The sequence below is a fragment of the Carya illinoinensis genome, chromosome 8 (assembly GCF_018687715.1).
Source record: "Carya illinoinensis cultivar Pawnee chromosome 8, C.illinoinensisPawnee_v1, whole genome shotgun sequence".
NCBI lineage: Eukaryota > Viridiplantae > Streptophyta > Magnoliopsida > Fagales > Juglandaceae > Carya > Carya illinoinensis.
In genome coordinates, this window is record NC_056759.1 from 19,163,919 (window position 1) to 19,236,007 (window position 72,089).

General features: G+C 37.2%; 2 protein-coding genes, 1 long non-coding RNA gene and 1 other non-coding gene across 4 annotated transcripts; 3 read left to right on the top strand and 1 right to left on the bottom strand.

The window, feature by feature from the left end:
* Window positions 1-867: 867 nt before the first annotated feature.
* Window positions 868-975, top strand: LOC122274843. The gene has a single exon (XR_006228385.1). It is a non-coding gene; the product is annotated as a small nucleolar RNA R71 (small nucleolar RNA).
* A 24,719-nt stretch (window positions 976-25,694) lies between these two features.
* LOC122318647 lies at window positions 25,695-41,549 on the top strand. The gene is made up of 3 exons (XR_006244888.1): window positions 25,695-25,939; window positions 26,023-26,217; window positions 41,385-41,549. It is a non-coding gene; the product is annotated as an uncharacterized LOC122318647 (long non-coding RNA).
* Window positions 41,550-53,315: 11,766 nt separating this feature from the next.
* LOC122274491 lies at window positions 53,316-54,517 on the bottom strand. Its single transcript, XM_043083529.1, has 3 exons — window positions 54,494-54,517; window positions 54,034-54,428; window positions 53,316-53,820 (listed from the first exon to the last, which is right to left on the bottom strand). The coding sequence occupies exons 1-3, from the start codon at window positions 54,515-54,517 to the stop codon at window positions 53,316-53,318; spliced, it is 924 nt and encodes a 307-aa protein (XP_042939463.1).
* A 1,131-nt stretch (window positions 54,518-55,648) lies between these two features.
* On the top strand, window positions 55,649-58,388 carry LOC122318643 (U-box domain-containing protein 9-like). The gene is made up of 2 exons (XM_043136204.1): window positions 55,649-56,067; window positions 57,109-58,388. The coding sequence occupies exons 1-2, from the start codon at window positions 55,786-55,788 to the stop codon at window positions 58,189-58,191; spliced, it is 1,365 nt and encodes a 454-aa protein (XP_042992138.1). The 5' UTR covers window positions 55,649-55,785; the 3' UTR covers window positions 58,192-58,388.
* Window positions 58,389-72,089: the final 13,701 nt, after the last annotated feature.

A 72,089-nucleotide genomic window follows, 5' to 3' on the forward strand; every position in this document is an offset into this window, starting at 1 on the left:
GGGATGTGTAAGGACTTATCACTTCTTGTCATAATGGCATGAACTTCTTTTAAATTTTTTTGTGCCATATGCTGACCTTAGGGTGCAGATTGAGCTTGAGAAAGAAACTTGCCACGCTCATTCACACTCAAGAAGCTCATTATCTTGGATATATGACTCTTTATCTCTTTGTTTTCTTCAACAACCTGCATAATCAAAGATTCAAACTTTTGATTAGTTTTACTCTGTGCCTCAATAAAAGCATGCAAAGTGTCTTCTAAAGGACTCCTAGAAGATGAAGGTGCATGATATGGTGCAGGATATGATCTAGGGGGTTGTGCAGGCGGCTGGTTTTCAGATTTCCAACTAAAATTGGGCTGATTACGCCACTCAGGATTGTAGGTATTAGAGAAATGTGTAAAAGGCTTCTTGTACATAACTAAGGCATTACATTGTTCCTCATACATCCCTCTCATCTCAGCAAATGTGGGACACTCTTGGGCAAGGTGATCTACCCCGCCACACACAAAACATGGTCCAAAAGACTCTACATGATTAGCCACGTGTGTTGGCTTTAAGTCTTTATTCTTCAACACTTCTAGCTCCCTAGTGAGCATCTTAACCTTCGCCTTTAGGTTATCTTCTTCCCTGAGATGGTAAATTCCACCACCATTTAGGTTTCCTGCAGGTCGTGACCTATTTGTGCTCTCAGTAGCACTAGGTCCAGTCCAAATGTGAGCTTTTTCAGCAAGCTCAAGCTCATTGAGGTATTCTATGGCTTCATCAGGATCTTTTTGTAAGAACTCACCATTACACATCATCTCCACAAATTGACGCTCTCTAGGTGTAAGTCCCTCAAAAAAATAGCTCACTAAGTGCCAATTCTCATACCCATGGTGAGGACACATACTCAATAGCTCCTTAAATCTCTCCCAAGACTGATACAAAGTCTCACTGTCCTTTTGTACAAAGGTGGAGATTTGTCTTTTTAAAGCATTGGTCTTATGTTGGGGAAAGTATTTATTAAAAAAGACCTGAGTCATCTCATTCCATGACCCAATAGATCGTGGTCTCAAAGAGTATAGCCAACTCTTAGCTCTATCCTTCAAAGAGAAAGGAAAGAACTTAAGTCTCACAATGTCATCAGTTGCATTTTGACTATGAAAAGTCGCAACTACTTCCTCAAACTCCCTAATGTGCACATATGGATTTTCATTTTCCAAGCCATGAAAAGTAGGGAATAACTGTATCATCCCTGTTTTAAAATCCAATTGGCGAATATTAGCTGGAAACATGATGCATGATGGTGTGGCTGTGCGTGTAAGGTGGAGGTAATCCTGAAGGGTCCTAGTGGGTTGATCTTCATGTTCACTCATTTTCTCAAAATTAGAAGAATTATCAAACAAATGATCAGAAAAATTAAACTCTGACTCTAACACAGGTCTACAAGCAAATCGACCCAAGGCGTCTCTATACCTATACATGCAAGGTAGAGAAAAACCCAACACTAAAAAAAAAAAAAAAACTACAAAAAGAAAAAGAAAATAAAAAAAAGATGCAGCAAGCTAAAATAGGGAACGAAGTTACCCCCTTTATAAACTGTTGAAAAGAAAAACTATCTCACAATTCTTCTACCGTCTCCCTGGCAACGGCGCCAAAATTTGATTACGCCCAAAGAATAACGCGGTAGTTGTAGCACAGCTTTGGGGTGTCGATTCCACAGGGAGACAAATTAAAAGAATAGCAAGAGGAACAAAGAAACTAAAGAAAAAAGATTAAATAAGTAATAGAGAAAAAAGATTAATTTTAAATGTAAATTCAAGTGAAACAAAGTGATTAACAGAAAAAGTACTCAAATTTAACAAACAGTAGAGCGTCGGGAATCCCTTGCACAAATCTGGTATTTTAATTATTCTTAATTCATTGGATAACTCAATTAGGAACTCAATTCCCGCAATTCCCAATCAGAAGGTACGTCGGGAATCCCTTGCACAAAACTGAAGCGAACGGTGGCCATGGAAGTGATTTTCTCCTCTCTTCAGATCTACCTCTTGTGCCTCTTCCTCTCCTCCATTTCGTGCTAATGATATGCTTATATAGGGTAAGAAAGAAACCCTAATGTCCTCTTGATTTTCGCATAAAAAAATCGCCTAAATTTTAGGACTTATCTTGGCAGCCATGTATAGCCTTCAGGAGTTCGAATTTGGAAATCCTTATTAGAGATAAAGTTATAGCCCTTTAAGATAGCTTTCCAATTCATCAAGAATCACATCAATTGGATATATGAGTAAAGAGATACAGTCAAAACACTAAAGTATATCCAGACTGTCTCCTAGCGAATTTCGAACTTGGACTTCTTGTGGTTTCATTTTGTGATTTTTTTTTCTTTTTCTTTTCTTCCAAATTGCTCTCAAACCCCATGAATGTCCTCCTTTGAATTTGACTGGGCTTTACTTGCTCTTTTATAAACTCTGAGATTAGACATAAAAAAACTACTTAGGAGTATCCCAACGTAAATAGAAATTCAATTTAAGAATACACATTAATTCTTATAATTTCTATTCACATTTTAGCATTTTAGTCCAATAATAGAGTATATAGAGTGCACTTTCGCACACTCATCAGGTGGCCAAATTTGTGGGCCTTGGTGTGCCTCAACCAAGTGGGCTTCAATTTGGGGTTTAAAGAGGGTTTGGTTAGGGTTTGAGATGCTATCAAGTCCAAATCTAATTTTTCTTGGCCCAAACAAATTTTCAAGGTTTAAAAGGTTGGATAATGATGTCATAACAAGAATTTGAGAAATTAATAGCATGTGGAAGTGATTTAATCAAGTGATTAAACACAATGCTAGAAATTAGATCAAAGAGGGTTTGAAGGCCAACTTTAGGGTTTGGAGAAACCGTTTAGGGTTTCGGTTTCAACCAAGTTTTTGGGTTTCAATTGGATTCCAACCATTTAGGCTTTCACTAGGGTTGAAACCCTCTTTGATCTGGCTCAAAATGGTTGATCAGATGAAAAACGTTTTGCTTAGGTTACATGATCTCACACCTTGATTTCCTTCATAAATTCATCTAATGGCTCCTCTTTGTGCCAAGTGTCTAATACTATTCACTATGTGTGGCTAAGATGTGATGTCTCCAACTCCCACGTATGAACACGTGAAAATCGAAGCGTCGGGATGATGACAACACAGGTCAATATCTTATCGCCAAGTGCCAAGTGTGTGTCTACATACAACAAGTGTACAATAAAATCACGCAGTGGATAATAAAAGTCTTATAACTAAGTACCAGAATTTTCGTTTAAATAAAAACTCATTTAAACGACACATAATAAAATATTACAAGTCTCAAATATAGTTTTAAAACCAAATTACAAGACATAAAAACTAGCAAAGATAATTTTTGACATAAACAACTCTAAATCAAAACTTTGGTGGAGACGCCTCCTTGGGCTCAGCCTCCTCCTCCTCAACATCTGCATCAAAATCTACGGTACCAAAATGGTGCCACAGGTAAGTAATAATCCAAACGCCACAAGATAAAAATATATTAAACTCAACAATCTGCATGAAAGAATGCCAAATGCACATATCCCGCAAATTCACATTTTTGCACGCACGCCAAAAGTCTCATTTGGCCCCAAAAACAATTTCCTTTCCAACTCATGCCAAAAGTCACATTTGGCACAAATCCAAATTCAATTCAATATCCAATTAAACCGAATGCACCATGACCTCCCCTAGGGGTCATCCGCACACCCTGACTCCTTCGTCACAACACGGGTAACGACCATGCATGTGACTTCCTAACGAGTGATGCCCAGTTCCGCACCCCGCGCGTACGTAGCCAAGCATCCTCTAGCCCCCGCCAGCAGAGGGGCCACGAAGTCGATACAAGAGCGTTACCATCCCATCCGCTCCCGTTGTCACCCAGCGACAACCCAGGGGATGTCACTCAGTCTATTATGCTCTTGAGTGACCAGAGGAGCTCCACCAAGTTAATGTCTCATCTCGGCTTGGGGTCATGATACACATGTACCCGAAGATTCATTTACACTGATAAAAACTAGTTTTCTCAATTTAATACATGCACATGAATGCACCATGCAATGCACACCTCAAGACACAATTTATCCAACAAATCACAACATCAACAATAACCAAACAACTCTGTCCTTAATCCATCCGACCCCCGACTTGTCGGACTCAGTCCGGAATAACCAACCAGTCAATGAATTTATTGTAAAAGCAATAATATATTTAAATCTAAAATAGAGTTTGAAAAATACTTACAGCCCTATACAATAATTTTTGAAGGATCAAGAAGCTGCAAACGGCGAAGAAAAAGCAACGTAACAGTGTAAAAGCACTGTAGCCGTGGGTTATAAAATACCCACTTTTGAATGGGGACAAACCAAGACTTGAGATTGATAGGGAATGACCTAGAGGTGTTTATGAAACTAGTGGACTGAGAATGGGCCGTGGGTGGCGAAGGAAATGGCGGTGAAGCGAAAAACGGCAAAAACGAAGATGAGCTCATGGGGGTTGCTCCGGCAAAGGATCGGAGCTGGAAATAGGTGGTTTATGACAGTAAGAGGTAGGTGATGATGTGGTGAAGAGGTGATGGCCGGAGGTGGAACGACGGCGGCGAAATGGCCCAAACACTGTGTGGCTTGGAGGAGCTCGTGGCGGCTAACGGTGGCTCGGATGGAGGTGAAACTTGGTGGGGAGGTGTGCCGGCCGGAGGGGAAGATTTCTGGGTGGGTGGTGTAGGTCACGGCAGTGGCAGGCGGCGGTGCTGGGCGGTAGAAGGCAAACGGCGATAGTGAGGAGAGAGAGTGTCGCGCGTGCACGGGAGAAAACCAGGAGAGAGAAAGAAAGAAAGAAAAAGAAGAGAGAAAAAGAAAAAGGGAAAAAGAAAAGATGTGGAAAAGAAATGAGGTCTAATCCTCAACTATGGAGTCCAGAAACTAATCCGATGAGAACAACTTTAAAAGCTATAAAACGAATAAAATAATTTAAACACCACATCAAGCTAAAATATAATAAATAACTAGTAAAAACTAACAACTAAATTTTAAATCTAAAAACAAACTAAAATAAATTACACAGCAATTTAAATTCAAAACAATAATTTAAAATAAAAGAACTAATATTTTAATTAAATTAAAATACTCCTTCAGTGAAAATATACGTAAAAATGGGGTATCACATAAGATCTTGCCAAGTGTCCAAATAAAACTTCTCTAACCTAATTTGGACATTCCACACTATGATTTTGAAAACAATGCACTTAGTACGCTTATCGAGGTTACTATTTACTCAAAAAATGCATAGTAAACTTAGTACAAAAAATTCTAAATATTCATATTAACCTACAGTGAAGATCGTTTACCAAAACTCAACCCTGAAGTGCCCATAAAAATAAATTCATAGTTTCAAACAGCGGTTTTGTCCGAAATTATGAAAATGGGTTATTGTGCTATAAAATCCTAAATATTCAACTGAATCTAGTGGCGTAAACTATAACATATTTTGATATTTTTAACTAGCTCAAACAAATAAAATCACATTTCTGGCACCATAGTGAGTGATAACACTGACTATATTGACAGACTAAAACATTTGTGATTAGTCGATTTGTGAAAACTTATGGAGTTTCCATGAGATTCTTAAAGTCTATAAAAATTTCACCATTTAATTTCTAGCGGGCTGTTACACCACACCTCTCCTCCAAACCTTCTCTTGAGTCTTGAGAGCATTTTTCCGCTTTAGTGAGCAATAGAGTGAAGCTGAATGAGGTTCTTGAGAGTTCTTAAGTGAAGTTGTTTTGGGAGCTTTAAGGGCCATGATTTATGTAAGTAATCTTGGCCTATCTTTTTTTAAGTGTTAGAATAACATGTTAGGCTTTAATTTTAGGCATAGGAATGATATTTTGAAATATTTTAATTAAGGTTTAGCATGCTAATGTCAAACCAGATCGGATTTGATGTTTTGAAGAAATAAATTACTTTGGGTCAAATTTTTAGCCATGGAATGACTTGATATGATTTTATATTACTCATAAATGTCTTAGAATGAATTTTGAAGGTTTAATTTTGAAGTTGGATGCTTGCCATAACTGGCTACAATTTTATCTTATGTTGATCATATAACATGTATCGATTTTGATTAGTTTATGCTTAACTTATGGAAATTTTGATTATTTTACCTAAACTTGAATATTTTGCATTTAGAAAATTCTTGTGATTGGGATAAGAATGAAAATACTTGATTTGATTAAGTTTTGAAACATCTCTAGGTGAATAAAACTTGAAACATGAGGAACTTTCGCAATAAGAGAAAGTCTCTCATTACTGTTTCCTAGCTCTGGCTGAGGAGTTTGTCTCTTGCTATAGGCAAGTTTGTCTCTAGTCCTTTGACCTAGGAGAAGAGGTGCAACTTTCTGGTTCTCATAAGGTACTGTAGTGAAATAGCTTATGAAATAGTGGAGAAGTGAAGTAAATTTTGATTGACTGGGGCAAAACAAAAGGAGATCTTGATTGATATCAATGGTGATGTTGTGGTGCAGAGGAGGGGTCAGCTGAGTTTGGTTGGATTGGTTGTGTCTGAGAGATCAATCAATAGGGAAGCCTTCAAGTCTATGATGGTGAAGGTGTGGAAGCCAAAAGGTGTTGTGGTTTTCAAAGAGATTGGTGAGAATATGTTCCTGATTGAGTTTCAAAGCAAATAGGACCTTCGAAAGGTTCAAAGAGGCAAGCCATGGTCATTTGATAGGCAATTGTTGCATCTCAATACTTTTTATGGAAGTGCAGCTACATCGAGTTCACTAAGGAATGTCTGTGGATCCAACTCCAAAATATCCTACTTGGTGGTATGACTAGAGATGTTGGGATGCAGATTGATGGTTTAATAGGGGATGTGATGGAGGTGGATGTAGATAGAGAAGGCATTGGTTGGGATCCCTATATAAGAGTGAAGGTTGCCATCAACATTATAAATCCTCTAATGCGTGGGATTAATATTAGCATGGGTGGTACCAAGACATGGATCTCTTTCCTGTATGAGAGATTGCCATCTTTTTGTTTTAAATGTGGAACAATTAAGAATGGAGTGTGTTATGCCCCCGAATTTCACTTGAGATCAGATGGACATTTGAAGCGTCAAGACATGCAACACAAGTTACCTGCCCCCCGTTCATGACATATAAGATGCAATGTTCTTAACATGCATCTAGCATTATGCAATATTCGCAAGGGATAATTTTATTTATTATTAGCAATACTATACACCAAACTAAAAATATCTCAAATACTTAAAACGTACCTCATACATAAAGACATACTAAACAACCATGATCACAACACTAATCCAAAATGGTTGTGATCAAAAGAGTGCTGGAGATTCAACTCCATAAGTATAAGCAGTAAACTGAGTTAACTATTATAGTATCATTGACGTCACACCATCGCTTAGTCAACCCTGCCCAATTGGCCGTTTCCTAGTTCTCCTTTAGATCATGTAACAAGATCTACCATTTGGTGGGGAATGATAGTTGAGACTACCACAGTGAGATTTGATTATAATTCTCAGCAAGTTAACAGAAAACTTCTACATAAGTTAATGATGTATGTATGCTAGTAAAAGCATGAATGTATAATTAAAGTCATAAATAAGCATAACATAACTTGACATACAATATAGCATAACTAACATAACTTAAACTAAAACATGAACTAATCTTGACTTGACATGACATGACATAAACTTAATCTGAGACTTGACTTGACATGACATGAACTTGATCTAAGACATGACTTGACATGAACTTGAACTTGAACTGAGACTTAACTTGACATGAACTTGAACTTGAACTAAGACTTAACTTGACATGAACTTGAACTTAACATGATGATATACAATAGATTATACTCCTTCATCATAGTACTCGGCAGTGCATAAACCTTGATTACAATACCAGGTAGCGCGTATCATCCTTGACCATAGTACAACTTAGCTGATAACATGAACTTAGAATCTTGTTCTTTAACTAATTAAACTTAACTTTATAGGTGCCACATGAGTCCCCTAGAGCCACGTGTCCCTGCCAATTACCATATCACAACATAGGTATTTGCACCAGTTATGAGTGCTTTGTATGTGCCACACTGATTGTGGACCCCAAGAGAACTGAAGTGCGGCTCCATCGGCATTAGTACCTGCATGCTTTGGTGACCAGATAGCTATGCCCCATCGATGTTAGGGGCTAAAATGCACATAGGCTTTTCCCCTTGATTTTTGTTGCAATTCTTCCAAATTTCAAAACTCATTATCAAACCAAATTTTTGCAACAAAGATCTTCCTATCCTAAGTTTAAAACATCCAATAAAATATGCTATTCATAAACACCAAACTACAAAAAAACTATGATTGGTGAGTGTTTGATAAGCACTAGCAATAGTTAAAATAAACACCACTAATCAATTAACGGCATATATTTACCAGAAAAACCAAACGCCGGTAGTGGGTGGTCGCTATTTATGCATTCTGGCATTTTGTTAGGGACTTTGGTCAAGTCCCTAAACACTATGACCGTCTAGCTCCGCTTCTCCTTAAGATGACCGAATGTGCCTTGTTCTCTTGTTTGGCTTTGCTTGAGTATAGCAATGAAGGGTTCTTAGGGTGACGGAGGCATGGTGTTTAGTGATGGAATTGACAGTGAATGTGGGTTGGGGTAATCTATTTGATGCTCTTGAGTAATGGTGCAATATGGTACAGATGTGGATCTCTCTTGATGTTGGCACCACATAGGATGAATTAGTGTTTTATGAAGTAAGGCTAGGGCTTATGAGCTGTAAGATCGAATCCTAAAAGGAAGGAGATGATTCAGGGTTTAAGGGAATTCGACTAAGACAAGAAAGGATGGTGATTTTAGGGTTTGAGAGTTTTTAGAAGGACTCCTAAAAACTAGGAATGGGAGTATGAAGGCTAGGTTAGGGCTTCCTAAAATGTAGGAAATCCTTATGGAAACTAGGGTTTCAGCTAAGCTTTTTGGAGGAATAGATCTAGGATTTTATGGATTTATGGAATAAGTGTTTAATGGGATTTGAATATGTGGAGGCTAAAATAGTTTTTTTTTTTTTTTGAGAGGTGAAGCACTGTTCCATTAATTAATAAAGTGGACAATTACAACTTTTAACCTGTAAAATACAAATCAAAAACTAACTTTTCCTCGCTCTCCAGCCCGCAAATTTCTTTGCAGCTGACAGGGTCTTGTCCAATGCCTTCAGACTAACAGTTTGAGAGACAGGCCTCCAGACTAATCATCTGAGAGACTTAACTCTGTCTTAGACTACCGTCTAAGACAGTTCACACAACTCCCCCTCCCATGGAGTGGAGTACAAAACTCTACAGACCCTCGGTCCTAGAGACTATTTCCTACTACTACTTAAAACAAACTAAAAAACCGAAATTACAAGAAAAACCTTAAAAAACAAGTGATACACTGAGCAAACTAAAAATACATGGGCTGAAGCCCAGCCCAGCCCAACAAAAGCCCAGCCCCTCGGGAGAGCACTTAGGGTTTCATCGCTTATTCCAGCTGCTCCCTCTCCGTGCTGTGTTCTCCCTCCAAGCAAGTGCAGAGACCACCAACTACAGAGTTCTCCTCCTAGCTCACGGCTCCAAACACAACCTTATACATTAAAGCAAAGCTGAAGGAGCACAACGGAGCCCTCCTCCTTTCTTTTCTATTGTTGTGCAGTACATGAGTTGCTATGCCGGCCACCACGGAGCACGGAGAGCACCACGAAGCCTTTCCGACGTGACCCAGAGTCGCTACTCGTACCACCAACTCTCTGTTCTTTCAAAACAGAGTAGCACACCTCTCATCGACTAGCAGCCCCGCCTCGCCTTATCGTCGTCAACCTTGCGCCTTCAAAACAGGATAGCCAGCCTCTCACACGCCGGGACCACCATACCTTTGTCTTCTTTGGCTACGGATGTTCCTCTCCTTAAGGCGGTGCCATAGCTAGAGAGCAAGAACCTGTCACCCTTAAGCCACCATAATCCTCAAGCACTGACTGGAACTAAACCAAAACAAGAAAACTAAAAAAATCGACAAAAAAGAAAATGGAAAAGGCATGAAAGCTAAAGAGGGGAGGGAGGGAGGAGCCGAGGCTCCCACCTCCCTCTGGGAAGGTTTTCTGAAAAGCTTTCTAGAGAGAAGGAAGACTTTCTCTCTCTATGCTGGTGTCCGGTGTCCCAATTGAACAAGTGGCTAAAATAGTATTTGGTACGTAGGAAAGTGCAATATTTGTGTATAGAATATATAAGGCAAAGGGAATGATGGAAATATGAATTAAGTGTTTGATGAATATGGATAATATGAATATTGGACTATGGTGGGTGTGATATGTGTTTGGAATATGAGAATTGATATGAGCAATAGAAAATAGATGAACAAGTAAGAAAACAAATAATCAAAAATGGAAGAATCTAGATTGAATGGAAAAATACTTCATATGATTGATAAATGAATCAACACCTATTCATGAATTGCAAGGTGTTGATCATCTGCTTAGGATTCACGAATTTCACCCAAGTAGCCCATGTGCCAAGCATCGAAAGAGATCTCAATAAAAAACAATCCGTCCTGTAGGAAATTTGCCAAAAGATGCAAAATGAAATGCTAAGGATCATATTTATAGTGGTTACATAGTTGGAAACCCTAATAGGTCCCTTGATAATTAAAATAACTAAAATAATTAAATAAATAAATGAAAGTGGTGTGGGGCCCATGGCATGCACTGGTGCTCGGGTGTGCATGGGCATTGCGTTGTGCGTGGCTGACATGGCCCAGGTAGGTGGCCTGGGTGTTGGCTTGTTGTGGCACGCCTACTAGTGTGTCATGGCCCAGACATAGGCTTGGGCATTGGTGCTTATGAGCACAGGTAGGTGCTATGCACTGGCTTGTCTTGGGCTAGGAAAGGGCCTGGGCATTGGGGCTGTTGGGTGCTGGCATGGGCCATGCGCCCGGCTAGCACTAACTGGGTTGTTGTTGTGCGCATTGGGGCATGTCATGACACGGCCCTGGCGTGCTGGGACATGTCACTAGCCTCGTCTTGGGCTATCAAGGGCATGTCATGGCATGCCTACTGCGTGTTGTTGAGTGTCAGGGTCATGGCCCTATGGGGTTGTCTTGGCATGTCAACGGCAGTGCCAATGGGCTGTCCTGGCTTGTCAGTGAATGTCAAAGGGCTATTTTGGCATGTCAAGGGCAGTGTTGTCAATAGGCTGTCATGGCATATCAGTGATAGTGTTAAGGGCTTGTCATGGCACGTCAATGACAGTGTCAAGGGGTTGTCTTGACATGTCAACAGTAGTGTCGAGGCATGGCCCATGGCCACTTTCCTTAGGCTAACACGTTTGCCCTAATGCCGAAACTTTGAAAACTCATTACTAGCATTTTTTTTACAAAGGCGTTTATAACTCCACCACTACTATGAAGTCTTCGTATTGTATAAATAAATGACATTTATTTAAACGTGGCACTAGTACATTACCGGTGAATTGTATAAATTAATGGCATTTATCTAAATGCTGCCACTATTACGTTACCGACGCATTGTATACATTAACGACATTTATCTAAACGCTGCTACTAGCACATTGTCAGCACATTTTATATGTTAATGACTCATTCAAAAATGAGTAGCACTAATGCTATCCCAAGTGCAGGAGGATGTCGTGTAATAATTAGGAATAAATTCCTAGATCGTCTCCTCAGGAAAAGTTGCTTAAAATTAAACTCGTTGAAAAAAATGTGAAAAATTTCACAAAGAGAAAATAAAATGATGGTATGTGCAATGGATGGAAAATGGTACTAGTCATGGACTAGATTCATGTTTTTAGATTTTGATTGTTGGATTGAAATGTGAAGGATTAATAAATTAAACTCAGAAATTAATAAAACTAAATTAATAATTAAACTAAATTAGAAAGTGATTGTCAAAACATGAACTGAAAATTGAAAATGCCCAAAACCAAGATTCTAGAATTCATCTTTGTAATTAAATCACAAATTCTCAAAATAACACATAACAATTGTAATCACTATTAAATGAAAACTTAAGGAAGTGAGAAAAATAAATAACACGAAATAAGTAAACAAAAAATAAATTAACCAAACTTCTAAGTAAAAATATCTCAAAAGTATTCTATAAACTTTAAACTGAAGTTAAATAAAAATAGAGAATGAAAAGTCTAGACGAAAACTTCCTTTCACTATTCAATTGAAATTCAAAACAACAAGGAAACAACTTCTCACGTATCACTCTTGAAAATTAATCTCTAAATCTTTAATAAAAACTCTAGAACAATTCCTCTACTCCCCACGTATGATGTTCAGAAAAATCAAAAACAAAAACAAAAGCTTAAAACCAAACATTTCTTGCAAGAAATTAAGGTAACACAATTAATGAGAACTTCTAAAACAATTCTTTTTGTTTTATGAAACAAACTAGCAATTTGATTAAAACTTCTAAAACAATTTCTTTTTGTTGCATGAAACAAAATAGTAATGAAACAAACTAGCACACTTAATATTAAGGTATTACTCTTAATGAAATAAAATTCTAGAACAAATCTTAATACACTTAATAAAAATGCTAAAACAACAAAGCTTTGAAGCCAAAAGGAAAAACAAAAATCCGAACGCAAGAAAGAGCCAACTCTTTCAAGAACATAACAAAGAAATAATAAAAGCAGAAAATTGTAAAATGTAAGTTGTAGTTGTGTGTTGTAAGTTGTAGTTGTCTAAGTTTTTGTTCTCTTTGTTGAGTTCGGACTGCATCCTTTTATAGCCGAACATCTTGGCTAGTTGCATCTCACATTCAATTGGTTTCACACTTAAATCTTGCATTCACACCTTATTTCGGCCACCTCTTGCATTCACACTCAATTGGTTTCACACTTCAATCTTGCATTCACACTTAATTTCGGCCACCTCTTGCATTTCTCCTCTCTCATTTTATTCAATTCTACCGTCCAGCCACTCTCACACACATATATATATATATATATCTTTAGATGGCTGCCTCAAGTTGGTGCTGCCCTTCCTCCAATCAATTTCATTTCAGCTGAAATCCATCTTCAATTCACACTTGGTTGAAAACTCAAGCATGTCTTAACACTTCAACAACAGCCGACTTCTCTTCCAATCCATCACATGTTCTCTTTCTATCTTCCTTCATTCGGCTCTTGTCCAATTCAATGGAAAGGAAGCAGCCTTTTATGACTTTTTCAATGTTAAATTTGGTGGAGAGCAGCAGCCTTCTTCTTCATATAATTTCGGTGGACAGCAGCAGCCTTTGATGACTTCTTCCTTCATGTCGGTGGATAGCAGTTGGTGGACAGCAGCAGCCTTCTTCTTCCAATCCATCACGTGTTCCTCACCTTAATTTAGCTGCACCAACCGATATAAGTTAAGCCAAACAAGCAGCCTTCCAATTAATGTATAATTTAGGTGGGTTGGAAATGAGTTGGTGGATTTATTTGAGTGTGAAAAGGGGATCCGTGAGTTTTGAGGGAAATGAGGGATGGGTTGGACGGCAAGTGGGGGCTAGGATTTGGAAGTTTGGTGGCTTGTTGGAGGGCAATGGTGGGTCATGGTTTTAAGTGAGCATGATGTGGGGTGATTGGTGTGGTCGTGTATGAGGTTAGATGGAGTTGGGAGTATTTGAATGGTGGGAAAGCTCAAGACAAAGTATGAACAAGGCATGAACATAATGAACCATGGTATGCACGAAAAATGGAGATGGAGATTAAAAAAAAGAAAAGAAAATACTCAACAACAAAATAACACTAAAAAAATTAGTTTGAGCAACTTCCATTCACGGATGGCAAGAAGTGCTTCTATCTTTTGAGGTTCATGGATTGAACCCAAAAGATGGAAAGATAGCTCAAGAAACTTTATGAACATGAAGAACAACAAAAACAATGGTACAAACGCAAATGATAATGGAAAGCAAGAAAAATTATGGACTAGAATGCATAGTAATCAATAGTTGGTAGAATTCAAGCAGAAATTCATGCTTTTAATCAATTAAAATCACAACTTTGATTTATCCTTATTAATCATTTTTCCATTTAAAACCAATAATAATGTCATGATGAATTTAAAATACATTGGTTTTAAATAGCTAAAATATGCAATATCCCAGCTCAATCAATTAATGACATTTATCTAAACGCCACTACTAGTAAATTTTCAGCACATTATATAAATGCTACTAAATATTTTATTCCAGCATTTTGTAAGCGCAAATGGCATTCCGTAGAATATATGACTCATGCTGCTTTAGGTTCTTTAAATTTTGTGGGTAGCGTAGCTACCGAGATCAATGCAGTCAATTATGTCTTTCTGAGAAATTGGTTAGCTACCTCTCATCTTGTTTTAGGATTCTTCCTATTCGTAGGTCATTTATGGCATGCAGGAAGAGCTCGTGCGGTTGTAGCATGATTTGAAAAAGGAATTGATTGTGATTTTGAGCATATTCTTTCCATGACTCCTCTTAACTAAGATAGGAGATTTGATGCTTGAAGTCGGAATCAATTTGATTTCATTATACATATTGGGATTCGTTTGGGTCGATTAGGTCATATTTAAAAAGTACTCCCTTCTTTTCATTTTCAACTCATTTATTTCTAATGTTTTTTTTTTTTTTTTTTTTTTTTTTGGTCTGGCTCGGCTGGGGGGATCTTATTAGAATTAGCACCGAATCTAATGACTTTCTAGCATTTTCAAAGCATCAATAATAATGATTGTGAGCATATATTTATGTTATCGACACTTTTTTAAATGCCACCAAATTTAGATAGTACGTAATGATTTCTTCTGAATTGACATTACATTTAAAAAAATGACAATAATCGAAATACCATAATAAAAAATTGTAATACACAAATTAATAATAAATATAATTAATGGGTAATTATTGATGTAATAGGAAAAAAAAATTATAAATCAAATCACATGGAAGTGATTTTGAGTACTATATATAACATTATTACAATTTTTTTTTTTCTGAAAATATGAATTCATTCATCAAACGAAGTTACAAATGTGACTTATCAATACAGGAAAATCCTGACTATAAGTCAACCTATGCATCTGCTCTGGAGTACCCCCGCACACAAAGTAGTGGACATTGTCTTAACTTCTAAGCCTCTTCGAAGAGAGAAAGCACTCTGTATAAAACAGAATGACCAACCCCTCCAACCTTCTAAGAAGGTGGATTAAGGGACATCACTAGTTTGGACACTTAGTCCAAGAGCATACTCCTAAACTATTACTAACAAAATAACATAAAAACTACACTACCCTACAACCAAAAACCAACGAAACCGAGCAGCGGCGAGGACCCTGGTGGCACACCCACCCCAGACGACGGCATCAGGAGCCCAAGCAATGCACGAGTAGCTTTCTCCATAGCCTAACACCGACTGCCTTTCTCCATAGCATGAGCCCCGGGTTGTGTCCGGTCAAAAAAACCCATCACCCACTCAGTTTACAACAAGTAAAACAAACCAAAACCCAGAAAAAACATTGACTGACGGACGGACGAAAAACCAGAAAAAACAAAAACACAGACAGAAGAAAAACAAAACCAGTGGTGTGTGCAATGCAACCACTCGTAGAGGGGGTTCGGCAGTCGTTTGATGATCACCCAGAGTCTTAGGACCCAGAAAAGCCAGGTTTTGAACGGGTAGGTGGCTCCCCGGTGGCGCCTGACAGCCACGCTTTGGGTCTATCTGAGACTTCGTCTCGCGCGTGCAGGCTACGCTCCCTCCCTTCTAGCGCCGCATTCGGTGGTCTTCAAGATTGGCAGCTAGCCAACGCTCTGGTGGGTTGCATGTTGATGATCAGTGGCTAGAAACGGTCCCGCCGGAACTCCCCTCTTTTATTAACCTGAAAACACACAAAAGCCCAAAACAAAAGGAAAAACTAACACAGAAATAGTAATAGAGAGAAGAAGGGGAAAGGGAGGAGGGGGGGGGGGGGAGGAGCCGAAGCTCCCACCCCCGTCGGTCTATCTGGTCAGATAGGGTTTTATGGAGAGAGAACGGAGGTTTTTTCGAGAGAGCCCAAACCGTGTGATTTTGGTTGGTTTCTATAATATTAGTAGAATTGAAACTTTAATTTCTATTGATTTCTAGAATCACTTGGTTTTTCACTAGCAACTTCAATGTCTCCAAAATTGCAATCTTAGGCCTATATTCCCTAAGCGGCTGCATTGGCGTAACCTGCATATAACATTAACTCATTTGTAAGTTAAAAGTATAGATTGTTCCAATAGTGTATTTATGAAGGTTCTTACCATGAATTTTTCGTCTCCAATAAATGATTTTAAGCTCTGGACAGATAAGAAAAAATAGCCATATCAAGTTGAAGATATAGTGTTGTGTTTTATTTTCAATCTCTTCCCCACTTTCCCTTGAGATTGATTTATCAGTCAATTTTCTAATTAACCCAAAAATCACAGAGCTGCAATGAGTAAGGATAAAAAGAATAATCATCTATTGATAGATCATACAAACCAACAATAGCCTTATCATAGAAGAAAAATAAAATGCATAAGCACCTTTGTACGTCCATTTTCATCCTATAGGATGTTTGATGGCTTCAAATCACAATAAATAATTCCCTTGCAGGGTAAAAACCTAACAGGGATTTTTCCCAAACATTAATCGAGAACTAAACAAGCACTTACTCCTACAAAGGAAAAAGAAAATAAACAGTACTGCGAATAAACTGCAATATTAACGCGAAAGCTTCTGAAATCATTAGCATGAAGTGCAGGTCACCTTGATTGTGGAAGGAGTTACCAGGACCAATACCTCATAGCACCAGATAAATCCCTTCAGCAAATCCACAGTACTACAAAAAAAAAACTATAAAAAAATAATAATAAAATAAAATAAAACAGAGCGAGGGGTCAACAAGATCATCATACGCAAACAATTTAATAGCAGGTGTTTGTATTTGCTAACAAATAGACTCAAAAAGGTAATGAGCCCAAATCTTCATACCATGGGGCTTCCTTAATTACTTCAATGAGACATATTCTAGGAAAGCATTTTTCAACTTACGTAGAAAATCACGCTGGATAAGCCACAAAAGTTTGGCAGGTTCAAAAGCAACATCTTGCCCCTTTGCAAGTATCCAGCCATTCAAATGTAGAACAAAGTATTAGTCATAAAATTCAACACAAGAAAAATAACAATAAAAGCAACATTAGATGGGCTACGAATCACCAATCACCGATTCAGCAATTGCGTTTCACATCACCTCCCAAAAGCGACACTGACATGAGGACTTCATTCTCATTATAAGATATACATAAAAGCAACTATCGGCATAAGAACAGTGTTTTTTAATTTACTAAATTTTTTATGTTTTTGTCCCTCATGTCAAAATATTTTGTCACCGCCATTGTGATTTCTCTCTCTCTACGGCTCTTTCACTAATTTTTCTATAAGTTTTTTCTCTCTTTCTCTTGTCAAAATATTTTCTCACCGTCGTTATGATTTGCCTCTCTCTCTCCTCTCTCTTTCTCCTCCCAAAAACTTTTTCAAGCCATATTGATTTGTAAACTTCTCTCTCTCTCTCTCTCTCTCTCTCTCTCTCTCTCTCTCTCTCCTACCTAAAGGTCGCCTATTGATTACTCATTTTCTATAATTTTGCATATTGAGATTCACATGGAAGTTTTTTCAGAAATCTACATCCCACTTGTTTGGGGATTCTGTAGAGACTTATTTTGTCTGACCCTTTTGACTATCATCTTGGGATCTTTTCTCTAGCATTTGGACATTATTGAGAACATATGGGCATCACTCTGTTGTTTCTAACTTTCAATAACAGATGCATGTTGCTTTAGCTTCGTTCCAGATAAAGGTTGTTCTAGCTGTTGGTCATTTTGTTGGTCTTGTTGAATTTGACATTCAATACTTTGATCTTGGTTAGCAGTTTCCCACTGTGGTAACTGACTGGGGGTATGATTGCTTCCTTGAGACAAAACTGTCACAATATTCACTTCGGGAAAGTCTTGAACTATGGGTATCCCATGGATTTGTTCACTCCCAACTATCTTCTCCATAGTCATTAACAAAAAATGATGAGGCAACATCCTCGATACAATTCCTTGTTTGCAAAGTTGAAATCACTGGAAGGGTGGCCTTAACTGACACTCCGACGTAACTCATCATGTCTTCACTTGGGGGTTCAAACATAACTTATCGCTTCCAACAGTCTATGTGACGCCCCCAACCCCAGCTTGGAATTGGACGATGACTAAAGTGTCGGGACATGTAACTCAAAGCTACATACCCCCGGTAAATGATAGTTAAGATACAATGCACCTAATGTATTTCTAGCAGTATGCAATGAATCTGATATGAACCTGTAGGAATGGAATCCCTTGAACGCATAATCAATTTGAAAAACTCGCCCAAGAAAGCCAATGGAAGACTTAGACCAGTTAAAGAACTCGTTTCAAGAACCTAGATTATAGGGAATCTAGACCTATTGAAGAACCTGTCTCAAGAACTCAAATTACAAGGAGAAACACAACAAAAGGTTGTGATTTACCTTTGATAAGTTCAAGAGTTCATTCAAGAACAAGAGGAGATAAACTCAACTCACAATGAAATAATCATGAATTGTCCAACCCTTGTGATGGGCGGCTACATGATGTTAACTAACCAATCCCAATTAAAATAACCCTAGACAAAAATACCCCCAAAACCCTACATGGCTAGCACTCCCTTTGTGCTCTACTAATAAACCCTAGTTGATACAATAACTTTCACAATAAGCCATTGGCGGAAAATAAAAGCCCTTTCTAAAAATCCTAGTTTAACAAAAATAAAACATATGTGGGCCAAACATACTCAAGCTCAAATATTCAGCAAATCCAAGGCCTAAAAAATAATAAACATAATAATAATTCCAAATAATAAATCCTAAGTCATGTCTTCCATAGCTTGTATCACGTGAATGAAAACTGGATCTCCTTCTCTCAAGGTCATCTTGAATGTTAGGCTTTGTCTAGACCTGTCCCAAGTGGATTGCACCAATTCTTGCATTTCTTCATTGCTCTTCTTAGCTTTTGATCTTGTGATTGCCCCATCTAGAACTTGCAAATGATCTTTAAGAATTGGTCCACCTCGGTGTCCATCATTCCCAAATGATATGAACCTGTGGGATTGGAATCCCTTGAACCCATAATCAATTTGAAAACGCATCCAAGAAAGCCAAAATCAAGCCAATGGAAAACCTAGACCAGTTGAGGATCGGAACTCGTTTCAAGAACCTAGATTATAGGGAATCTAGACTTGTTGAAGAACCTATTTAAAGAATCTAGATTACAAGGTGGAAAGTCACAAAGATTATGATTTACCTTTGATAAGTTCAGGAGTTCATTCAAAAACAAGAGGAGATAAACTCAACTCATAATGAACTAATCATCAATTGTCCAACCCTTGTGATGGGCGGCTACATGATGTTAAATAACCAATCCCAATTAAAATAACCCTAGAAAAAAGTACCCCCTACATGGCCGGCACTCCCTTTGTGCTCTACTAATAAACCCTAGTTGATATAATAACTTTTCCAATAAACCCTTGACCGAAAATACAAGGCCTTTCCAAAAATCTTAGTTCAACAAACATAAGACATATGTAGGCCAAACATACTCTAGCCCAAATATTCAACAAATCCAAAGCCTAAAGAATAATAAACATAATAATAAGATAATAAATCATAAGTCATGTCTTCCATAGCTTGTATCATGTGGATCACAAATAGATCTCATTCTCTCAAGCCCATCTTAAATGTTGGGCACTTGCTAGACTCATCCTAAGTGGTTTGTACCAATCATTGCATTGCTTACTTGCTCTTCTTAGCTCTCGATCTTGTGCTTTTGCCACATCTAAAACTTGTAAAGGATCTTTAAGACTTGGTCCACCTTGGTGCCCATCAGAATCACACTTAAAATTCATGTAAATCTAAGTAAGATTGAGAGCAATTTCGCAAAACATCATGGTACCATTAGACTATAATCCCAAAAGATTTCATTGTTCAAAGTTTTTCAAAACACAGGAGGGTCAAAAAAGACAACAGCTAAATCCATCTCAAAATCCTACAAGGCCTTCTCTACTTTACCCAATCCTTATTGATAATTTTCTTCAAAACCTTGAGAAGCTCCAATATTTCACTTATATGGCAGTCAGCTGCTTCGAGCCTATCTTCTATAGATGGCTCCACCAAGCACTTAGGGCTCTTCGAGACCTCCTTGACTATCAAGGGTGCCGGTCGCTTGCGCTTCCCCATATCTGGTCTCTTCTCCTATAACAACTTCTACCATTCCGAGTTGAAAAAGTGATTGAGAAAGCTTTGTCTCAGTAGGATTCACTTCTAATAGTAGTTTTACCCAGCCACCAGTAAATGGTTTCTAGCGAATCACTATGTTTGTGGATGCATAGATCGCTATTATATTGGAGACAATTATGGGGAGAGTAAAATCTTTATCTTAAGGATTTACTTGACCGGTAGGAACAAATCCTTTTAATTAAAGTCAGAATAAGAAGCAGCTCATGATAGATAGAAGAGCTATGCCAACCATAAGAAAGAAAGCTTTGAGTTTAGAATAATGCTTAACGACTATTGGGGTATTGCCCTTGAGGAGGAACAATTCGTTTTGATTACTAAGGAGCAAGCTAATCCTAGACAAATATGATTCCTTAAGGAAATAGAGAAAGTGGATTCAAATATGTATGGATTAAAATTTTTCTAGCTAAATTACAAGGTCATATGAAGTTTTAAATTCGAAGAGTATGCCGATGCAATTCAACCTACTTTGCGGATGGTTTCCAATGCTACTTGTTAAATTGGGAGTGAGAGAGATAGGGAATGGCAGAATCTTAGTGGTAGAAATATATATGGAGAATAACTCTTTGAGCATTAAGGAAAGTAGTAACTTTGCTTAGGTAAGGATTCAGTGTCCTAGACGAATAGTCTAGAACTTGTTATATTATCATTTTATAGGATACTTGCTATTTTGTGCACCCATGTGATGGATATAGATAGGAATTGTATAGGCTAGGAGAGGAAGGCCTTGCCTTATGAGGAGTGTTATCCACATCTTCACTTGACCACATGGATAGATCGAGATAGATTCAAAGCAAGAATGTCATAGGACGAAGCTAAATCCAATAGAATGACAGAAGAAAAAGTCGTGGCCACCAATTCTAAACCCACAACGTATGGGTCATCTATGTCATTGAATCACCACAGAAGTGTGCTAGTAGAAGGTCACGTACTAGACATCGACAATGAACAGGTCGAGTAGCACATCAGCCTAGGACATTTTGGCGACGTGGGATATGATTATGATGATGATGCATCCTACTACTTACTGCAACATACTGTGTCGATGGATGTCAACTCACCCCCGCCGTCCATCGTCAATGATGGACAATAGGCTTGGTGAGAGTTTACTGATTGTAAAATGTTTAATTACGCAAATGTATCAACATAATCATTTGTTGATTTCCACTAATGATTCTAACCAAAATCAATTTTCAGGATACAACAAGAATTTGTGAGCATCTTCTCCTTTGTTCGGTATAGTTATTTTAGTACATGCGTCAATTTCAAGGATGAAATCTTTTTTAGGAGGAAGGATATAACAGCTCACCAAAAATTCAAAGGATGAATTTCTATAGGCTTTAGAAACTCTGTGAAAACTCAAAAATTTTCACAAATTGATCAATCGCGTAGATTTTGGTCTGTCAGCATAGTCATTATTACCACTCATTATGGGACCAAAAATGCAATTTTATTTATTTGAGATAGCTAGAAGTGTTAGAGTGAGAAACAACTATGCCATTAGACTAAGAGAAACATTTAGTATTGTATGGCACAACAAACCCATTTTCGGTTATGCACAAAATGTTTGTTCGAAAATGCATTTTGATTATTTTGAAGCACTTTGGAGTTGATTTTAATAAACAATTTGCACCATGAGGTTAGTATGTATATTTAAAATTTTCTATTGCAAAGTTTATTTTCACTTTTCTTGAAAGTGAATAATAACCTCGATTGTAACACTAAGTGAAGTGTTTTTAAAATCACAATGTGGAATTTTCAAATTAGGTTAGGGAAGTTTTATTTGGACACTTGGCTCTAAGAGGAACCATGGGATGGAAATGATAAGCAAATCAAGGTGTGAGATCATACTGCCTGAGCAAAACACTATACTATCCAATTATCCAAATTGTGTCAAACCAAAGAGGGTTTCAACCATAATGAAACTCCAAACATTTGGAATTCAAATCAATGTCAAAAAATTGATTGAGAAACCAAAAATGGTTTCTCCAAACCCAAAACTTGATTACAAACCCTAAATGGATCCAATTTCTATCACGGTGCTTAATGGCTTGATTAAATCATTTGCACATTCTATTAATCCCTAAAATTCATGTTATGATATCATTATTCAACCCTTTATGTAACAACCCACTAGAAATCCAATAGTAGAATTTCGATAGGCTTTTAGGAATCTCATGAAAACCCCATAAGTTTTCACGAATCGACCAATTGTATAGGTCTTAATCTATCAACATAGTCAGTGTTATCACTCACTCTAATGCCAGATACACAATTTTAATTATTAGAGGTAGTTAGAAGTGTTAAAATACGTTATGGTCTGTGCCATTAGACTCAGATGATTATTTAGGATTTTATGGTGCAATAAGTCTATTTTCATATTATTGGATGAAACGCCATGCGTTTTTATTTTTAGGTGTACTTTGGGATTAAAGTTTGATAAATTAATTTCACTGGAAGCTTATATGAATATTTAAGATTTTTTGCTAAGTTTATTGTTCGTTTTTCTGGAGTGAATAGTAATCTCGATAAACGCACCAAGTGCAATGTTTTCAAAAGTACAGTGTGGAATGTCCAAATTAGGTTAGATGAGTTTTATTTGAACACTTGGCTAGATCTTAATGACACATGATGAATATTTTATTAGGACAAGAAATTGGATTTGGTCTTGATAGCAACTCAAACCCTCTTAAAACCTGAAATTGAGGCCTATTAATTTAAGACCCACTAATTTGGCCACCTTAGCACTGCTTATTGACTAAGTAATTGTACTCCCACATGGCTAATTAGATTTTCTCAGGAGGGCATAGAAGGTGCTTGAAGTGAAGGGCTACACTGCCACCTCACTCTTCTACTTCTACAAGGCACTTAAAGAAAGAAATATCTTGGCTGATTTTTGTATATTGAATTGGGTAGGAAAGACCAACATTCTAGCTTTATTTTAGCCTTAGCAGCTTCTCCAGTGCACTTCCCATGCAACCCATTTTTTCTTTTCACTTTTCTTTGAAAGAACACAAAAGACTCTCTCGGATAGCTTTTCAAAGTGCTTTTGCATGCCTGATTCGAAGCTTTTGTAAGTGTTTGCTCACAAAGTTTCCTTCAAGAAAGTTGTTTCTTTTTCAGTTTAGTTTATCTGGATATCTTATTTGTCCCATTTGAAACTTTTTTGTCGATCAAAAGTTATTTAAACCCTAGAAAGGTTATTCTAGGCGATAAAATGGAGAGTGTGTTATATTTTAGAGTTTTTGACCAAGCTAATGGATGGATCTTAGTCTGAAACTTTTATAGAGTATGGTTAACATGTGTATAGGATTATTTGTTAATAATTTTTTGCTTGACTAAAGCTTTTGAAGAAAGATTTTCTTAGATCTAAATACTTAGAAACTAGAAGAAGAAAAACATTTTCTATTCTAAGAAAGTTTGGATTTTTTGTAGTTTAAACCTATTCCAATGGCTTTGATATTTTTATTTGAGGTTCCTAAACCTCTTATATACATGTTAGGATGTTAGTTTGAAGATATTTGATGTTTGTTTCAAACATATGAATGTTTATGCAAGAGGATATTTGGTTAGGCCAAAGGATTGATGGTTTTATCTAAATCCATATTTTTGTTGATTTTTAAGCATGTGATTTTGAGTTTAAAGCTTGGATCTGTTTTAGGACACTTTTTTAAACTATGTGAAGTTTTGGTTTGAAAATCTAATCTTTTTAAGTCATGGCTCAAGTGGTTGATCAAAACTAGTTGAGAAACAAAAATCTGTTTTTGGACTTAGGATGGAACCAAAAACTCCAAGTGTTGTTTTGATGATTTTGATGATCTTTGCTTGATGATTCAAAGCATGTCTATTCTTAGGAATATGTTAATTCATATTTGAAGCAAGATTTGGATTTTTTAAAGTTATTGGAGATGCTTTAAAATAGATCAAACCTTGTGATTCAAGGGTTTGTATTTTTAATTAAAAAGTTTCAATCTTTTTACGAAAATTAATGCTACAAAAAAATCTCCATTTTCTAGTGTTTATATTTCCAGTGTATTTGTATGCGTCGGTAAATATATATTATTACTGGTGCTTTTTTTTTTCCCGGAGTTTACATTGTTGTGCCAATAAAAATATGTAATTGTTCTGGCATTTATAAAATAGCCTCTAATTTATTAATTTTGTGGCAGTAAATAATAAGTTTTTGCCAGCATTTGCTGGTAAATATATAATAGTGCCGGTAATTTTTTTGTGCCAATAAATTAGAAGTTTTGCCAGTGTTTACATTGTTACGCCGACAAAAATATATAATTGTTCAAGCGTTTATAAAATAACCGATAAATTATTAATTTCACGTCACTAAAAAATAAGTTTTGTTGGCATTTACATTTGCAGCATTTTTGTATGTGGCAATAAATATAAATTATCGCTGACCTTTATTTGTTGTTCTGGTAAACTGAAATTTTTCTAGCGTTTATATCATTACCCCAATAATTATAACGTATAACCATTCGCAAAAAATTTATTAGTTTTGTACGGGTAATTATATTAACTTAAACTTTTATTTTTATTTTAAAATTATATTGTTTAGATTTTAAACAATTAAAAAAACATGTGCTTAATGAATTTCCTCTTATATATTTTCTTATATAATTAAATTCCTTATTTTTTAATGTTAAACCCATTTCCCTCTTTCAAATTCCTGAATAATAAGATTGTGGTTTCAAATCCTAATACATGACGTCTCTTTTAAATTTTTATACGTGTTTGTTTTTTTGGTTTTTAGAAATTTGGGGAAATTGATTAAAAAAAAAAAAGATCTAAAATTTGTTGTGCTATTGACGTGTTATCTTTCAATGTTGTTCACCAAATATTATTATTATTTTTAGAATCTAGCTAAGTAATATTTTGTATTTAGTTATTATTATTAAATTATCTTTCAAGCCAAATAAAAGTATAAAATCTTAGAAGGTTAAATGTGTTTAATTATATTATTTAAAATTATTTTTTTAGCATAAATATAATGTTAATAATAAAATGGATAAAATTGTCAAAAGCCAAAGAGGTTGAAAATCTCAACTTGGCGCCACGTACACTCAACTCCCTCTCAAATTTTTGGTCAAATTCAAAGTTCCCTCTCTTGTGCGTACAAGCACATCAAGTCTCTCTCAAATTTTCGGTCAAAGTCTTCCCTCTTTTGCGCAAAGGAGTTTGTATATTTCCTCGAGCAGGTACCGCTTGTAGTCTCAAAATTATAGTTGAAATTTATCTATAACAATAATTCTACAGCCAACCAGCCTGCAGCCCTGCCGCAGCCTTGTGCTTGATGTGGCAGTTTATTTTAAAATAAAAAAACATAAGTAGGAAATGAAATGCGTGAAATATGAAAAATTAGAGAGTAAAAATGAAATGTGAAATATGAAGAGAGAGAGTTTGCATCTTCTTCGTTGTGCATCTTCTTCGTTTTGGGTCTAACTTCTCATGAGCTTCTCCAAAGCTATCTCTAAGGGTCTGTGGGAAGAATATTTTTTGTGAGATTCTTGAAACATTTCTTTTTTCCCTTAGATTTCTTTAGAGTTTGTTTTAAATATTTACTGAAGTGGATCTGTCACAGGCCAAAATGTCAATGAAAGTTGAGCTTGGGAGCATCTCTTCATGTTTGCGAAACCAGAGAGTGGGAGTTGATCTCTAAGTCACAATTGAAGTCTTGGGTATCTCTAAGGTTTGCATTCGCATTGGATGGTGATGATGTGATTCAGTTTTTCAAAACCTAGGAACGTTGCTCAAGCCGATGCTTCTATTAAATTTGGTTAGTGAATATTACTTTTTTTACATGGATATTTGAAATGAATTTCTTTGGGGTATTTCATTGAATGGTTGCTTCGGTGAAGTAGATGGGCTTGGACTCCATTTTGAAGTGGCTGTAGTGTTTGAATGGCATTTCTTCAAGTGCTTTTGCTTTGAACAGCAAGATAAATACTTTGAAAATGCTTTCTTATCCAGATATGCTTTCTTGCCTTTTAGATTGTGGACTTTATGGGGTTATTGATACATGGGGTTCCAAATTTAACTTTTTTGGTCACCTTTTGTTTTCCACTTTGATAACTTGAACGAAAAATATGATTTTTAGGTAAAAGGGATTTTTCTAAGCTTTCAAGTTTGCGAACTTGCGATTGATACTAGCTCCTCACTGGCTTTTTGGATCTATGATATGTTTATTTGTTAAGTGAATTTGTTTCTACAAGCATCAAGAGCTCTTAGTTTACAATTTACACAATTTTCTATTCCAAGAAAGTGGCAATAGAATAAATATGTTGTTGTCTCATTCGTTGGAAAAATGCTTGTAGTGATGGGGTTTGGAAAGGTAGGATCAGAAGTTGCACGGCGTGCAAAGGGGCTTGGTATGCATGTGATCACACATGACCCATATGCCCCAGCAAACCGTGCTCGTGCAATAGTGATGGAAGCCTCACTCGTACTCAAGTGTTTATGGTCATGTTGCGCGAATGAATCAAGGATTAGCCTAAGGCAACACCAAGATCCGAATGGTTGAAATATGAGAATTAAGACTAACTCAGACTAGCACTCAATTCTCAAAAATTGGTTGAGAATTTCTTACTGAAAAAATAGCATAATAATGAATTACAATACAAACTCGAAATAAATAGTACTATGGTTCTGCTAGTCCTCCCCTAATCAACTTCTTTTAAGATCACAATCTAATAACAAATCAAACTCCTAAAATTAAGGGAAACAATCCCAACAAACTCCTAAAATTAATGAAACAAATCTACTAATTAACAAATTGATAAAATCTCTAATTTCCTCCAATCCAGCTAATCTCCAAAAATTAAGGGATTTGCCTCATCCTCATCCCCTAAAATCAAGGGATTTGCCTTCCAACATGATCTCCTCTAGGTACAATCAGTTGACCCTTCGTGGCCGTGCCTTGCGTGCCCAAGACCCCCTCATCCAAGCATGCAAGCAACCTAAAGCTGCCTTCCTAGCCTCAGCACACCTAGCCCTTCTAGTGGCATTGCAAATGGCCCTTTTCGCATCTCCATCAATACTCCAACCCTATCCTCAAGGTCAAGTTCTGGAAATAGCTCTTTGAGAACTCAAACACTCTCACATGTAGCATCCTCAGTTGAAAGTCCTCCCCATTGAATCAAGGCTTCAGTTCTCACTTGGCTGCCCTTCCTCACATGCCTATACTCCAAGATCTTCTTAGGTTTAATTGCTATCCATCCCTCTTTGTCTGCCATGGACAATTCATTCACCAGCTTTGTTGGATCTCCAACCTTCCTCATTAGCCACAAAACATGAAAAATAGGATGAATGTGAACCCCGTCCGATAAGTCCAGCTTGTAAGCAAGCTGTCTACACTTCTCCAACACTCGGTATGGGCCAAAATATTTAGCTCTCAACTTGCTCAATGATACCTTGGACAGTGCCTTGTACTCCCTTGTTAAGTACTTGAGAAAGACCCAATCTCCTAGTTCAAAGGACTCCATCCTCCTTCCCATGTCAAAGTGCTTCTTCATTTAGTCTTGAGCATGTACCAAATTCTTTTTGAATTCTTTCAAGACCTCATCTCTCTCTATAAGCTCCACATCCACCAACTCATTAGGTGAACTCCCAACTTCATAGGCTACAAGCACTAGTGGTAGCTTTCTATAGAGAATCTCAAATGGTGTCATCTTGATTGATTAATGGTACGAGGTGTTGTACCAAAATTCAGCCCAAGCCAAATGCTCCTCCCACTTCTTCGGATATTGGTGCACAAAGCACCTAAGTTATTGCTCAAGAGTCTGGTTACTCAAGGGTGATAGGTTGAACTTCAAGCCAATTCCATTCCATGCATCTTGAAGTACTCCCTCCAAAAATTACTCATGAACACTCGGTCCCTATCCGTCACGATGCTCCTCAGCATATCATGGAACTTCATCACATGGTCCACATAAATTTTAGCAATAGTCTTGGCCGTGTATGGATGCACCATTACAATGAAATGTGCATACTTGGTCAAGCGGTCTACCACCACAAGCACCCGATCACATCCATTGGAAAGCGGCAACATCTCCACAAAATCCATGGTGACATCCTCCCAAGTGTGAGTAAGGATCAGTAAAGGTTGCATCAACCCCTTGGGTTTGCTACTTTCACTCTTAACCCTTTGGCAAGTGTCACACCTCCTAACATACTCCCTCACATTGCCTTTCATGCCATCCCAATAGAACAAGTTTGTGACGCCCCTAAATCCCCATGCACGGACACGGGAAAATCGAGACGTCCGGATAATGACATCACGGGTCACCAACCTAACGACGTGCCGAGTGTGTGTAAAAGCAATGAATGTGCACGAGAAACACGTAGCGGATAAGCAAGGTCAATAACTAAGTACTAGAATTTTTCTTGTTTAATACAAAGCTGTTCAAAACATACATAAATAAATATTACAAAATGCAAATATATTTTTAAACCGAATACAAAACATAACATCAGCATCCCGACGGAGCCGCATCCTCGGGCTCAGCCTCCTCCTCCTCATCCTCGATCTCTGCACCAAAATCTACGGTACCAAAAATGGTGCCGCAGGTAAGTGAAATCTAAATACCACCAGATAAAAACATATAGAACTCAAACAATATGCATGAAATGATGCCAATGCACAAACGGCGGCAGATCGGAGCAAAAACTGCTCGGCTTGAAGGTAGATTTCCGGCTAAACGGCGGCTCCGTTGGTGGTGGAATTTTGTGGGGTGGTTCACCGGAGGTAGGGAAAGATTTTGTGGGGGTGGTGTGCCGCACGGTGGCCAGCGGTGGCGGTTCTGGGAGGTTGGCCAAAACGACGTGAGGGAGAGGAGAGAGAGAGAGACGGACGGGGGGGTATCGCGCGGGAGGGGAGGGAAAAAGGAAGAGAAAAAGAAAAAGAAAAAAGAAAGAAAAGAGAAAAAAGAGAAAAAGGAAAAAGGAAAAAGAAAAGATGGAGGGAAGAAATGAGGTCCAATCCTCACTCCGGAAACCAAAACAGATCCGCCGAAAACGACATTAAAAACCGTAAAACGACTAAGGTTCTGCTTGGCCACTAAGAATTTTCAGATGAAGATTTTGAGTTTTAAGATAAAATATTAAAATATTATATTTTAATATTATTATTGTTTTGGGATTTGAAAAAGTTAAGAAAAAGTTGAATTATTTATTATATTTTGTATTGGGATTCGGGAAAGTTGTAATGATGAGATGAGAATTTTGAGTTTGAGATGAAAATTTTAAGTGGCCAAACACAACCTAAATAAAATAAACACCGCATCAAATAAATGAAAACCAATTAAAATACATTAATTTAAAATAAATAAACCAATATATTAATTAAATTAAAAACAACCATTCAGTGAAAATACACGTAAAAGCGGGTCATCACAAAGTTAGCCACCCTTATCCAAGTACGGTACACACCCGAGTGTCCCCCCTCCTTGGTATCATAAAAGTGGCCTAAAATCTTCCTTTCAGATCTCTCATACTTGGCACCACTACTCTCTCCTTATACTTTAGAAGCCCATCCCGCATCTTATAGTTTTCTACTCCCTTAGCATCCACATCTAACTTCTCCATCACCTCCTCGCACCTTAGATCAAATTTTATTCCCTCTCTAATCTCATCCCACACTCCCCATGAAGGACCCTAAAGGGCCTCCAACACCTCACCATCTTCCCTCCTAGATAGGGCATTGACTACACAATTCTTCCTACCCAGCCTATACACCAATTGAAATTCAAACCCAAGCAACTTAGATACCCACCTTTGTTGATCCAAAGTAGTGATTCTTTGCTCCAAAAGATGATTCAAAGGTTGTTGATCCATGACTATCAAGAGCCTTTGTCGCAACGAATAAGGCCTTCATACCCTCACAACCTCCATGTTAGCAAGCATCTCCCATGCATAAATACTCCACCCTCTCTTTTGAACATCGAGGGCCTTGCTAATGAAGGCTAGTGGCCTCCCTTCTTGTGTCAATACCACACCTACCCCCACATTGCTTACATTCATGTGTAACTCGAACACCTTCTCAAAATTAGGCATAGCAAGAATGGGTGTAGTTGTCATGACCTTCTTCAAAGTTTCAAATGCCATCTCCGCCTCTTCACTCCAAACAAAATTATTCTTCTTGAGCATGTTGGCGAGTGGTCTTGCAATAGAAGCATAATCATTGACAAACTTTATATAGTAACCCATGAGCCCTAGAAAGCCCCTCAATTCGGTGATGGTCTTCGGTTTGGCCAAGCCACCATAGTTTCAATCTTTCTTGAATCCACCATGACCCCCTCATGTGAGATCAAATGCCCCAAATACTCAATTTCTTTTTGGCCGAATGCACACTTGGACAACTTAATACAGAAAAAGTTGTCAAGTAGCACCCACAAAACAACCTCCAAGTGCTCCAAATGATCCTCCCATGTCTTCAAATAAACAAGAATATCATCGAAAAATACCAACACATACCTCCTCAAGTACAGCTTAAAGATTTGGTTCATGTATGCTTGAAATGTTGAAGGAGCATTGCATAGACCAAATGGCATCACCAAGTACTCAAAGTTGCCATTGTGAGTTCAAAAAGCCATCTTGTGAATGCCCCCTTCATGCACCCTTATATGATGGTACTCGGCCCTTAGCTCAAGTATGGAGAAGAACATTGAACCTCCAAACTCACCCAACATATCATCAATGGTAGGGATTAGAAATCTTTTCTTGATGGTAGCCTCATTCAAGGCTTGGTAGTCAGTGCAAAATCTCCATGTGCCAATCTTCTTTTTCACCAAGAGAATGGGACTTGAGAATGGGCTAGTGCTTGGGCGGATGAGCCCATTAGCCAACATCTCGTTGACTTACTTTTTGATCTCGGTCTTTTGGTAATAGGCATACAGGTAGGGGGCCACATTAACTGCCTTGGCTTCCTCTTTCAAATGAATGTGGTGGTCAAATTCCCTTGAGGGTGGAAGTGTCTTTAGATCCTCCATCATCTTGGAAAACCTCCCCAATAAACCCCTCATGTCTCTAGGCACCTTGGCGCCTAACTCCATGCCCTCACCTTCCACTTCATGCCCCTCACTCAGGCCCCTCGGTTGTGAGGTCAATGTGATAGCAAAACATTGGCTTCCCTTGCCTCAAGATCTTCTCCATCTCATTAGGCCTCACGGCCTTACATCCTCCTTTCTCATTCATTCTCACAGTCACCCATTTGCCCCCATCATAAACTCCATAGTCATTTTTCTATAGTTTAACACTATCTTCCCTAGCTCCTCTAGCTATTGCACACCCAACACAACGTCCAACCTAACAATAGATAAAGAATATAAATCTACAACAATCTCAAGGCCTTGGGTTTTCAAACACACCTTCTTATATGCTTGCCTACACATCAACTTCTCCCTGCTAGCTACCTTGACCTCAAATGGAGTGATAGAAGTCATAGGCAACCCCAAATTCTCAGCTACTTTTATGTTGATAAAGTTCAAGGATGAACCATTATCAACAAGAACCGTCACCTCTATCTTTCCAATGTGGGCTTGTGTTCTCATAGTTCTAGGTCCCACAACACCTGCCAATGCATGGATTGAAATGTGAGGGTCTCCCCCCTCTGCTTTCCCTAGTTCTTCCTCATCTTGCCCTTGCTCTTCCTCCCCTAAGTCTTCCTTATCTTCCAACTCCATCTCAATGAGAAAGATTTGCTTCACCTTGCATTTGTGACCCATTGTGAACCTCTCATTGTAATTGAAACAAAGTCCCTTCTCTCTTCATCGTTGCATCTCTTCCCATGATACCCCCTCTTCACACCCGAGGGTAGTGGTTTGGCTCCACTTGATGCACCTCTACTAGGGCTTCCTGGTGAGAAGTCCTCGCGAAAAATTTTGTTTGCACCAAACTTGGAAACCATTGGGGACCTAGTTTCCTTACCTCAAAGAGGCTATTTTTCCTCAAATCTTGGAGTTGATCCTCCTTAATCCGTGAAATCTCCAAGGCTTGCATTAAGGTCTTCGGCTTCTTAAGCTTTACCTCCACCACCAATTCATTCTTCAAGGCCTTCTCCGACCACCTGTGTACCCATGTAGACAAGTATTCGAACTCTTTTTCATAATCCCTGAAAGATCCGATTTGTTTGATCTTTGAGAGATTCTCGTGGTAGTCCATATACTCGGTTGGCCCAAACCTCCCCAAGAGCTCCTTGACAAATTTTTGCCATTTTAACTCCCTCTTTTGAGCTCTATAGGTCTTCCTTATCTATTGTCACCATTGGTTTGCCTCTCACTCAAGGAAGTAGGTGGCATAGGACACCTTAGCATAGCTCTCCATGTAATTGTGCTTGAAGTACTGCTCGTCCCTACTGACCCAAGTGTTCAGATCATCTCCATTGAACTTGGGAAAGTCCATTTTTGATTTGAGCACTTCCCCCCTACAAGCGCCTCTTCTCTCACCTAGGTTTCCTTCTTTCCTTTCACTTTTCTCCATTGATTCCTTATTGGGGCTTGAGGAATCTTGATTAGATGAATCTGAATCCTCCACCCTCTCATGGTGTTGACTTTTTCTAGACCCCACGGAACCCTCAGCACTTTGGGCACTTCTTCTATGGCTCCTTCGATCTCTATTCCTCCTTTGGTCCACCAATTGGAGGAGCACCTCCTCTAACCTTCCAAGCCGTTCATTGGTGGTGGTGTGTTGTGCCTCCAAAGTGGCTTCAAGGTTCTCAATCCACTCCCTATGCATTAGTTGTCGATCAACCATGATCTTCCTCCTTTGCTTCCTCTCCACGGGTTGGATGACTCTTAATGAAAGCAACAATGATAGAAGCCTTACTTGCACTCAAGTGTTTATGGTCGTGTTGGGTGAATGAATCAAAGGTTACCTCGAGGCAACATCAAGATCCGAATGGTTGAAATATGAAAATCAAGACTAACTCAGGCTAGCACTCAATTCTCAAATATTGGTTGAGAAATTCTTATTGAAAAAATAGCATAATAATGAATTACAATGCAAAACCGAAATAAATAGTACTAGGGTCCTACTAGTCCTCCCTTAATCAACTTCTTTTAAGATCACAATCTAATAACAAATCAATCTCCTAAAATTAAGGGAAACAATCCCAACAAACTCCTAAAATTAATGAAACAAATCTACTAATTTACAAATTAATGAAATCCCTAATTTTAAGAATCAACAACTGGGTCAACTTCCTCTAATCTACCTCATCCACTAAAATCAAGGGATTTGTTTTCCAACATGATCTCCTCTAGGTGAAATTTATTAACCCTTCACTACAACACAAGGTTTGGACTTGAATGAACCTTGATTGGAGGTGGCTATGTGACATAAAGTGGAGAATAGTGAGAGGCAAAGGACTACCTACTGAGATATGGAGGTTAATGGGGTGGGTTTCTCCATCTCATCAAGGCACTATTGGGTACAGCCAAGGGCCGTGAATGGTCTGCCATGTGGGGGAGGAAAATTCTTCAAGAAGCTTTTCCAAGGTGGCCAAATTCGTGGGCCTTGGTGGGCCTCAACCAATTGGGCTTCAATTTGGGCTTTAAAGGGGGTTTGGTTAGGGTTTGAGATGCTATCAAGCTCAAATCCAATTTTTCTTGACCCAATCAAATTTCCAAGGTTTAAAAGGTTGGATAATGATGTCATAACAAGGATTTGAGAAGTTAATAGCATGTGAAAGTGATTAAACACAATGCTAGAAATTATATCAAAACGGGTTTGAAGGCCAATTTAGGGTTTGGGGAAACCGTTTAGGGTTTCAGTTTCAACCAACCTTTTGGGGTTTCAATTGGATTCCAACCATTTAGGATTTCACTAGGGTTGAAACCCTCTTTGATCTGGCTCAATTTGGTTGATCATATGAAAAAGATTTTGCTTAAGTGGCATGATCTTACACCTTGATTTCCTTCACAAATCCATCTAATGGTTCCTCTTTATGCCAAGTGTCTAATACCATTCACTATGTGTGGCTAAGATCTCTCCAAGTGTCCAAATAAAACTTCTTTAACCTAATTTGGACATTCCACTCTGTGATTTTAAAAACACTGCACTTAGTACACTTATCGAGGTTACTATTCACTCCCAAAAAATGCGTAATAAACTTAATACTGAAAAATCATAAATATTCCTATTAACCTACAGTGAAAATCCTTTACCAAAACTCAACCCTGAAGTGCCTCTAAAAATAATTTCACAATTTCGAATAGGTGTTTCGTCTGAAATTATGAAAATGAGTTATTGTACTATAAAATCCTAAATATTCAACTGAGTCTAGTGTCATAGACCATAACATATTCTGACACTTCTAACTAGTTCAAACAATTAAAATCTCATTTCTGGCACTATAGTGAGTGATAACACTGACTATGTTGATAGACTAAAACATTTGCGATTAGTCGATTCGTGAAAACTTACGGAGTTTTCACGAGATTCCTAAAGTCTATAGAAATTCTATCATTGAATTTCTAGCGGGCTGTTACATCCTCCCCTCCTAAAAAAAAGATTTCGTCCTCGAAATTGACGAAAGTACAAACATAAAACATGCTCAATAGAAGATGTTGCTTACCAAAACTACTGTTCATCATTGGACGTATCGTCACTAGTTGTATCCGGTGGAGGTGCATCGATGTCCAATGGCATGACGTGCTAAGGTAAACACATCATCCTCTGAATCATATACCACATTATCAAAATGACCTAGGTTGGGGCTACACGAACTCTTCATCGCCGTTTTCTGGCTCTTGACCCTTTACTAGCAAACGTCCGTGGTGAGTTGATGGCATAGATGATCCTGATGTTGCGGGCTCAGTGTTGGCAGCTACGGCATGCTCTTCTGCTGCTCTGTTGGACTCAGCTCCATCCCGTGCTGTCCTCGCTTTGAAGCTATCCCAGTCTAATCACATAGTCGAGTGAAACGGTGAGTAACGTTCTTCATGAGGTAACTCCTTCCTCTTGTAGTCCACACTAATCTTATCTATAACGATCACAAAGGTTATTACCTAAACTTAAGAAATTCTAGACTAACCTTCTAGGATACTAGATCCTTGCTTAAGTGAAATCACTTATTTCCTTAATGTCCAAAATCATCAATTTGTACTAGAATCCTTTCACAGAGTAGGTCAAGTCATACCGACATACTCTAAATCTAAAACTTCAAGTATTTGCTCAATTCAATTTGGAAGAATTTAATCCATGCACAATTGAATTCACTTTATCTATTTCCTCAAGGAATCCTCTTTGCCTAGGACTAGCTTACTCATTCATAATCACAATGAATCGTTCCTCCTTCTTGGTGGTACCTTGATAAATTATCAGCTATCAATCTAAACTCAAGACTTTCTCTTTTATGATTGGCATAGCTCTTTTATCCATCATGAGCGGCCTCTTATTCTAACTCTAAGCGAAAGGTTATGTTCATACTATTCACTTAAGTCCTCAAGACCAAGATTTTACTCTCATATATTTGTCTCCAATATAAGGGCGACCTATGTCTCCACAAACATAGTGCTTCACAAAAGAAAACCATTTAATTGCCGCAAGATAAAACTACTATCATAAGTGAATCCTACTAAGGCCAACACTTTCCTCAAACACTTTACTTTTCCAAACACAAATTCCATTGCATCCTCAAAATCAAAACAAACTCCAAACACACAGAATACAATTCCTCAACCTTGAATACCCTTCCTCATACTACTGATAGGCATACTATATCTACACTGGTATGAACAATAATACTCCTAATGAGAATTGTTACTCTTATCAAATAGGTAACAATTCGGCTTCCGAACTAAAATCTCATGCAAAACCACAATCAGCAACAACAAGAACTCACTTAAATCCAACAACATACAAGTTACAAACCTCAAAAACTTGTCATTACCCAAAATAACAGTAATGCACTAATACCATCAATTGCAATCCAATCAAACTTAACTAAGCTTAACAATATAGAGGTCTTAGTAAAAACTAGTGATGATGCCAGCTCCTTCAGTTCCTAGAGAGTCAACATCTGTGTGTCCCTGAGTGACAGCTTACAATCTAATGGGTAAGTGCACTTTCTGTTGTTGCTATGTCTAAGCATGTCGGTCAACAAGCGTACAACTTTAACTAATCCTCCATCCATCGGGGCATTCTGATTTTCCTTATTGATATCTCTCTCAAAGTTCCAAGGTATCCTACCGTAAGTCATGTCACTTTTCAAAACACACGAGTATACGTATTACAACCACGTACTATATCTCATACTTTGAGAAATTCAAGCCTAACAAAGACTAATTTTTCAAGCCTAATATTTGGTGCATTTCCTAAGGACATGTGGATTTATAATCCAGAGACGTATTACTCTAATACCACACTGTGACGCCCCCAGATTCCATTTGGGATCGGACAGACATCCGAAACGTCAGGACATACAACACAAGGTGATCTGCCATCGTTCCTGACATATAAGATGCAATGTTCCTAACATGCATCTAGCATTATGCAATATTCACAGCGGATAATTATTTTTTTTTTAGCAATACTATGCACCAAACTTATAATATCCCAAATAGTTAAATCATAATCCAAGCATACTTAACAAAATAAACATCCACGATTTCAGTATGAGTCTCAGAAGACTGTAATCTCAAAAACATGGGAGGCCAGACTCCATATTTACATTACCAAAATACACTATTGAGGAAGTTTGTCGAGTAACTCCTGTAACTCGACTAACGAGACCAGAATATTGTCCAAAAATTAACTATGGAAGCTATAAGCTTCACGTCGTGTCTACAGCGTCTAGGCAACCTCCTTCAATCTACCAATGTCTACTCCCTGCTTTGATCCTGACACATCACCTACCATTCGGGGGGAATAGTAGTTGGGACTACCACGGTGAGATTTGATTACAAATCTCAGTAAGTTAACAGGAAACTCCCACACAGGTTAATGATGCATGCATAGCAATAAAAACATAAATGCATAATTAAAGTTGTAAGTAAACATAACATAACTTGATATATAGCATGACATAACTAACATAACCTGAATTGAAACGTGAATCAAACTTGACTTGACATAACATGAACTTGAACTTAAAACATAACATGGACTAGCAACATAACAAGAACGTAAACTTGAAACATAACATGGACTTGAAACATAGTATGAACGTGAACATACATAACATAAACATGAACTTGAACTTAACATAAACTTGAGTATAACATGACATAAATGTGAACTTCAGATATAATGTAAACATGAACATAACATGACATGGACGTGAATTTGAACATAACATGTACGTGAATATAACATGACATGAACGTGAATTTGAAACATAACGTGAACATGAACATAACTAACATGAACATGAGCTTGAACATAGCATAAACGTGAACATAACATTACATGAACATGAACTTGAAATTTAATGTGAACATGAACATAACATAACATAAACGTGAGTTTGAACATAACATAAATATGAACATAACATGATATGAATATGAACTTGAAACTTAACGTGAATATGGACATAACATAACGTGAACGTGAACTTGAACATAACATAATAGCAGATTACACTCCTTCACCATAGTACTCGACAGTGCATAGCCTTGACTGCAGTACCAGTAGCGTGTATCATCCTTTTGTAGTACGGCAAATTATACTCATTCACCATAGTACTTAGCAGTGCATAGCCTTGACCACAGTACCAGGCAGTTCGTATTATCCTTGACCGTAACATATTACTTATTCTTAACTTCTTGACATAAATTTGGAACTTGTTCAATAGACTTAATTAATAACATGACCATATGGGTGCTACACGGGTTCCCTTGAGCCGTGTGTCCCTACCGATTACCGCATTACAACACAGGTATCTACACCAATCGTGAGTGCATTAATACGTACTCCACAGTTGTTGTGGCCCCACGTATTCTACGTATCACAATTGATGTGTCTCACATAGTTAATGCTCCATAGTTGTTGTGGTCTTATACTTCATGCTACACAGTTGTTGTGGCCCCATGAATTATTTGTGCCACACTTACTGCGAACACACATAAAATAAAATACGGCTTCATCGGCGTTAGTTCCTGGCGTGCTTCGGTGACCAGCTAGTTAGGCCCCATTTGCAACCTATTGACTGTACTTCGTCAACCTAGGGAATTTTACACTTATTTAGACACTCCAGCATGAGCAAAGGAGTTCCACTAGTATATTACCACATCCTAATACTTAGAGTCGTGATTGACATGAATAACTTAACATGAACATGATCTGACTTCTTTACTTAAGATGACATACTTGCAGCATATAGCAATACGTGATATAATAGATTGTGTAACAAATAAGTATTGGTGACAGAATAAATCATGCGTAACAGATAAACATGTAATGATGTGACATGGCATGACATATATGATAACATACATACTGATTGAGCTGAAATATTGCATGTTTTAGCTATTTAAAACTAATGTATTTTAAATTCTTCGTGACACTATTATTGGTTTTAGATGGAAAAATGGTTGATAAAGCATAAATACGAGTTGTGATTTTTAATTGATTGATATCATGTTTATACTTAATTTTATAATTATGATTTAATGGGACAATATTTCCTCACATATATAGTCTTTTTTTGATAATCTATTTTTCTTTTAATTTATTTTTGAGTGTTATTTCTTCTTCTTATTTTCAGTTTAAATAAAATTCAAATGAGATTCGGTTGGAACTTTTGACTAAAAGTTGAGAGGAATGAAGAAAAGGAAGGAAGTACTTGGCAGCTGAAAAATAAGACACAAAATGAAGATGATTTCTTTCTTACCTTGATTGTTCATAAACACATGCGATGAAGAAAATACTTTGCGGTGGACAAATACATACAAAGTCAAAGTCTAAAAAGGGAGCTAAAACGTAAAGGCATGTGGGCTGGAAAAAAATAAAAAAAGAAAGAACATGGAAGTACATGCCGTGCCGTGTTTGAATTGGAGGAAGTTTGCAACTTAAGGCAACTATTTATATATATATATATATGTGTGTGTGTGTGTGTGGCTGGACGGTAGAAAAAAAGGGTAGAGAAGAGATAGGAGACTAGGTGAGCAAAGGAGCCATGCTTGAGTTTCAAAGGAACCGTGTAGGAGTTTTCAACCAATGGAGACGTGCTGGAATTTGATTGTGCTGAAAAGTATTAATTTGATTAGAGGAAGAAGTTTGGCACCGACATGAGGCAGCTGTATATATATATATATATATATTGCTGGTTTATGTAGAGGAGGTGGACTGGGGGCTTCCCCCCGCTGGCTGGAGTGAGACTGGCTGGGGGAGGGAAGACGTGGAGAGAGAGCAGAAGAGAGGGTGAGTAGGGATGTAGCAAAGTTGTAGCAGAGTTAAGGTGTGTTTGGAATTGAAAGGAGGCAGGGACGTTCAAGTTGAAAAGGAGGAGTTGTGTTGTGCTGGAACTAAAAGTCGGTGCATGATGTGAAGTTGTTTTATTTTGTTGGGAGGAAGTCAGTGCAGTAGGTACTTGGGGAGTTTCTAGAAATAGAGAGGGTGAGAAGAGAAGGGTTTACGTGGGGGACGGGGCGGCTTCCCCCTCCTAGCTGGAGTGAGACTGGCCAGGGAGGGAAGACGTGGAGAGAAAAAGAAAAATAGAGAGAGTTTATGTTCAGGGGAGTTTTCTGGCGTTTCTTCGTGGCGGTCCATCGTTGAAGGGAAAGCTAGGCTGAGGAGAGGCTACGGAGGTGGTTAATTTTCTAAAAGCTGGAAAGACACAATTTAACGTAAACTCAAGCTGAAGGAGAGTTGAGAAGCTACTGGTTCTACGTAAACTCAGGCTGAAGGAGAAAGCTACTGATACGCAAGAACTGGGTTCTCTGTTTTCGGAGAAAGAAACAAAGTAGCTGCGGAACCAGTTTTCATTTTCGTATGGTTGAAACTGGAACAAAAAAGGAAGGGTTCTTAGACAGAGACGTGGGCTGGCTTGCTTTCGGGAGGTTAGATGTTGCACTTCAACGTTTGGGAGTCACGTTGCATGGGGACACTGAGCGTTGGAGAGAGCAGACGGAAGTGAGTTTGGAGCAAACGGAACGGACACCAAACGGAGTGGGGGTTTTAACTTTTATTTTATTTTATTTTCTTTTCAGTTTTATGTTATTGTGTGGTGTCATTGTATTTTATTTTAACTTTATCCTGAACAATATTTTTATAGCACTTGTGATGAACATTGTTGGCTAAATTTTCATACTAAGGTTAGCGGTGAAGTTTAATGATTTAAATATTATTTTTGGAACCACGTAAAATTTATTCTACGAGCTTGATCGATTGAAGGATTTTATTATTGGATATTTTGATTATCTATATACTCATCTTGATTCATTGTGATTTCCGTATACAGTGAATGCTTGAGGAATCCCTGTGGTATTCAAATAGATTTGTAAATGTTTTAATCATCAATCGTTCACGCTCAATCATAAGCGACTTTTTTTTTCTTGATCTTAAATGCTAAATCTTCCAATTAAACGGAATCATTATTCTAGTTTAATTGAAGTAAATCGATCGGAAACAATATCATAAATTATTAAACGGATCCTCGAAACCTTAGTCTTTCTCCACATCAATTCATTTTATCATTTTAGTTTGATTCAGTTATTTTATCAATCTTCATTTGATTGCACGTTTCTTTTAGTAACTTCGTTTCATTATCTAAATTTATTTTCTTTATCACAAAAGTGAATTCCTGTGGATTCGATCCTGTAAGATACTACAACACCTGTATACTTGCAGGTAAAACTGTACTAAATTTTTGGTTCATTAATTTGAGTCAAAGTTTAAGCGCAATAAGTTTTTGGCGCCGTTGCCGGGGATTGCAACATGTGATAATTAAAAAAAAAAAAAAGTAGTTTAGTAATCTTTTGCTAATTTTGTCTTATTTTTTTTCAGGTATGATTTTTGTTATTTTGACGGGAAAGAGATCAATTAACATTGCTCCCATATTCATATCAATTGAACACAAAGCTTATTGGGCAATCAAGCAATTTAATTTTGATGTGGATAAAGCTTGCTCTCTTTGTAAGTTTCAGCTTAATGAGTTAGAGGAAATCAGGAATGAAGCTTACGAAAACTCTAGCATTGCCAAGGAGAGAATGAAAATTTTTCATGACAAATATTTTTCGAAAATCTTTTGAGCCTTTCCAAAAAGTTTTGTTGTATAATTCAAGGCTCCATTTGTTTCCTGGCAAGTTTCGATCCCGATGGATTGGCCCCTTTGTTGTAAAAACTGTTTATCCTTTTGGGGTCATTGAGATAGAAAATCCAGAAAATGGTAATGTTTTTAAAGTTAATAGACAAAGGTTGAAACCATTTTTGGATGATTTTACTCCAGAGATTGAGTCCACTACTCTGGAGGATCCTACTTATCAGAATTAGTTTCTGATTCTTCATTGTATATACCGTATTTGTTTGTTTTGTTTTTCTTTCTTTTATTTTTTGTGTTTTTAACTTTGACAGAAATCTACTCCTTGTGTGCGCTTGAGTATCTCAGGTGACTTCTTTCCTTTAGGTTTAATCATTTTTGTCTTAATATATGTTCTGCAGTGTTTATCTTGCTCCAATTCATGCCTGTATAGCATACATCATCGAGCATTCAATTGCTGAACATTGAGGACAATGTCACATTTAGTTGGGGGGAGGGTTTTCTGTTAAAAATTTATTAGTACCTAAAAAAAAAAAAAATTGTGAGTTGCATTGAAACATAAATGATTAACACACACTTTTGGCATTTTTGTGAGATTTGAGTATCTTGGTGGAGTAGTTGAGCGGAATTATTTTGTGAAGATTTATTTTCAACCTTAAGCATAGAACATGACTTATGATGCATCATATTTTGTTGAGGAGTGACTTGAAACACCGGGATGCGATATCTACAAAAATGAGAATTAGTATGATTTGTATAGAATGAAAGGCAAGTTTTGAAAGAACATTTTACACATGCTTACACTTGTAATGTTCCTCATTAATGTTTATTGATTTAAAACAGGAGAAGTAAACTGCAGGACTACTGAGCCTTATACTAAAAAAAAAAAAAAGAAGAAGAAGAAAGAAATAAAAATAATAAAAAAAATAAAAATAAAATAAAAAAAGAAAAGAAAAAGGAAAATTGTGTAAGTTTTCCTAAATAAAGGGCTAGAAACAGTTACCCAAAACTTTGGGGGTTGAGTGTTCAACTTTTAAACAGAGTTGGCGTGAAAACTGCTAGTCCCTTAGGCTTTGAGGTAGTTAGAATCAATAATGATTAATCTTAAGGTTGAAAAATTCTATGATAAATCATGTTTATTAGTGAGGAACACACAGAGATTTAGCCACACACACATATCCAAGTTCTAAGATATTTGCCCTAATTCTATGTGAATAATTGTTGAGACTTTCCTTGTGGATACAACTCCTGGTGTTGAGAAGTCACGAATCGATTTTTTGTGAGAATTTAGAATTATGTTTGATTGTTTTTGTTTGAATTTCGAACTTTATGCGATGTTCATCTCAATTAATTTTCACTATTTTGCTCAAGGATTAGCAAAAAGCTAGTTGGGGGGTGTGATTGAGCTGAAATATTGCATGTTTTAGCTATTTAAAATTAATGTATTTTAAATTCTTCGTGACACTATTATTGGTTTTAGATGGAAAAATGGTTAATAAAGCATAAATACGAGTTGTGATTTTTACTTGATTGATATCATGTTTATGCTTAATTTTATAATTATGATTTAATGGGACAATATTTCCTCACATATATAGTCTGTTTTTGATAATCTATTTTTCTTTTAATTTATTTTTGAGTGTTATTTCTTCTTCTTATTTTCAGTTTAAATAAAATTCAAATGAGATTCGGTTGGAACTTTTGACTAAAAGTTGAGAGGAATGAAGAAAAGGAAGGAAGTACTTGGCAGCTGAAAAATAAGACACAAAATGAAGATGATTTCTTTCTTACCTTGATTGTTCATAAACACATGCGATGAAGAAAATATTTTGCGGTGGACAAATACATACAAAGTCAAAGTCTAAAGAGGGAGCTAAAACGTGAAGGCATGTGGGCTGGAAAAAAATAAAAAAAGAAAGAACATGGAAGTACATGCCGTGCCGTGTTTGAATTGGAGGAAGTTTGCAACTTAAGGCAACTATTTATATATATATATGTGTGTGTGTGTGTGGCTGGACGGTAGAAAAAAAGGGTAGAGAAGAGATAGGAGACTAGGTGAGCAAAGGAGCCATGCTTGAGTTTCAAGGCAGCCGTGTAGGCGTTTTCAACCAATGGAGACGTGCTGGAATTTGATTGTGCTGAAAAGTATTAATTTGATTTGAGGAAGAAGTTTGGCACCGACGTGAGGCAGCTGTATATATATATATATATATATTGCTGGTTTACGTAGAGGAGGTGGACTGGGGGCTTCCCCCCCCCCCCCCCTCTGGCTGGAGTGAGACTGGCTGGGGGAGGGAAGACGTGGAGAGAGAGCAGAAGAGAGGGTGAGTAGGGATGTAGCAGAGTTGTAGCAGAGTTGAGGTGTGTTTGGAATTGAAAAGAGGTAGGGACGTTAGAGTTGAAAAGGAGGAGCTGTGTTGTGCTGGAACTGAAAGTCGGTGCATGATGTGAAGTTGTTTTATTTTGCTGGGAGGAAGTTGGTGTAGTAGGTACTTGGGGAGTTTCCAGAAATAAAGAGGGTGAGAAGAGAAGGGTTTACGTGGGGGACGGGGGGGCTTCCCCCTCCTGGCTGGAGTGAGACTGGCCAGGGAGGGAAGACGTGGAGAGAAAAAGAAAAATAGAGGGAGTTTACGTTCAAGGGAGTTTTATGGCGTTTCTTCGTGGCGGTCCATCGCTGAAGGGAAAGCTAGGCTGAGGAGAGGTTACGGAGGTGGTTAATTTTTTGAAAGCTGGAAAGACACAGTTTAACGTAAACTCAAGCTGAAGGAGAGTTGAGAAGCTACTGGTTTTACGTAAACTCAGGCTGAAGGAGAAAGCTACTGATACGCAAGAACTGGGTTCTCTGTTTTCGGAGAAAGAAACAAAGTAGCTGCGGAACCAGTTTTCATTTTCGTTTGGTTGAAACTGGAACGAAAAAGGAAGGGTTCTTAGACAGAGACGTGGGCTGGCTTGCTTTCGGGAGGTTAGACGTTGCACTTCAACGTTTGGGAGTCACGTTGCACGGGGACACTGAGCGTTGGAGAGAGCAGACGGAAGTGAGTTTGGAGCAAACGGAACGAACACCAAACGGAGAGGGAGTTTTAACTTTTATTTTATTTTATTTTCTTTTCAGTTTTATGTTATTGTGTGGTTTCATTGTATTTTATTTTAATTTTATCCTGAACAATATTTTTATAGCACTTGTGATGAATATTGTTGGCTAAATTTTCATACTAAGGTTAGCGGTGAAGTTTAATGATTTAAATATTGTTTTCGGATCCACGTAAAATTTATTCTGCGAGCTTGATCGATTGAAAGATTTTATTATTGGATATTTTGATTATCTATATACTCATATTGATTCGTTGTGATTTTCGAATACAGTGAATGCTTGAGGAATCCCTGTGGTATTCAAATAGATTTGTAAATGTTTTAATCATCAATCGTTTACGCTCAATCATAAGCGACTATTTTTTTCTTGATCTTAAATGCTAAATCTTCCAATTAAACGGAATCATTATTCTAGTTTAATTGAAGTAAATCGATCGGAAACAATATCATAAATTATTAAACGGATCCTCGAAACCTTAGTCTTTCTCCATATCAATTCATTTTATCATTTTAGTTTGATTTAGTTATTTTATCAATCTTCATTTGATTGCACATTTCTTTTAGTAACTTCGTTTCATTATCTAAATTTATTTTCTTTATCACAAAAGTCAATCCCTATGGATTCAATCCTGTAAGATACTACAATAACTGTATACTTGCAGGTAAAACTGCACTAAACTTTTGGTTCATTAATTTGAGTCAAATTTTAAGCGCAACACATACATAAATTGTAGTTCCCTTACCCATCATATATATACCGTAAACTGATAGTAAGTCAGAAATTAACTTACCTGGATCGTTGCATTCTACAAGAATAAAGTGCAAAACACGAGGAGCTATAAGAGAGTATTCTAAAAGTTAAAAAATTTAATTATTAACAATTAAAAATGTGTAAAAAAGACAACTTAGAGTAAAATCACTATTTTACCCTCTACATGTGGGAAAATGACTATTTTACCTCTAACTTAAAGATTTCACATCTTAACTCCAAAAATTTCCAAAATTTACATTCCTTATGCAAATTTTATCCTAAACTCAAATATTAACTCAGAAAAATTTAAAACAAATCACAACTATGGAAAACACACTATGGCCGAAACATCCATAGTCTATTTCTCTTGATTTTTGTTGCAATTCCTTTTAACTTCAAAACTCATGCTTAAACCAAAATTTTGCAATAAGGATCTTCATATCCTAAGTTTAAAACCATACTTTAAACATCCATTTAGAAAAAGCTAATAATCAACACCAAACATTTTGTAAAAAGATCGAAATACTTGAATCACAAGTTTTGACTCTAAATCTAAACATCTCCAAGAATTCCAAAAAAATCAATCTTACTTCTAACATATTCATAACATCATCTAAGATCAACCGTGCTTTAAATCATTAAACTAAAGTCACAAAAATCACAAAAAAAATACTTAGAGTTTTTGGTTTTACACTTAGTCCAAAAACATAAACTTTTTCCTCAAGTAACTTTGATAAATCTCTTGATCAATAGCTTAAGAAGGTGAGATCTTTGAAATGAAGCATCACATGGTTAAAAATTTGTCCTAAAGAATATTCAACCATCAAACTTAAAATCACATGGCTAAAAATCAATAAAACATGGATCTAATCCAAAAACATCAAATCTTAGGCCTAACCGAAATCCTCTTGCATAGAAAAATCATATCTTTGAAAAAAATACTAAAAATTTTCAAAATAACATCTTAAAACGAAAATAATAGATTTAGAATTATCATATAAAATATCAAAACCTTTAGAGTAAGATCAAATATCGAAATATTCAAACTTTCTCCAAATAAATATTGCTTTGCCACTTCCAGTTTTCAAGTTTCTAGATTTAAGAAAATCTATCATCAAAAGCTTTATTCATGCAACAAAACCTCAATGAAAACTCTTAAACACATGCTGAAAACACTCCATAAAATGTTCGGACCAAGATATGTCCATTAGCTTGGTCAAAAACTCCAAAACATAATATACTCTCCAATTTCTAGCCCAGAATGACCTTTCCATGGTTAAAAATACTTTTGACCAACCAAATGACAATGTAATTATATGATTAATATATCTACGGAAGTTATACTCAAATAGAAACAACTTTTATGAAGGATTGATTGTGTAAAAATACCTTAAAAGGGTCGAAAAGCTCCACGTAAAAAGACCCAGAAATTTGCTCGAGAGAGCTCTTTTGGATTTCTCTCTAAGAACGGGCTGAAGAAGTGATGAAAGGGAAGGAAGTGTGTCTTGCACGACTCAAGAATTCTGGAGGGGGAAGATATGGACTTGAATGACCCTTGATTGGATTTGGCTATGTGACATAAAGTAGAGAATAGTGAGAGGCAAAGGACTGCCTGCAAAAGCTGTGAGGTATGGAGGTTGATGGGGTGGGTTTCTCCATCTCATCAAGGTACTATTGGGTGCAGGCAAGGGCAGTGGATGGTCTTCCATGTGGGGGAGGAAACTTCTTCAAGAAGTTTTACCAAGGTGGCCAAATTCGTAGGCCTTGGTGGGCCTCAACCAAGTGGGCTTCAATTTGGAGTTTAAAGGGGGGTTGGTTAGGGTTTGAGATACTATCAAGCCTAAATCTAATTTTTCTTGGACCAATAAAATTTTCAAGGTTTAAAAGGTTGGATAATGATGTCATAACAAGGATTTGAAAAGTTAATTGCATGTGTAAGTGATTTAATCAAGTGATTAAACACAATGCTAGACATTAGATCAAAAAGGGTTTGAAGGCCAATTTAGGGTTTGGGGAAACCGTTTAGGGTTTTGGTTTCAACCAAGTTTTTGGGGTTTCAATTGGATTCCAACCATTTAGGGTTTCACTAGGGTTGAAATCCTCTTTAATCTGGCTCAATTTGGTTGATTAGATAAAAAGGTTTTGCTTAGATAGCATGATTTTACACCTTGATTTCCTTCACAAATCCATCTAATAGTTCCTCTTTATGCCAAGTGTTTAATACTATTCACTATGTGTGGCTAAGATCTTACCAAGTGTCCAAATAAAACTTCTCTAACCTAATTTGGATATTTTACACTGATTTTGAAAACGCTGCACTTAGTACGCTTATCGAGGTTACTATTCACTTCAAAAAAATACGTAATAAAATTAGTATTGAAAAATCATAAATATTCCTATCAACCTACAGTGAAAATTGTTTACCAAAACTTAACCCCAAAGTGCCCCTAAAAATAATTTCACAGTCTCGAAGGTGTTCCGTTCGAAATTATGAAAATGACTTATCGCGCTATAAAATCCTAAATATTCAACTAAGTCTAGTGGCATAGACCATAACATATTCTAACACTTCTAACTACCTCAAGCAATTAAAATGGCATTTCTGGCACCATAGTGAGTGATAACACTGACTAAGTTGACGGACTAAAACCTTTGCAATTAGTCAACTTGTGAAAACTTACGGAGTTTTCACGAGGTTCCTAAAGTCTATAGAAATTCTTCCATTGAATTTTTAGCAGGCTGTTACAGCTCTCTTTGGTAAAAGAAACCTAAAGTTACTTTGGGTCTGTAACTGGTAATTTTTGGACAAGTAGAGTCCCTCTTGGAGCACCTATTGTCAGAGCCATTTCATCTCCCCTATTCCAATAAAAGTACATCAACTTTCCTGGAAACATATTCTTCCAAACAACATCCTTTGCTTCTCCAGATTTTATTTGACTTCTTTCATAGTGTTGCATCAAATTGCAGATATCGTCAGGAAATTACAAGGAAAACAAATTTTTTTTAATTAAAAAATTTCCCTAAAAAAAGTAAAATAAAACAAGTGCAGTAAACCCATTAAGAATATTAAGCATCACTAAACCATGTATACCCTCTGCATAGTCCAAAAGTAAATTTTTTTAGGTAATTGGGAGAATGTGACCCTCGAGGATCCGACCCCCGAATACACCCGACTGTAACAAGTATAAGTTAGCTAATATGATCAAAATTTTTTTCAGGATTACACGATGAGGCAAGCCTCAAAGAAGATGCCTCACCTTTTAGACTTGAGGTTTAGATCTTGTGAAGAGCACAACTTAAAGGATAAAGCCCTCATATAGCACCTCTTATGTTTGTGTATTGCACTAGGCCACTATTTCGTCTATTATCTAAAAATCCTAAGAACCCAAACCATCACCTTTTTTTCCCATTTTAGAGTGAAATAATACTTCATTGATATAAATATTCCCAAAAAACTCATTCGCTATTTAGAACAAACCCCACAAACAGAAACCAAACAGAAAATAAACAGGAACCCAAATAAATATTTAAAGAAAAAAGTTAATTCCAACGAGAGCAATCAATCAAAATGAACAAAAAACAATGCAAGAAAATCACAAGTGAAAAATGTAGATGAAGTGAGGGACCTTAAAGGTGAGAGAGACGGAATAATCATGCTTGAGGACTATGTATCGAACCCACGATTATAGGGAGACCATCGCAAATAGAGTGTTACGCCTAATCAGTGAAGAAGGAATAGGCTTGCTTTGAGGGTGAGTGCCTACATAATGTGAGAGAAGGAGAGAGAGATAGGGAAAGAGAGAAAATAGTTTGTTGTATTGATTTTTTGCATGAGGGAATTGTCCTCCAAATGCTTTATGCTCCTAAATTGTAACAGACAAACTCTAAAAGAGAAAGCTACTGTGTTGTGCAACAAACAAAAATGGCAGACTCCCTGACATGGGCTTAACATCATTCAATTAACTAGACAAGTCTAATCACAGCATTTCCAATGGGTATGTAAAACTCATGTTTCAAGAATCTTACCAAAAATGTTCGGCAGACTAGGTTTTGAAGAACCAAATCACATCATCACCATCTAAAGTGAGCGCCGACCTCAAAGATATATACCCACGACTTCAACCGAGACTCAGAGATCAACTCCCACTCTCTGGTTTCGCAAACATGAAGGGATGCTCCCAAGCTCAACTTTCACTTAGATGCTGGCCTATGACAGATCCATTCCAGAAAATATTTAAAATGAACTCTAAGAAATCTGAGGGAAAAGTGAAGAAATGTTTCAAGAATCTCACCAAAAATGTTCTTCTTGCAGACCCTTGGAGACAGCTCTGGAGACGCTCGGGAGAAGCTAGATGCACGACGAAGAAGACGCACAAGTCATAATGAAGAAGACGCAGACTCTCTCTTAGAGCATCCCCATTCGGTTCCCCATCCCCCCCATTTCCCTATTATTTGTTGAAAGTTTTAGGGTTTTCTCTAAAACCCTCCCTCCATCCGGTTCCCTAAAATGGGTTTCTAATTTTCGGGACGTACAGGAAATCCCCATCTTTGGGGACCTACTGTACATCCCCAAATCCCATTTCCCCATCCTGTCCCGCGTTCATCCCTCCCGATGGTTGGTGCTCCCGATTTCGCCTCTCCTGCTAGGAAATCGGTATTCTTCTTCTCATTTTCTCACCCCTGTTAATTTCTTGCGTGTTTCTTGGTGATGAAAGTGGAAATGCTTTGTGCGAAATGTTTGATCGGTGTGCAAAACTCATAGGGTTTTCTTGTGGCTATTTCCCTGGGTTATCCGTTTGGTTGATGTGAAAATTTATGGAAGGGTTGATTTCTTTTTTCCTGAGTTACCCGTTTGGTTGCTGTGAAAATAGACGATGGTTTCCTTTGATTTTTTCCTGAGCAACCCGTTTGGTTGCTGTGAAAATAGACGATGGTTTCCTTTGATTTTTTCCTGAGCAACCCGTTTGGTTGCTGTGAAAATTTGCTGCGGTTTGGTTGCATATTTTCTTGAGTAATCACGTTTGGTTGCTGGGAAATGAGATGAGGTTTGGCTTGCGTTTTGATGAATGGTGCCCCTGTTTGGTTGGTGCGAATTTCAGAAAATATTTGCTGCCCTGTTTTTCCTTCTGTGATTGTTTGGGAACCCCGAAAATCCTCCATGATGTTTCTGTCATATTTTCCTTTGGCTATTGTTTGGTTGCTGCGAAAATGTATACTCTTTTCCTGTGATGATTATCTAGCTCACATGTATTGTTTGGTGGGCCAGAATAGATTGTAAATTTTGAATCTTTGGTGATCGAAGTTTGGTTTTCAGTTGCTGTGAACATCTTTGCTTGAGAGAACTTGGGATCTACATTTTTTTCCATATCTTTTTCCTTCAAAGCATGCTTCTTGGGCTGCTGTTTCTTGGTCTTTCATATCCAATGTTGAATTTGCCCCTGAATGTTGTGATCTCTCTTCTAAATTCTGTTTTCATTATGCAATTTAAAATCATCTTGAATTGATGGATTTTTATTGGTGCTCCAATAACATGCTGCTATGAAAATGTTGCTCTTGGTCCTTTAACATGCTGTATTCAGCCCCTTTATTTTAGTCTCTTGCTCTTGTTTGTTATTATTTCCTTGTGTTTGGAAAATACATTTTAAAGGCTTTCGGACTCCTATTTTTTAATATAATTAGTGAGTGGAATTTCTCTCCACATAACTCTATATTATGGAAGGTATTAATAGCCCAACATGCTAATAACTTTATGCTTGAATTGATGGAATATTGCAACTGTCCTTGGAATAAAATAGTTTGCTCATTTTGATATTTGGCGTTGGGTCATTTGCAATGTTGCGTATCTATCAGGGGAGAGGGTTTATATTAGGCTGTGATCATGGTGTTATAGTGCGGGTTATGTCAGAAGTGTGTATGGGGCCCCATCGATATGGCGGGGTAATTCTCACCCGAATTGCCATATTGCAGTTTGTGGTACTTTTCACAAAAGGCAATCGGGGTTCGGGTGAGATTTTGCAGCCATTCGAATGTTGGGCTCCTTGCTTACACATGGTGTCAATATTTACACCATTCTGAGCCTTTTTAATTATTTATATATTCGATATGGATGTAGAACCGGATGGGGATGCTCGTATTTAGGATTATTTTGTTTTGCATGTTGTTTGGTATTATTGATTAATTGAGTTATATTGTGTGTAAACTAAACCACAAGGCTGTGATGATGACAACCGTTTGTGGGGATATGGGAAATTTAATGGTCATTTCCCCAATGGATAGGTAATCAGGACGGCCAATAAGTATTGGCAACCGGTTGTTTTGGCCATCAATGGGATGCCAACTTTCCAAGATCATACCAAACGGTTTCTGAGCCATCCACCCGGACTAACACCCCAAACTTTTCGAAACTAGTTTCTAACATTTTCAATGCGTTTTTAGCAATGGATTCACAAGACTCTGGACATATGTACTTCACAAACCTCCTAAGTCAAGATCCTCAACTCGAGCCCACTTATGGTGGGCAATGTGGAGCATCTCCAGTAACCCTTGATGACTCTCCACCTCAACTCCCTAACGACCCTATCGGTGTTAGGAAATCAGTGAGGGGTGCGAACTTCACCTCCGAGGAAGACAAGTTACTTGTCTCCGCATGGCTAAATTGTAGCCTTGATGCCGTCCAGGGAACATATCAAAAACACTCACAGCTTTGGGAAAAAAATTTTGAGTACTTTCAACAATTTAAAGAAACCACAAATGAGAGGACAATAAAGTCTTTAATTCACCGGTGGTCAGTGATCCAAAAGGCCACAAACAAATTTTGTGCGAAACTAGCCCAAGTTGAAGGGTTAAATCAAAGTGGCATGACCGAGCAAGATAAGGTAACATTATCAAATCCCAAAGTCCTTTACTCAAACAATTTCTGTTCACAATTATTGATTTAACATTTGTTTCTTTTTCTCTTACAAGTTTGACAAAGCGAAGGTTATGTACCAATTGCTAGAGAAATGCTTATTCCAGTTCGAGCATTGTTGGCACCTGTTGAAGGACCAACCTAAGTGGATTTGGCGCACGACAAAGGAGAATCCAAAGCGGAGGAAGATGATGTCCCCATCCCCGACCCCAACTCGATGTTCTGGAGCTACAATTGATTCTGTTTTTGATCTCGAGGCGGACCATGTGATGGAGAATGAAGTTATGGAGCCCGATCGACCAATTGGAAGGAAAGCTGAGAAAGGAAAATGAAAGGCCCAAGGCCAGCATGCAGAGGAGAACTTCCAACTCAGGAAGATGAAATATACTCTGTTGGAGGAGTCACGTGCTCAGGAGAAAGTTTTTTCGTCTTAAAGCCGAGAAGATGGCGTATGACAAGGAGACAGAGGCCAGAAAATTACGACAAGAGGACGAACGGCTTCGGTTGGAGGCTGAGAAAGTGGAGCTCGCGAAGAAGGAATAGGATCAGCGCATTATGATGATGGATGTGAGTGTCATGCCAGAATTGCAGCGGCTGTTTTTCCAACAACTCCAGAGGGAGGTCATGGCGAGACGCAGTCGGTTCGATGATTTGGATTGATTATTTTGTATTTGATTTCTTATTTTATGTTTGTAACAATTATATGTGTAAACATACATGTAATTAATCTTTTTTGTATTTGATAATATGGGAAGTATGATAGGGTTGTGCAATTAATGACTCAAGGCCCCATTTTCATAAACAAACTTGATTACCATTAATATATTCCGGAAATTGATAACAATAATGAAATACAAATGCAAATCCGATTAACTTAAACATAAGAGCCCAATTACATTAAGGAAATAATAAAAGGTAAAGCAACCCTGACTAATGTTGTGAATGTAAAAGCCATTGATGTTCAATTAGATCTTCTTGAAACTGATGATGTGTTGAGCTGTCTCTAATATCATGATGACGCTGGATGAAGTCTGTAAGCTCAGTTGTATGATTGCGCGACAATTCGGGGAGATTATCATCAAGTTGATCATATTCAATGTTCAAACACTCACTATCATCACGCTCGTCTTCAATTATCATATTATGTAGAATAACACATGTTTTCATTATATTCGTTAGTTCCTTCACTTTAAACATTCGGGAAGGTCCACGAATGATAGCAAATCGTTGTTGAAGTACCCCGAATGCACGCTCGACATCTTTCCTTGCGAATTCTTGTGCTTTCACAAAATTTTTCTTCTTATTTCCACGTGGTGATGGAATCGTTTTCACAAAAGTTCGCCACTTGGGATAAATACCATCCGCAAGGTAATAGCCTATAGTATAGTCGTTGTCATTGATAGTGTAATTGACTGGAGGAGCACGTCCTTGGGCAAGTTCCGTAAAAATAAAAGATCTCTCTAGCACATTAATATCGTTATGTGAACCGGGCATACCAAAAAAGGCATGCCATATCCAAAGATCATATGAAGCAATTGCTTCTAAAATAATAGTTGGTTCACGGATGTGGCCAGAGTACATACCTTTCCAAGCTGCGGGACAATTTTTCCACTTCCAATGCATGCAATCAATTCTTCCCAGCATTCCTGGGAATCCTCGTTGTTCTCCAATTGCAAGCAATCGGGCTATATCATTAGCAGTTGGAGACCTTAGATATTCTTTTGAGAAAACAGTTACTACTGTCTCAGAAAATTTTTTTAGGCTCTCCATTGCGGTGCTTTCACCAATACGTATGTATTCATCCATAAAATCTCTAGTAACCCCATACGCCAGCATTCTAAGTGCTGTAGTGATTTTTTGCATACAAGATAAACCGAGTCGGCCGGCATTATCTCTTCTCTGGATGAAGTACGGGTCGTAAGACTCTACTTCATTTAGAATACGAAGAAATAGGGGACGACTCATCCGAAATCTCCTTCGAAATAGATTCGAGGGATATACTGGATTTTCAGCAAAGTAATCACGAAATAGACGCTCGTGTCCCTAAACATGATCACGTCGAATAAACTTACGACGTTGGCTATTGCCACGTCGCCTCGATGACTGACCATCCGCCTCCATGTTTTGAACATCGCTATCATCTTCAGATGATACGTATGTCAATAATTTGCGAAAGAAAGTACGAGCCATAGGATGAAAGGAGTAGGAGATGAAAGGATGCAATAGAAGTTTGGTTTGTATAGAGGAAATGAGGCTTGAGTTTGCATATTTATAAAGGAATTATTGCTATCGTTTGACATAGGAGTAAAAATGTTACCGTTTGAGAGAAGACAAAAAAAGTTACCGTTGGAAAAAAGATTCAAAAATTTACCGTTGGAGAAAAAACAAAAAATATTACCGTTGGAGAAAAAATACAAAATATTACCCTTGAAAAAAAAACAAAAAATATTACCGTTCGTAGTTAAGATAGAAAATATTACCGTTGAAGAAAAGTTGCTGAAATATTACCGTTGCATCCAATTAAAAAATATTGAGTCCGAATCTAATTAAATTTGTCATCACGTTAGAAAATGCACTAATTAATAAAAACATTTTATTTTATTCCTACGAATTTCAATTTAAAAAAAAAAATACTGTATTGGATAGTCTTAATCTCCAATAAATATTTAGTAGAAAGTGATATTTAAAAAAAAAAAGATAATAAGACAAAACAGTTAGTAGTTAAGATTGTAAATGGAAGAGAGAGAAAAAAGTAATAAAAAAATAATAGAGAAATATTATTTAAAAGAATAGAGATAGGGATGAGGAATGGGATGTAGGAGGTTTTTAGAAGATAAACAAATTTTAGGGATAAATTTAAAGAAATGAGTATTTGAGTTAAATTATAGGAATGGGAAAGTAAAACCGAATGGGGATGCTCTTAGGTTTTTACTCTCTCTCTTCAAATTTCGCATTTCATTTTTACTCTCTAATTTTCCATATTTCACGTATTTCATTTCCGGCTTATGTTTTTTTATAAATAAACTGCCACATTAGCCACGAGGCTCTGGCAAGGCTGCAAGCCAACTGGCTGTAGAATTATTGATCTCTTAATATTACGTACAGTTTTAAAATAAGCGTCACGTAATTGTTTTAAAAAATAATAATTTATTATTAAAAAATTAATTTTTTTAATATAAATTTCGTATTTATTTATTTTTAAATAGCAGTGCTTAGGAATTACGACTGCAAAGTTATTTATCTAATAAATAGAGAGAGAGAGAAGATTCGGACTGAGAGAATTGAAGAAAGAAAGGAAATGATCAAGTAGAAGCCCATAATTCGCTACCTCCTCCGTTACAAAATCTAATTCGCATTCTTCTCGTTCCACGAGTTTTTCTTGGTTATTCTTGCTCCAAATATGGCTAAAACTGGGGTCTCGGAGACTGATGGTGTTGTATCAGCCAAGGCCACGGTGCTGAAGAATGAGTTGCGGACACTGGTGAAGATGATTTTGGATGAAGATGACTATAAGGTAGAGACGACCGACGAGGCCATCAGGACCTTGCGTTCTTTAAGGGTCTTGAAATTCAACAAGTCCCTTTGTATGAAATTGGAAGATCTTTGGGCTGTTCCTGAAGAATTCAGATGCCCCATTTCGAGAAAGATCATGAGAGACCCCGTTGTCTTGACCACTGGAGAGGTTCTTAGCATGCTTTTTTAATCCTCTCTTTTTCCTTTTTCTTTTTCTTAAAAATTTTACTTTTCTTGTTGTCTTTCCATATACATTTCTTGTTGGTTTTTAGTTTGTTCGCTCAGTGTGAATACGCATGCAAGGATTTTACGTTTTGATAACATTTCTTATTAGGGACTCTCTCTGTCTCTCTCTCTCTCTCTCAGCAATGGATTTCGGGCATTTTGGACGTGCGACTTTTGGTTCAGCCTCTCACTTGGTTATTTTTTACTCATATTTGGGATTCTAGTATCAAGACTTTTTAATGTATTTTCGGAAATTTTTTTTCTTCAAGTTCGCTTCAATTCAATCTAGATTATGTTCCAAACTCGATGATATGATGCCCCCAATTTCCCACGACATAGAATCAATAGATTTCCTGTAGAATATATAATCAAATATTGCTTTTAATGACTTCCTCCATTGTCTTTACGTGAAAAGCAGAAAGTGATTCGAGTTTTGAAGTTAAATTACCACACACTTACATATCTCTACTCATCAAGATATCCAAAATATCTACTACCAATTTCTGTACAAAACTTCTACTCTAACATTTTTCGTTACAATATGAATTCTTTCTTCCTATCAGTTTGAACTTCTGTTACCATTGATGATTTGGCATTTTCTATATTTATTTGATGCTTTCATCTCAGTTTCTTGCTTCGAGTTTCATCATAGAATTTTCCACTCTTTTTGGTTTTAAAATGCTTGAACAAGAAGAGATCTTGGAATTTACATAGTGCAAAAGATGGTCTAGGTCTGGACCGCAAACTTTTTCTGAAAGATGTAGAATTATGAATATGTTCTCACTAATTGATATCATTAATGGATTTATTGCCAACCAAGTACCAATTAATTCAGCAACGAACTTAATATCATATCTGTACAATCTTCATTTTCATGTCCTTTCCTTTTGTTTTTGTTTTGATGTTTCCTATGTTCTTCTCTCACTCATCTGCAGAGTCACAGTATAACTCATTTTAGTGAATTTTTACCCCTGATGACATGCAGACTTACGATCGTATATTCATCCAGAGGAGGTTGAATGAAGGCCACGGGATATGCCCTAAAACCCAAGAAGTTCTACCTCATATAGTTCTTACTTCTAATAAATTGGTCAGAGAAATGATTTCCCACTGGTGCAGGGAGAATGGAGTTGAGCTTCAAAATGCTGCACAGGATATTGATGATGAGCTAGAAACTGCTGCAGACCGAGGGTATCTAAGTTTGCTGCTCAAAAAGTTGTCCCAACCCCTTAATGAGCAGAAAGAAGCTGCGAAAGAGCTTCGGCGTCTAACGAAGAAAATGCCATCATTCCGGGCCCTTTTTGGTGAATTCACTGATGCCATTCCTCAGTTGCTCAATCCACTATCAGCAGGCAGGGTTGATACTCATCCTGATCTCCAAGAGGATTTGATCACAACGGTTCTAAATGTCTCAATTCAAGATAATAATTATAAGAGACTAGTGGCAGAGAATCCAGTGGTCATACCCCTGCTAATTGAATCCTTAATACATGGAAACATTCAAACAAAAAGCAATGCTGCTGCAGCTCTCTTCACATTATCAGCCCTTGACTCAAACAAGCTCATTATTGGAGAATCTCGTGCTCTCGGACCTCTAATTGATCTTTTAGACGAGGGGCATCCATTAGTCATGAAGGATGTTGCTTCGGCAATATTCAACCTATGTATCGTCCGCGAGAATAAACGGAGGGCTGTCCAAGGAGGTGCAGTCAAAGTGATTTTGAAAAAGATCATGGACGGCATATTAGTTGATGAGTTGTTGACCATACTTGCAATGCTTTCAGGCCATCAGAAGGCAGTTGAGGAAATGTCTGAGCTTGGTGCCGTGCCTTGTTTGCTCAGTTTCATTAGGGGGGACATTTGCGAACGCAGCAAGGAGAATAGTGCTGCCATTCTCTATGCAATCTGTATGATTGATAGGACTAAATTGGTGGAAATTAGAGAAGAAGAAAATGTCAATGGTACACTCAGTAGGCTTGCACAAAGCGGGACGTCCTGGGCCAAGAGGAAGGCAAATGGCATACTTGAGAGGCTGAATAGAACTGCCCCAATAACGCACACTGCTTGACTAAATAAATTCTTTCGTCAAAACAGACAGCCATAATCACCCTTTATACATACCCGTTTCTCCATCTGCTGCTGTACGTACACCAATCCCAACTCTGTTTAGGTATAAAAGAGTCCACATATTTGTACAAATTACCCGGATTTTTTACCTATATTTTCTTCAATGAATAAATCGGTATATCATACAAGGTAGTTCAATTTTCTGGCTTGATTAATCTAGTCTACGTCAATTAGATAACCTGTTTCAACTGCCGACATGGAATTGCTTAGGATTATATGAAAACGGCATTGTGATATTTCGCATTGCTTTTGCTGCCGCTCGGAGAGGAATGGGCAGGGCCTGCCTACTTGCTTTAAGTGACTCTCTCAGGCCTTTCATCCAAACCTTTTTGAGCGTTGGCAACATATTTGGAAAAATCTAGTCTAAAGCCGGTCCACGCGCATACACCCCACACCGGGACATGACGAACCCGGTCTGACCGTTATGTCACGGTTTCCACTTACACGGTTTTGAAGTTCACGGTCTGAAGTCATCTCTCCTTCCCCCCCCCCCCCCCCCCCCCCACCCAAAAAAAACCGAGCGGCAACAGTAACACGATTCCTCTCCAACACGATTTGTCTCCTTTCAAACCCACTCTGCTCCTCTCAGCTTTGTCAATGGGTGGAATAGCAGTCTCACTTCTGAATGGATGGTGAACCATTCTGTACCTCGTATAAATTTCAAATCACAAAAAACCCAGATCGTACAGACATGATGGCTCACAGACCCATGCTCCGCTCACTTTTGAATCGCATAGTCTCTTCATCTCCTTAGTAAGCCTCGAATCGCAGTCGGGTCACAAACCCAGAGAAAAGACCCATACTACTCCGAGTCAGTTCCCAATCACAAAAATCCCCTTCCCATTCTGCTCCTCTCACTTCCGAATCACAAAAATCCCCTTCCCATTCTGCTCCTCTCAGTTCCCAAATCGCAAAAAACTTTCATCCTCATTGGTGCGTGTCTTCCATTCCAAGACAGTAAGGTAATCCCTTTCTCACTTTGGTTGGTTTTTTTTTTTTTTAATTTTTTTTTAGTTCATTAATGCTTGGATATATGGTTTCTAAGGTTGTGGTTTTACTCTTGAAAGTTGGATTTTACCCCCTCATTTTGCATTTGTTGTGGGAAAAATGCTTATGGAGTTTTGATATTAAATAAAACGTATATTTTTTCACTGGGTTTGTTGTGTTGTGGTTTTGGAGGTTGTGTTTTTGCTCTTGAAGTTATCCTTCATTTTTCTCTTGTAGTACTAGCAAGAGAAAAATGGTTTCTATCATCATTTTGGTGGTATTAACAAATGATCATTATATAACCAAGAAAGATGGACATACCTGTTGAGTGCTGATGAGTATGCGAAAATGCACTCTAAATACCCTATTATTGGACTAAAATGCTAAAATGTGAATAGAAATATTAGGAATTAATGTGTATTCTTAAATTGAGTTTCTATTTACGTTGGGATACTCCTAAGCAGTTTTTTTATGTTTAATTTCAGAGTTTATAAAAGAGCAAGTCAAGCTCAGTCAAATTCAAAGGAGGACATTCATGGGGTTTGAGAGCAATTTAGAAGAAAAGAAAAAGAAAAAAAATCACAAGATGAAACCACAAGAAGTCCAAGTCTGAAATTCGCTAGGAGACAGTCTGGACATACTTTAGTCTTTTGACTGTATCTTTTATTCACATATCGGATTGATGCGATTCTTAATGCATTAAAAAGTTATTTTAAAGGGCTATAACTTTGTATCTAATAAGGATTTCCAAATTCTAAATATTGAAGAGCGTACGTAGCTGCTAAGATAAGTTCTAAAATTTAAGCAATTTTTTTATGCGAAAATTAAGAGGACATTAGGGTTTCTTTCATACCCTATATAAACATATCATTAGCACGAAATAGAGGGGGAGAGGAGGCACAAGAGGCAGATCTGAAGAAATGAGAAAATCACTTTCATGGCCGCCGTTCACTTCAGTTTTCTCTGAAAATTTTTGTTGTTCATTATGTTTATGGGTAACTAAATTCTCAAGTAGGGTTAGGGATGAACTTGCACATTAGATGGTATTTCTAATTTATTTTAATTCATGTATTTCATTTTTATTTGCTAAAACTTTTTTGTTTTATCATTCTCAATTCATCGTTGATGTTTTCTTCTCCAAATAATCATAGAATTTATTCTGTTTATGGATTCAGTCATGCTTTTTCTATTGAATGGATTAGTTTTTTGATTATGTTTGGATCAATTATTTATCCATATTGATTTAGTTTTTTTGCTGCAATATCGATTCCTGAATATATTGTCGTCATTAGATTTTCTCAATAGAGATAGTAATTTACGTATTTTAAAAGTGGTGAATGATTTTTCAAAGGGTTACATTTGCTTTAATTTTGGTTTATAAATAAATACCTTTTGATTGGGAATTTCGTAAATTGAGTTCCTAATTGAGTTATCCAATAAATTAAGAATAATTAAAATACCAGATTTGTACAAGGGATTCCCGACACTCTACTGTTCATCAAATTGAGTACTTTTTTCCTTAATCACTTTGTTTCACTATTATTTTGCAGTTAAAATTAATCTTTGTTTTCCATAACTTATTTAATATTTTTCCTTTAGTTTCTTTGTTCCTTCTGCTATTCTTTTAAATTGTCTCCCTGTAGAATCGAAACTCAAAATTGTGCTACAACTACTGCATTATTCTTTGGGTGTAATCAAGTGCTACCAGAAAATTGAATTTGTCGATGTTCTTGTTCACCTTTCCCACCATATACCTGGAAAAGAAATATACATATAGCAGCTGAAACAAATGCTTAGGTTCTCAACATTTTTAAGGGTTTTTAGCAATAATGTAGTCAATAACCTGAAGTTGGGTCCAAAAATGGTTGGGGTGGTCTGATTGCAGTATAGTTGTATGCTGGGCTAATAGAAATCACTTGTCACGATTGGTTTTCCCTTAATAAAATGGAACTGGATTATAAACATTGATTTAAAAAAAAAAAACATTTGATTGAAGTCTTAAAGACAAAGTACTATCCTTTCCGAATTTAATTTAGACCTTAGTTGAGAACCAATCTCCTCCAAAGCCTTCAGTACTGCAGGAACATCATCTAATATCTGAGTTTAACAGAAACCCAAAACATTATTCATTGTTAGCAGTAGAAAGAAACTAAAGGCATAACTAAACATGAATAACAGTAGGTAAATTAAAACAATGTTATTCTAGAGAGAAGATTAAAAACAAATCTTACATGAGGATCAGTTTTTTTGGGTTTTGGTAATGCTCATATCAGTTTGTTTTATTTAAATTCTTGAGTGTAATCTATTTCAACACTAGTGTCATATTGTTGGGTAACAAAGTATGTAGTGAATGAAATGAAGAGGTGAAACAGGGAGCATCGCCTAAGCTTGTGGTTGTTCAAATGAGAATATGATTCCAATTTTGGCAGTTATATGCATGAGTCAAAACCACTTATAAATTTGGTAGTTATTAATTTGTTTGGTTGGAGTTGCACTTAACATCACATTTTAACAGCTTGTTGAACATCACATTATGGTCATTCTACTTACTTTCATGACATGGTTTAACATTTTTGTGCACTGTTTGAGATTGATAACCTATGGCATCAAGTGCATCATCATGTGTGGTTGATGATTTTTTTGAATCACCAATATGAGGGTGTGGCTTGAAAGCCCCATTAAAGACCTCCAAAACTAACAAAAATCCTGGAAGAAAATTTTACGCATGCCCGAAGTACAACATGGTAAAATATAGCTTTTTTTTGTCATATTTTTGTATTGCTTTTTAACGTGTCATATTCATACCTGGTTCAAATATACCTTTTGCACTGCAGGGAGAAGCAAAGTGCCAATTCTTCTTATGGGCAGATATATTTCAACTGGTAGAGGACAAAATTCGAACAAGAGAGAATGTAGTTCAAAAAAGGGAGGACGATGTACTATTGCGTGAATATAAAGTTTAGAAAAGGAAGATAAACTAGTTGAGTGAGAGGATGTTCTTTACAAGCAAGAGGAAAAAATTGTGAGCAGGTCGTACAAAATAGATGTATTCGTATATCTTTGTGTATGTATTGGGTGTTATCGATTATAATAATTTTTGGTTGGCTTGGATCATAAATGTATTTTGGTCAAAGTTAGTTGGAAATGGATAGTTCGGATTAAATTATATTAGCATATTTTTCTTTTTGTTGTGAAGGGAGATCTCAAGTGTTAGTAGATTATAAACTTTTGGTATGTAAAATGGATGGGTTGCTAGATGTTGAACATGGCCCGGTTGTATTTTGAAGAAGTTAGTTGTAAACTTTTAATATGTAAAATAGATGATTCCTGGATGTTGAACATGGCGTAGATATTCACCTAATTTGTAACCTTACTATAATTCACTTGATATTAGACCAAATAACCAAATAAATCACAACCTACCAAATAACCAAATAATATCCCAACCTGATATTACAAATAAGTTAATCATATATGAGTAGTTACACCCATAAATAAGGACACATTTTCTTCAAAACAATATGCCAAAATACATCATGATATGTAAAATGGATGGTTCCTGGATGTTGAACATAGCGTAGATATTCACCTAATTTATAACCTTACTATATAATTCACCTGATAGATATTAGACCAAATAACCAAATAACCAAATAACCAAATCAATCACAACCTGCCAAATAAGCAAATAATATCCCAACCCGATATTATAAATAAGTTGATCATAAATTGAGTAGCTACACCCATAAATAAGGACACATATTTCTTGAAAACAAAAATGCCAAAATACATCACAAGCATCAAAATACTTCAATTACATCACAACGACCATTAATATGACAAAATCTTACTTGAACCCCCAAAATACATCAAAATACACCACAACCATCTAATTATTCTCAATTACATCACAACGACCAAAATATTTCAAAATACATCACGAAACCCTTCCTCTCATCAAATACTTGCTTGCAACCACAACGTCACATCTCCTCATTAACTGATGGCGTTGGCTATGTGACAGTACTGCACTGTGTTAGAACAACAAAATCATACTTGCTACCACTGAGTAACTAAAAAAATTGAAAATGAAGATATACAAACCGATTACAAAAAAATTCTCGATCAGTGACAAGCAATATGGAACTAATGCACGTAAGGGAAATGTATTACCTTATCAATTTTTGGAGCTCTTGATACCTCACCATACTGTGATGCATAATCAAATATTTTCCTGCAAGTCTAAATAAATTGAAAGATAAAAAAAAAAAATAACATTCGTTAGAAACAAATATACATGCAGTCAAAAGCAATATATAATTAACACTATAAATAAGATTTTTAACCGGTTTCTTCTTTCGCTTTATTGCAGCTTTCTACACAAGCGGAACCTTCCTTTTCGTTGGTGGCCTCCCTTTCCCTTGAACAATGTGTGGGCTTAAGATTTTCCTTTTACTTTGCTTGAACCGAACTCAAGCGTTAATCCTTTAAATTTATTCTCAAACTCATCTAAGTGGCACATGAATGCAGTAACATGGTCATCACTTGGGCAAACAAGGGTTGCCCAAGTGAGGCATCGTTTAACCACAAACTCATACTTTCGTGAGTCTACATTCTGTCACAAGTCGTCATAGCTACTTTTTACCACCGTATATCTCTTCTTTAAGTCCTTCCTCCATTGATTCAAGATGTACTTATCCATCGACGCATGCATCTTATTCATCTGGAAAACGTTCAATGCATGCCTATAGAGAATCCCCCTCATCTCAAATAACGCACATGTGCATTTAACATCAACTTCCTCCTGGTTAAAGTAAACTGTGTACTTCACGCTCTTGACATGGTCATCATTAGTGGTAATTTCATCCAAAACATCATAGGTGGAAATGCAACCATCCTTACTGATAAGTATGCAGTTACATAAAATCATTCCCCACACCTCTCTTTGGACCTCTTTAAATTTTGCACTCGTATACACAGATTGAAATTGCTTCTCAATGCAAAATGCTGATAAACATGGGATGGTTTGGTTGGAGGAATTGAAATCAGCTATCGTCTCAAGCTCTACCTTTTTCCTGAGCGCATTGTCAAATTGATCAACAAATTCTTTCAATGTCATACTAGAATGCACAAACCCATCGAAGAGAGCATTCATACTTTCAAACTTCTGAGTTGTGCTCATGCCAGTCCAAAATACTCCCTTAAGGTACGTCAGTACCCAAAACGACCTCTCGTTGTACAACCCTTGTAGCCATGCATTATCACCAAGTTCATACTTCTGAATAAGTTGCCCCCACTTCATCTCAAATTTTGCGCATGTCTGTAAATCATATAGGGCACTCTAGATGGAAGTCTTCAACCCTGCATTATAGGCAGTGTGAGATCCCAATTTCTCAGGAAAATTTTCACATTATATGCCATAGACAATATCTATGGTGAGTGTCTGGGAATACCAGAGCAATAGCACTCTTCGTTGCTCGATCTTGGTTAGTAATGATCGCTTTTGGCGCCCGACCATCCATGCATTTTAACCATGCTCAAAACAACCACACAAAAGTACGTGTATCCTTGCTTGAGAGCAACCCAGCCCCTAACAGTATAGACTGCCCATGGTGATTTACACCAACAAATGGAGCAAATGGCATACCATATCTATTGGTTAGGTATGTCGTATCGAAGGTGATAATATCTCCAAAATACTCATACGCTGCTCGACTACGTGCATCAGCCCAAAACACATTTCTCAATCTCATCCAAATTAATCATATATGTAAAACCATCATTCTGCAATCTCATCCTCTTGAAGTATTCAGTAAGTGTTTCGCCACCTCCTTTACCCAACCTTAATTTCCTATCCTTGTCAATAAAATTTCAACAGTCTTTTTCTTGAAAATCAAGATTCTCGAACCCCACCGTATCAACAACAAGTGCCCCAAAATTCTTGTTCATTCGAATACTTGCTTTGTCGTTCAATTCAACATCTTCTGACTGTATTCGTCTAAATACTTGTGTGATCTAAAGAATCTAGATTTTTGTGGGCTGACAGTGCTATGATTGTGAGCAATCTCAACAGTGGTCACCTCCCAAGTACCCTTTACCAAGTATGCATTTATCATTGCCTTACAATCTGTTTTAATAGTTGGTCGTGGCCTCGAGATATTACTATGGCTTGGTTGGTACTTGTCACCTCGCGCACACCCAATCGTCAAATACCTCACCCACCCATCTGCCTATCTCTTCATCTGTTGTGTTATAACACCAAAAATGTTTTGCTTGGCATATCGCTTATAATAGGCCATAAGCTCATGTTCAGTGGCAAACTCCATACCAGGTTTGGGATCCTCCTCAACTTGGTTATTATCAGAATTTTCTTCATTTATCTCCTCGGATTCTTCATTCTCTTCATTTAAAAGAGATGTATCTCCAACATCAGTTTCACTTCCAGATATAAATGTCACATTAGTCGATGGATTAGTTGTAGAATTTTCAAAGCTTCTCAACTCCTCTCTGACACTTGATGGAGGGCATGGTGGTGGGGGCTGTAATCAGGTAGATGAACGTACTCATTACGGGTAACAATGCATGTAATGGAAAAAAATAAAAGGTCAGAATGCAGTTACTTGGTTCATTTGTTGAACATTGCCAGACTCCTCCATATTAGTTGAGGGAGGGTAGATGAACGTTGTCGGAAAAGGTGGCATTGGAGGGGGTTGTAATCAAGCACGATATTAGAATGCGTAACAACGTAAGGGAAAAAAAATTATACGCAAAATTTCTAACCTGGTTCGTTTGTTGAACATGGCCCGAATCCTCTGCATTAGTCGAGGGATTGTAGATGAACATTGTCATAAAAGGTGGCATTGGAGGGGCTGTAATCAAGCATGATATTAGAGCGGGTAACAAAATTTGTAAAAAAAGATGTGCAAAAATTCTAACCTGGTTAGGTTGCTGAACATGGCTCGACTCCTCCGCATTCGTCGACGGAGGGTAGATGAATGTTTTTGGAAGAGGTGGCCTTGGCGGGGGCTGTAATTAAGCATGATATTAGAACGCGTAACAACGTAAGGGAAAAAAATTATACAGAAAGTTTCTAACTTGGTACGTTTGTTGAACATGGCCAGACTCCTTCGTATTAGTTTAGGGAGGGTAGATGAACGTTGTCAGAATAGGTGGCATTGGTAGGGGTTGTAATCAACCACGATATTAGAACGACTAACAACATTTATAAAAAAAGATGCACAAAATTTATAACCTAGTTTGTTTGTTGAACATGGCCCGACTCCTTCGCATTAGTCGAGGGAGGGTAGATAAACGTTGTTGGAAGAGGTGGCATTGGTGGTGGTTGTCATCAAGCAGGGTGTTAGAACAGGTAATAGACAATTTAGGGAAAAAAATTGAAACGTAAGGCAAATCACCTACCTAGGTCGTTTGTTGAAAACGACCTGCACCCTCTACATTAGTTGACAGAGGATAGATGAACGTTGTTGAAAAACGTGGCATTGGTGAGGGTTATATTAGGCACGGTGTTAGAATGGGTAACAATGCACATATTCAAGGACAAAAAGGTAGGAAAAGAAAGGAAGTACCTGGCTTTTTGGTTGAACACAGCCTGAGGGTGACTCCTCCACATTAGTCGATGGAGGATAGATGAACATTGTTGGAAAATGTGGCATTGGTAGGGGCTGTAATCAGACAGGATGTTATAACAGGTAATAAACAACTTAAAGAAAAAGACTGAAAGGTTAGAAAGCTATGTAACTGGTTCGTTTGATGAAGATGGCTTGATTCATCTGCATTAGTCGACGTAGGGTAGATGAACGTTGTTAAAAAATGTGGCATTGGTGGGGCCTGTAATCAGGCACAGTGTTAGAATGGGTAAGACTGAACCGAAGGGATAAAATTGAAGTTTAGAAAGCTATGTACCTGGCTACCCCGTGCGTATATATATGAATTCGGATATGTATTTGGATGCATTATAAATGGCAGGTAGTAAGAATTCCCTGGACCATAATATCCCTACAATACACAAATAAAAATACATTAACTATTTGGAATCGAGACACCTTCCTTTTATGAAAGACATTAATGTATCATACATGAGTCGGTAGAATTGGTGTAGAAGGGCTGGGTGACCTTTTATCTTCCTCTTTGTCCATCACGCTATTTTAACTGAGTTTATAGATTGATATTACAAGAAATAAATTAAGTTAATTCAAACTTCTTCAAACTAACTACAATTACATTTGAAACTCACAGTTTGACAAGTTTTAAGAGATGATCACCATAAAGTTCATATTTGTTATTTTTAAATTATGTAACAAGAGTATTTCATTATTCAAAAGTATAAAATAAAATTATTATAACACTTGTTTAAAACTCTTCTCTTATTTATAAAATGTATTCCTTTATCATAAGAGAAGATTATCAATAAAATTGAGGATACCGTCTCTCATTTTACAAAAAAATTACAGATCTTGAATGCCTCAATTATTTTGTGAAATACACAACTTAAACCCCTTAATGCCTTAACCTAACTAGATTTAAAATTAAGAAATAATATTTACAATTTTGACCAATTCAATCGCATATTCTTTTTTACAAAATAAATAAATTTGGTACATGAAAAGTTCTATAAAACATTCTCAAACGCAGGACTCGTGAAATGGAAAAATCTAGTCTGCTAGGGACAACATGTAAAATAACATAATGTTTTTCTTTAAATAAAAAAGAATTCTATAGCATATATCAAGAAGAAGCAATGTGTTTGTTTCTCTGGGACTTTTCCAATAGAACTCAAGCCAAAATTTGAGATCAAAATAGGGGGTTGTACCTCGTATAATGGGTGTCCTTGAATGCAGATGGCGGCGGACAAGACGACAAGCGGTGGACGGACGACACGGTAGAGGCAGCCAAGGAAAGGAAACCGAGCTGGAGGGGCTCCGGCAAAGTTGGAGGGAGATTAGAATGGACTAAAATTTGAAGAATTGATTTGGGGGAAAAAGTTGGGACTCAACTTTGAGTAAAAAGCTACATTTACTGTAGCAATTAAAAAAAAGCTAGATCAGCAATGTATGGTGTATGTTACTATAGCAGCTTAAGTATAGCATAACTCAACATATTTATATTTTGGGTACTGCTGGGGCACCATGTGGTGGTCCCGAGACTTCTACGAATAAGTGTATTTTGTACTTTTTTATTTTCTGTAAAATTACAAACTCAATCAAAAATATTTCCATAACTATTAAGTAAACAAAAATTGAATCGGTAAAATCTGTGGATGACCAAACATTTTCCTTATATTTTTAATTTATATACTTTGTTTGTTAGACAACAGACCGTTTCTGACTAGGGGATTGAGTATATAAAATGCAAGTGATTTGACACCAACCAGTTTGAACGACATTTTAAGCCTTTATACTTTAATTTATAAGAAACAAACAAAAATAATACCACATTCCTCGTATCAAATTTAGCATCCATCCTTCTCCTTCCATATTATACTAATGTACAAGGTTAAACATTAAGAAATGTAATGAACAAAATGAAAGATTTATCCACATGTTCTTTGATGCAAACCAAGGAGCTGGACATGTTGATCATACACGTGGGAATGGAGCTGATGATACATGTGGGAATGAAGCTGAATTTGCATAAGACCTTTTGTTACTTCCTAGTGGCCCAATTACAAGACTTAGAGCCAAACATTTCAAGGAAGCACTAAATGGGCTAATCCTGGAGAATTGGGCTAATTCTAAAAATACCAAGATGGGCTCAAATAATAATCAAGACTTAGTCCATGTCATCAAAGCAATTAAAAAGGCTAATTAGCATGCAAAAACGTGACCAGCATGGTTTTACCATTAAAGAGGGTGAACTTGTGAGTTTCAAGGATATTAAATAGGAAAATTCACTGATGGTCTTGGCTGGTCATGTTAAATACATTGAATCTAGTCATTTAGCTATTTTTGGCTGCCTTTAGAAGTCCAAGAGGCCCAAAAGCGTGGGGACTTGTTTATATTGATGCTTGTGTTGCTTTTAAAGCTGATTTATGACTTTTCCTATTTTTGGAGGGTTGTTCCAAGTATATAGCATGGTTTGTACGAAATTTGTAGATAGATTTTGGTTTTAGAAAAAATTATTATCATTGTGAGGTCTTGTGTTCCTCTTTGTTGTTGAAAGAACTCCTGAACTTATCAAGTTAATCTTGTGGCGTTTAACCAACCAACCTATCACCTTAATTCTTGAGAGATTCTTAGGTTTCTTGGTGTGGTGTTTCAATCCTTTGTAGTCTTGGCTCTCATCTAGTTAGGTGACGAGTCAAGGCTCAACAATTCTTGTCTATATGATCTTGGGGTTCCAAACCATCATTGTTATCGAGTTTCATTACAATTGTTGGTGGAGTTCATATCATTTGATATCAGAGCCAGGTTCTAAGGCAAGTTTGACTATCTTTTATTTTCCTTTTTTTTTTTAATTTTTTGTTCTCTACTGTAGTTAAAAAAAAAAAAAAAAAAGTACACGATTATAGTAAGAAAATTTCTTCATTTCAATCTTGTTTCTCACCTTATTGAAGTTCTTGACCTTTTTGATGAGTTTTGGTTGTTTCTCATTTTTGAATTGCTTCTGGATTATTTTGAATTAGTTTCTTGAAGTTCGATTAAGAACTAAAGAAGACACAAAAGAGTGGAAAAAGACAAGAGTGTGTGAGACCATAAGAGGGCAACAGCCTTTTAGACTAAAAACACGAGTGCAAGTGTATCAATTTTTGAGTGAAACATGTGAGGGAGTGTTTGTGAGGATTCTAACCTTGTTTTGCAGATTCTAAATATGTCCAATAATCAAGAAGAAGACACAACTAAAGAATGTCAACAACCCACAGATCCGAACCTCCAAATGCAAGCGTTGTTAGGGGAGATGAGGTATATGTTGAGGGTTGAATTAGAACCTATTCATGAGAGGTTGGACAGGGTAGAAGCAGGAACTCCTATAGGACAACAACAAGACATCTCCAATAGGTAGCAAGGTAGGCGTGTTCTGTGGCGGAATGAAGAGGAAGAGGTGGAGTTGGAGGAGTTTGATGAGCCATATTTGAACCGGGGTAGGTTTGAGCATAGGTATGGGAATAAAGAAGCTAGGATGGGTAGGCCTAGGAGGGACAATGATTTAGGAAATATAAAGATTAAAATCCCATCTTTTCAAGGTAAAAATGATGTTGAAGTTTACTTGGAGTGGGAAACTAAAATGGAGATGGTGTTTGATTGTCACAACTACTCTGAGATAAAGAAGGTTAAGTTGGCTGTAATTGAATTCACCGATTTTGCCATTGTTTGGTGGGATCAATTACTGATTAATAGGAGGAGGAATAGAGAGACACCCGTGGACACTTGGGAGCAGATGAAAATGCTTATGAGGAAGCGTTTTATACCTAGCCACTATCATAGGGGATTGTATCAAAAGTTGCAGAGGTTAATTCAAGGTTCCAAGAGTGTGGATGAGTATTACAAGGAGATGGAGGTAGCTACGATCCAGGCTAATGTAGAAGAGGACCGGGAAGCCACCATGGCTAGGTTTTTGCATGGTTTAAATTGTGAGATTGCAGATATAGTCGAGTTGCAGCACTATGTTGAGTTGACAGATATGGTACATCAAGCTATAAATGTGGAGGAACAACTTAAACGGAAGGGATTGGCTAGGAGGGGACAACCTATGGCTACCACCAGCCCATGGAAGATAGCTCCAAAAAGGGACGAGCAGCTACAAAATAAGCCAAAATTTGAACCCTCTAAGAATGCCAAACCAATGACCGCCACTACTTTAGTTAACATCGAGGCTTCTACTTCTAAAACAAGTGATATTAAGTGTTTTAAATGTCAGGGGCGAGGACACATAGCCAGCCAGTGTGTAAACAAAAAGGTGATGGTGATAAACACCCAAGGAGAGCTTGAGTCGGAGAATGAGGAAGAAGTAGAGGATGATGACATGCCACTTTTGGAGGATGCCGATGATGAGCAAAATGTTATGGTTGGAGATTTATTGGTAGCAAGGCGAGTTCTCAATATGCAGGTTAAGGAGGAAGAAAGTAACCAAATGGATAACTTATTTCATACTCGGTGCTTTGTAAATAACAAAGTTTGCAGTATCATTATCGATGGAGGGAGTTGCACAAACGTAGCCAGCACTTATTTGGTGGAGAAATTGGCCTTAACCACCTTGAAACATCCTCACCCTTACCGACTTCAGTGGCTGAATGAATGTGGTGAAATCAAGGTGACAAGGCAAGTGTTGGTGGCATTATCCATTGGCAAATATGAAGATGAGGTGCTTTGTGATGTGGTTCTAATGCATGCATGTCATTTATTGTTGGGAAGACCATGGCAATATGATCTGAGGGTTACGCATGATGGATTCACAAATAGGAATTCTTTCACTCTTAAAAGGCAACCTATTACTATTGTGCCATTAACTCCAAAATAGGTCATGGAGGACCAACTAAAGTTACAAAGATCAAATGAAAAAAAGAAAAGAAAGGAAGGCCGAAATTGAGAAAAAAAAAGAGTTTAAAAAAAGAAAGAGAGAAAAACATTGATCAAAGTGAAAAAGAAATAGAGGATTTCGGCCATAATGAGAGCAAGAGAGGAAAAATTCAATTACATTGCAAAAAAAAAAAAAAAAAAGTGAGATCAAGAGAGCATTATTTTCACAATAGCCCCTTATTGTACTCATGTACAAGGAGGCTATTTTATGTACTAATGATCTCATCGGTGCTTTGCCGAGCGATATTGCTTCTCTTTTGCAGGAATTTGAAGATGTCCTTCCCGAAGAGGTAACTTATGGCTTACCTCCAATCCAAGG

Excerpts from the sequence above, each read along its gene's own strand:
- LOC122318643 (XM_043136204.1), top strand. The coding sequence starts at position 55,786 with ATGGCTAAAACTGGGGTCTCGGAGACTGATGGTGTTGTATCAGCCAAG. Across the intron at positions 56,068-57,108 it reads TTGTCTTGACCACTGGAGAG|ACTTACGATCGTATATTCAT; the intron begins GTTCTTAGCATG and ends GATGACATGCAG.
- LOC122274491 (XM_043083529.1), bottom strand. The coding sequence starts at position 54,517 with ATGTTCAAAACATGGAGGCGGATG. Across the intron at positions 54,429-54,493 it reads TCAAAACATGGAGGCGGATG|GGACACGAGCGTCTATTTCG; the intron begins GTCAGTCATCGA and ends GATCATGTTTAG. Across the intron at positions 53,821-54,033 it reads GGAGAACAACGAGGATTCCC|TGCCCAAGGACGTGCTCCTC; the intron begins AGGAATGCTGGG and ends TTTTACGGAACT.